Source organism: Pholcus phalangioides, unplaced genomic scaffold (genome assembly GCF_987345545.1).
Source record: "Pholcus phalangioides strain wild (caught in Gottingen) unplaced genomic scaffold, Ppha-v1.0 ptg000020l_1, whole genome shotgun sequence".
Taxonomy (NCBI): domain Eukaryota; kingdom Metazoa; phylum Arthropoda; class Arachnida; order Araneae; family Pholcidae; genus Pholcus; species Pholcus phalangioides.
In genome coordinates this window covers 173,038-245,126 of record NW_028301613.1, presented here as the reverse complement: position 1 = coordinate 245,126, position 72,089 = coordinate 173,038, and positions in this window count along the sequence as shown.

The following is a 72,089-nucleotide window of genomic DNA, read 5'->3' as shown; positions in this document are numbered from 1 at the left end:
TTTCATATTTTGATAAAGGGTGGTTGATGACGTAAGCATCATCCAAACCCCTTCATCCCTCCCCAGGGCCGTCTTAAGAGCATCATGGGCCCTACCTTGGATATTATAGAAAATTTCAACCGTATCTCATTTTTTGTGAGGCCCCTCTTCTCCTGAGGTGCCCGGGTGGGCCCATGCCTTAAGACGGCACTGTCCCTCCCCCCCCCCTTGTCATCAAAAGTCAGAAAATCGGAAACTCCCCCCATCGATGATGACGTAATACTCGAGTGACCCCTTTGCATTTATATATTTTTCCAACAAAATTTATATTTGATGATCTCTCAAAATTTCCCACAAACGCGAAGAAATTTCCCACGTGGACCAATTTCGGCCAATTTTTCCCACGAATACGGGAAATTTCCCACGAGTTACCATCACTGTGGTGCAGATCATCTTTCAAACTAAAGTACAGCCTATTCCATCCGTGGAGGAAAGAATAACAGGAGGTGGCATCAGGAACGAAAATTGAAGCCGTTGTGGCAACCCTATGGGCTGACGAGTAAGCCCAAACAAACCGCTCTTTTCCCTATACTTAACATGTGTTTTGCCGGATCGAATTCTGCTAAAATATTAATAACTAAATAAATTTAATCACCATGACTGTTTAATGCGTCTTCAGGTAATCTACATGATCTAATAAAGGGGGAAAATAAAATCATATCCTTATATAAGGGGTTGTTATATTTTTAACTTACTTTTGAAAAAGGGGAAGATCACTTTTCACTCTCAATTTATTTTAAAAATTCGATGCATCGCATTAATGTCAATGGGAATATGATTAATTTAAATAATATGAAGCTGCAATAAAATGCAATTTTCATAATTTTTTTCTTTTAACTGTTTATCTTGCTTTTTTGTTTCGTTCATCATTATCATAGATCCGGGACATTTCGAAAGTGTTTCAGGCCCGTGGGCGCTCGTCTTAAGCTTTACATGAGGAATTTTGATTTCTGAATCAGTTCTGAGCTGCTCGAGTACCTTCTGGCAGGGCCGTAGCTAGGATTTTTGCCACCCGGGGCAAACAGCATTTTGCCGCCCCCGTGCCTCAAAGTACTGGAAGTGCTCGAGCGTCCTCCGTCACTGTGTATTTATGGTTTTGCTGCCTGTAGGCTGTACAAATTTCGCCACCCTTCTTCCGTTCCACTCTCATATTCTTGAATACGTATTACCGGAAATATATGCCGCCCATCCGAACTTTACGCTATGTAGATGTATTGAGGAAAAAATATTACAAAACAAAAACCTTTTCTACGAGCCGCGATAAGTCATCTCTCTGGCTGGCCTATAGCCCATAGTATTTAGGAAAATAATCACTTGGGCTGTATTTTTCCAATCTCCATTTTGTACCAATTACTTTGCTTTTGAAGTGACATGTGTACGAAAATTTGACAAAAAAGTTTCGAATTGAATTTGAAACCTAAAATTGTGTCTGTGTTCGAGTTTTTGCCTGGAATGGAGAAATATTTCTACCATATTTTAATATAAACAGCTGAAAGGCATTATATATGCTGATGTTTTGCATATATAATATTTTTCGCAAAAAAAGTCAGATTTTTTCAAACACCGCTTGTTCAAGTGTCTTTAAACATTGTCTTTCTCCCAGCACTGAGGCGTTACATGCTTTGGCATAATTTTTTTAAAATTAAAATGCCGAGAAGGAATTTTGTGGCACAAGATATGGCTAAATTTCGGTTATTTTTGTAAAAGGTTCCATGTTGTTGAAGTTGCTATTCGAAAACAAATAACAACTAAAATTTTAAAAGCTCTCGTTCAATTGTATAAATATATCCACAGAATTTGAGGGGAAAAAATTGAGTTCTTAAAGTGAATAGTAAATTTTTAAATGATTTTTAAAAACGGGGTTGTTTCTCATAGGAAAGCATGGGAAGCCACGGTTTGTTTGGGCTTACTTGGTCCCTTTAATAGAGCGATCACTGGCTTCATCTGGCAACCCAGATTCCCCCATGCTTCCTCAACGGACGCGCTGGTCGCGTCACCTCCTGTTATTCTTTCCTCCATGAATTCCATCCCCTAAAAAATTCTATGTCGCGAAGTGCTTCCATCTACCTTTGAAAGGAATCGCAAAAAAGCGCCCTGGAGATTGAACTTCTGCATCTGCTGTCGAGGGGTTTTATTCCTTCGGTCCTTCAGATTTTCGGCGTTTATCAGTGGGAAAACTAGGTGGCGCTGGTGTTTCTGCTAGCTATGCTTGCTACGCTGAGGCTATATAAGTAAACTTTCCTTACAGCTCAGTGGCTTGCTACCAACCGTGGTTACACTCGAGATGTGAGGGTGTACACGGGTCGCGTTCGTGCGCGTTGACCAGAGGCAGATTTATGGTCTTGCCGTCTTTACGCATGGGCACGGCCCGGGAGCCTCACAAAAGTGAGATCTGTTTGGAATTTTCTATAATTCTATCTATAGGAGCTCGGTAGAGCATCACGGGGCCCGGGGGGGGGGCCTGTTTGCCGCCAGTGGGCTACACAAATTCTGCCGCCCTTTTGCCATTCCAGTCTTAATTTTCTTGACCGCCAATTCCTAATATTTGCCGTCCTGGGCAAAGCTCGTTAAGTTCTCGCAGAGCACGCTTCGCCCCCACCTGCCCTGTGAATACGCCTGTCTCAAAGTCACCCTTATGGTCACCCACACGTTTTTGCGCGATTTTTTTGGTTCTGTTGTAGTGCTTAGCACACTAGCCTGGTCAATCACTCTCTAGGTTACTCTTTTGGTGATCGCTAGTCTGGTCAATCGCTCTCTAGTTAACTCTTTTGGTCACTACCGTGCTCACACACTTCCTTGATCACTCCCGTGCTCACATTTTCTAGATCACTCTTATGCTCACACACACACACACTCTTTTGGTCCTTTCCATGCTCACATACTCTCTGTTTCTCAACCGGTGGGACGCGGGTATGATCGGGTTTGTCACTCAAAGAAAGAATTCAACCGATCCGCGCGCTTCCAAAGGTTGAAAATCATTGCTCTGGGTCACTCTTTTGGGCATTCTCAGGTTCACACTCTCTGGGTTACTCCTTTGGGAATACTCAGATCACTCTTGGTCGCTCACTAACTTATACAATCGTTCTATAGGCTACTCTACTATTTTGGTCATTCCCAATGAGCACATTAGTGACCGACTGAGGAAATAAGCGAGTGTGAGTGAGCAAAAAAAAAAAGACAGCAAATCAGTGACAGAGTCAGAAAATGAGCGAGTGAATGAGTGAAAAGCGAGTGAAAAGCGAGTGAAAAGTGAGTGACCAAGTTAGCAAATGAGTGAGCAAGTTAATGACCAAGTGAGTGAATGAGCAGATGGGTGTGTTAGTGAATAAATATGTGGGTGTGTGAGTGACTGAAAAATCTTTATGGCAGAGTGAGTGACGTGATTCATTCGCTCCTTTGCTCGATCAGTCGCTCATTCACCACTCGCCCATTTGCATATCTATTCATTCACTTGTTTACTGACTTGCTTACTCATTCACTCATTTGCTTAATCAGTCACCCATTCACTAGCTCGTTTGCTCATCCATTCACTCACTTGGTTATCGACTTGCTTATTCATTTACTCAATCAGACGCTCATTCACTCACTTTGCTACCAGCTTGCTTATTCCTTCACTCATTTGCTCAATCAGTCGCTCATTCACTCACTCGTTTGCTCATCGATTCACTCATCCCCCTCATTTCTTGGAGGCCCCGACTTGCTTATTCATTCATTCATTCATTTACTCAATCAGTCGCCTATTCACTTGCTCGTTTGCTCATTCATTTACTCATTCACTCTCATTTGCTCACTGACTTGCTCAATTGCTCACTTGCTCACTTACTCACTGACGAGGTGCCTAATTGCTGTTGGGGAATTTTTCCAGGCAATGCCTGTGCACGATCAAATTTCGTTCAAGCCACTTGGCTGGTGCAATCACGATGCTTGCGCAAAAACCTCATATAGACGCTCAATCGCTCACGTGCAAAAAGATTTCATTGCAGGCTCGTCGCTACGTGTGTAGACGTCATTAGTGTGTGGAAATACAGTACTTCTCCTAAGACGGGGGGGGGGGGTTCTTAACCTTTCTCAGCCACGACCGAAAATCAATCAGCAACAAGATCATCCTCGCGACCCGTGGTACTGTTTGTTTTGCGAAATTAGTGAAGCTCAAGCCGAGAGCACCCACTGGTCACACAAATAAGGCACTCATAAAGAAGGACGGAGATTCGCCGTCCATCTTTGAGCAAACTGCAGGTTTGTGTCGGTGAGTGACTGAAAGAATGACCAAAAAAAGTTGTCTAGAAAGTGCGCAAGCATGTGAGCGACCAAAAAAAGTGAACTAGAGAGCAGGGTTCACGTCGGTAAAAAAAAAGTTTGAGAAAGAGTGACTTGGAGAATTCGCAAGGATGCGAGGTATTTGGAAAGCAAGGGACCAGATATTTGGGTGATCATAACCAAAAAAAAGTGATCAAGAAAGGTGTACAAGTATGTGAATGACCAAAAGAGTGAACCAAGCAGGGCCGCAACTAGATTCTTGGTCACCCGGGGCAAGTGAGCATTTTGACGCCCCCCCCCCTGTAATGTTGAAGGAGAGGTTTCAGAATGACATTTGTGCCCCCCTCGGGTTCTCGTGCTCCCCCCCCCCACTTGCGGCCCTGGAACCAAGAGAGACAATGACGGGGGCTAAGCGGGCTATATATAGCCCAGTGCAGCGAATTCGAGAAACGAGTGGTCAAGGAAGTTAGACTAGAACGAGGAGAATTAGAACTAGAAGGGCGGCAAAACTACAAATCAGGCATCTTCAACACGGTGCTCCCTGAAGCACCCAGAGTGCTCGATGCTCGTACTCAATTCGACGTTCCAATTGAACACTTTGCGCGAATTGCATTCAAGGGCTGAAATCATCCTGATTTCATACATGCATTCGTACGTCAAACTTGCTGTAAGGGGTGCTCTTCTTTTTGATGATGGGCACAGGCAGTGCTCGTGACTGGAAAAAAGGTTGAATATATCTCTGCCTATAAATCCACCTCTGCCAATCCGTCGCACGTCACTATATAACGACCGGATAAATCGCGTGTCCAAGGATCGGTCCATCCGACACGGCATAATTCAACAAACCCTTCACCTACAATTGCTGAATTCAGGACCAAACAAAGCGACCCCAATTGTGTTTAAGCACGTGAGTGACCTGCAGAGCAATGGAACAAGTTCGGTGGGCGACCAAAAGAGTGACCTACAGAGCAAGAGACCCTGTGATGGCTCTCTGAATGATGAATGAACTAATATCGGATTTACTGAGTGGCAATTAATTTTTTTTTAATTTAGAATTAAAAACGAAATGAGCAATATTTTAACATATACTTTATTGTGGTCTTTTGTTTCTATATTTCATTGCGTATGTTTTTTTATTGCGGTACATGTAGTTTAACACAAGTACCGCATTTCTTGGAATAAGGCACCACATATGAACGTACGCGTCGCTGTATCGGAGAAAAAAAGAGCCATCAATATAATGAATGGCATTTTGTTTATGAACTTAACATAAGGTCCTGGCCCCCACAAGGGATGGGCTGACAAGGCTCCAGCCCTGGGGCCCGGGACGATTTCCATTATTTTTTTGTTTTTTCACGCTATAAATCCGTCATAAAGGGGCCCGTGAATGGGGGGGGGGGTCCACAAAGGATTCCAGCCTAGGGGCACCCTACTCCAGGATGTGGGGGCCATGCATAAGACCCCGCATCCACCACACGTTTCTGATATAAAGTTGTGGTTAAATGCTCATTTTTAATTTCGGAAATGCTTGCTACATAAATGCTGAGTAATGACTGCCAAATGCTTGCTAAATGCTGAGTAATGACTGCCAAATGCTTGCTAAATGCTGAGTAATGACTGCCAAATGCTAGCTAAATGCTGAGTAATGACTGCCAAATGCTTGCCAATTTTAAAAATGCTACTCGGTTCATTGACTCTTGAATATCACGTGATTCAATAGGCCAATTTCTTGGAAATTGGAGTTTTTGAAACGAAAATGGACCCATACGCGTCACATCTCCCTCTCTCTCTCTCTCAGTGTTAAGCCGGGTTTTCTTAGGAATGGGCTTCTTTCGCCGCGTGGACCGAACTGGATCATTTCGCGTCGCAAGAAACTTGTTACAATACTTGTTACTCTGCGTGCTCCGGTTTGAAGGGAAGGGAAAGGAAAGCACAACACAAAAATGAAGGGGAGAGATCGGTGGAACGCGCGGCGCACGACGCATTTGACTCCTCCTCCAGAAGCATATCAGCCAATAACGCCCGACGTAAAGCGCCTGTCGTGAGCCGCGTTGCGCTCTGTAGGGAAACCGTCGTACCGATTTTCTTATTGGCGAGTGGACGGCGTGTCAAGCTTGGCGGATCATCACAACTTGCGGCACAGAAAACCTGCTCCTAGGAAAACCCGGCTTAAGCACCACCAGTCCCCAAAATTACGCTTTTCAAAACGTGATTTTAAAACAACGGAAACAAAGGTTTCCCAACCTTTTCTGTCCCATCACCCCCCTTCTTCAGAAATTTTTTTCTCCCAACGCAATCTAGCCCATAGGATCATATGTTAAACCCGTAGCTTCTACCGCCGCCCCCCCCCGGGACATTCCATTGCCCCTCAGGGGGCGTTAACTCCCACATTGGGAATCACTGGCTTAGATGGGAGAGCACTCGTCCGGCAAGCGAGAGACCGATGGGGCAGCGATGAATTTTCTTCTTTGTAATCTTCATCTCCACAAATAACCAGTGTTTCAATGAATCTTGTACCGTATATACAATTCATAAAAATGTGGGTTCTGCCAAGCTCCACATTTGTTCCCCCCCCCTTTTTTCAGAAAAACGTCACATGAGGAGAGCTGTCCTTAGGACCAAATCGCGTGACCCCGCTTACCATTCTGTACCACGATTTCTTTATATTACAATTAGTGACTGCGAACGGATGTTGTTCTGGATTGACTAGCTTCCTCCCATTTCGATTCTCAAGTAAGTTAAAAAAAATCATATTGTATTCAAATTCATCCATTTGATTTATAGCACTTAACACTGTTTCTATCCCTCCCAGATGGTCAACCATAGCCTACTCCTAAAGACTCTCACCAAAGCCCTGACCAGAGTCAATAAAAGCATCTTTGTTGCAGAAGATTCTTTCTCATACGGCGGGCGTCGTTAAAATCAGTAGAATGTTCAGTCTTTTTACCTTCAAAGAGAGCCGAAATTGAGCTATTGAAATGTTCTTTGTGGCCAGCTGGGAAGGGTGCAGCAGCCTCCAGTCACGGAAAGCACCCTTCCCCCCCCCTCCTGACCACTGTACCAACACCCTCCATAGATAGCTCTCCGAAGAAGATACTCCCCTGTCGGCTGAACTCTTGTCTTTTTTTCCAACACCTTCAGTAACATGAAATGAGTGTTGCTTGAATGAATGTTGTTCTGGATTGACCAGCTTCCTCTCATTTCGGTTCCCAAACAAGTTTAAAACAATGGTAATGTAATCGAATTCATCCATTCGTTTATATCCACTTAGCACTGTTTCTATCCCCTCAGAAAGACTCGCCAAAGCGCCGATCGGCGCCATTAAAGGCATCTTTGCTTTTTTATCATATGGCAGGCGTCGTTAAAATTAGATGATATTTTTCCCCCTCATATTCAGAAAACCTGCGTTGTGGAATGTTCTGTCTTTACTTTCAAAGAGAGCCGAAATTGAGCTATTGAAATGTTCTTTGTAATCAGCTGGGAAGCGCGGCGGATAACACTGCAAATATACAAGTTGTATATTTAAGAAGGCTAGACAATCATATATTTTTTTGCTTCAACGGCAGTCTGTGTGGAAAAAACAGAAAAAATAAATAAAAATAAACAATATGGTTTAATAATTATAACATTACTAGCTATAATACCCGGCGCTGTCCGGGTTTTCTTCAATGAGGTTTCTTGGATCACGTGATATCTCCCTCTTTCTTTGAGGGACATGCAAACCATGTCTAAGTTAACCAATATGGTGACTTGCTGCACGACTCACGAAAGAAACAAAACAAAAAAGGGGGGGGCGAAATACTTAGCCCCCCCCCCCCGAACTTCAAGTTATCCATCTGCCTGTTTCATCTTTCAAAAAATGCTTAATTAAAGCCGTGGAATTTCTCCGATATATTTACGGACCCATAATTAGTTTTAAAACAACCTAAACTATATCCATTTATGCAGTTGAATATCAAAAGACAATACGGAGACATTCATTTTCATGCTTGAGAAAGTGCAAATAAAAAGTCGAAATCAATGTTATTGCATGAATGTCCAACTCAAAAGTAAGGACGGCTAATTACTTCATATTTAATTTTCTGGGCTTCGTATATCTCCAAGCGAACTCAATATTTCAAAAGTGGAGGATTCAATACAATTTTTAAAACTATTGATGTGACAGGAAAAAAAACCCCACCAAATTTCCGCATTTCTTCAGTAAAATCGGCAATTTTAACACTGATTTCTATGGGGGATCACTCTTTTCCTGACCCTTAAAGTGATGCTGATGATGATTCTGACGACTATTGAAAAAGTGGCGAACCAATATAAAGGCATAACCTATTGTAAATATACTGGCAGCATTAAAGAAGTGACAAACCATTATAAAGGCGTATACAGGTCTGAAACGCATTGCTAGGGAACCACGGTAAACCAAAGTAAACGTTCCGAAAGTTATTGTTGACGGCCATAAACCATTGTTGCCCGACAGTTTTTTTGCCCATTTGGGGCATTTGCCCAGGTCTGACAAACTTTTAAAGTAGCCTATCGTTTAAGTCGGCTCCCATTTGGTATATATAATTTGGTGACGATCGATCTAAAATTGTAGATTTGTATATAGAGAACATACACACAGACAGAAAATCAATTTTATATACATAGATTTACGATAGAAATGACACTAGGCACTTCCACACACTTACGAAACGTGAAATAAAAGTTTTTCTCTCCCGTCTTTCCATACTCCAAAATTTGACACCCTGGGCTATATCCTGCTTAGCACAGGTTGTCGAATTCGAGGGATGAGGGTTCAAGAAAAGTCAACTAGAATGAGAGAAAAGCAATGGACCAGTTCGTTTGGCAACCAAAAGAGTGACCTACAGCAGGTACAAGTACGTGAGTGACCTAGAGAGAGAGAGAGAGCAAGAGACCCTGTCAATGATCGGCCAAAAGTGTGACCTAGAGTTTTCTAGCACGTGAGTGACCAATACAGCTAGGGAAAAACCACGCCAAAAAGCCAACTATGGGGGCCGGGGGGTGTGAGCAATGGTAACAGCTAGGGACAGGTCGGTGACTGACTTGAAGAGTTTGCAAGCATGCGAGTGACCAAAAGAGTGACTTGGTTTGTAGGCATAGCGACCGACTGACTTGGAGATCAAGGGACAGGTGAGTGAGCACCAAAAGATTATCTAGAAAGTGTGCAGCCATGTGGGTGACCAAAAGAGTTACTTAGAGACAAGGACTTAGAGGTGGGGGAGTAAGAGGGCTGTAGCACAGGTCGGTGAATTCGAGGGCTGAGGGCTCAAGAAAATTTGACTAGAAAGGGAGAGAAAAAATAGCGGCAGAATTTGCACGCTGCTCACAGCCTAAAGGCGGTGAAACCGTTAAGTCCTCCCCTGCCAATCCGTCACACTTCATTATAATAACCGATAAAATGCATATCCATGTATCAAGTCGGATCCGCGGATCGATTCATCCCACGGCATAACTTAACAAACCCTTCACCTAAAATTGCCGAATTTTCCTCTTTTTTTTTTTTTTGCTCCAGGAGACGAGTTCCCTTCCATTTCCCCCCATTGATGCCGATCCTCCTTTTTTTTCCTCTCTCTCTCTCCCCCTGTGTGTGTGTGTGTCCCGGGCAAAAGCCTCATTTTCGCGGTTGTCAACCCTCCATGGGGAGCTATCGATCAACTGGTGGAAGGGAACCTCCATCCTCTTACCCAACCTCCGTCCAATCCATTGCCAATGCCTCTGCCATTAATTCCACTCTCGCCACACACACCAAACAAGAACTCCTACTCCCTTCTTTCAAGCTATTAGAAGAACTCCTCTCTCTCTCTCTCTTTGTTTTGTTTGTCCCGTTTTTTTTCCCCGGGACGGAATTTTCCCCGCTCCTCTTTCTTCGTTCCAAGATTCTCTCCTGGAATGAACGGGACTTCGGGAAATTCAATTGGAGGAGGAGGAGGAGATGTTTGTGGTGTTCTCTCGAGAAGGATTAGTGGGTTCGATATTGGTGTTGTACGCTACAAGTTAGTGCTGTGTGGTGTCTCCCCGATAAGACTTTGGAACATTCATGGCCGTGAACATACTCATGGCCCGTGGGCCAGAGGCGGTCCTTGGAGACATTTTATGTGACCCGCGGCTCATTTCCACATAACCTGAGGGGTCCGTGACGTATTCCCAGATCACTCAAATGTCCACGGAATGTTTCCAGATCGCTTGAGTGACCCACGGGGCAGTTCCTCATGTGCCCTCAGATCACGCCAACGACCCTTTTCTTTTTCTTTCAAACCGAGTACAATTCGTGTCTATCGCCATGGTCAATTTACTAACTGGTGAGTTGTGCCGGAAGTTTAAGTGTGTGTCCCTAACAGTCTGGGCGCGTATCTATTGTTGTGCGTGATTTTCCAGTGCTGCCATCTGTATTTCAGAAGCGGAGTGTAATGACTGAATATTTGTAGGCCTGTTGCTCTCTATGGCGAGAGTTTTTAACGGGGAGATCGGCTCTCATTTCCGCCTTGCAGTTGGGAACCACAGAAAACCAATTTCAGCCGACCACCATTGTGGCGACGGTGACGCCAATGAACCGCGGAACATTTGCAGATCACTTAAGTAATAACCTTAACATAAGGTGCTTGCTTGCTTGCATTGAGTGCCAAATTTGCAGATCGCTTGGTGTCATGTGGCACATTCCCAGAGTAACGTGCGGCGCAGTTTTATATCACTCAAGTGGCCCGCGGTTAACTTACACATCACTTGAGTAACCTGCGGCGTTGTTCCTGATTATTACTTAATTAAGTGGCCCATGTTCCTGATCACTTAATTAAGTGGCCCATGTTCCTGATCACTTAATTAAGTGGCCCATGACACATATTCAAATGAGTAGATTGAACACCATTGATTTAGAACGATGGTCATGAGTGACCGTTTTTGAGCAACTCCTGATGTTCATGAAAAATTCGGATGTTTCCGACTTGATGTTTTTAGTATACCTTTGTGAGCGCTCAAGTGAATGTCCTTGACGCCGATCGATGTAATTTCCAATCGATTACGTAAAACCATGATCAGGGACTCTGGAAGTAAAAAAAAAAGTAAGGATGTGGGCCAAGCCGTCTTTTTTTAAGGCATGGGGCCCATCCGGGCACCTCAAGAGAAGTTGGGGACCTCACAAAAATGAGATCTGGTTGAAACGCTCGAGAATCCGCCTAGTACGGCCACACAAAAATCCCTTGGCTCCGCGGGCCCATGGTGCTCTTAAAACGGCCGTGGGCCAGGAATGAGGCGAACTTTCGAAAATGGGGGCAAAGGGAGGGTGGGGGGTGAAATGCACAAAAGAGGCAAAGGGGAGGAATTCACAAAAGGGGCGTATGAATGAATGGGAATTTCAAGGGCAAATAAATTCGGGAAATATAGCAGAGCACAGGGCGGAGAGAAATTCAGAGGAGGGGCAGGACGCTGCTGTTCGGACTCGTTGTAGGAATCGGTGTAATTTGCCCTCGTGTGTGAAAATAACACCGTAGTGGAACCAAAGAAACGGATCAAAGGCAACCTACGCGTGTGCCGTTGTGGTGGTCCAGTGCGGGGGACCCGGATCTAAGCCCCACCGTCGCCACGGTGTTGGTCGGCTGAAGTTGGTTTTCTGTGGTTCCCAACTTCGAGGCGCGAAATTGGAGCCGATCTCCCCGTTAAAAAGACTCGCCACCGAGGGCAACAGGCCTTCAAACAGTACAAGTATTCAGTCATTACACTTCACTCACTTCACTTCTGAATTATAGATGGCGGCACTGAAGAATCAGCCGCAACAATAAATGCGCACCCAGACTGTTAGGTACTCACACTTCCGGCACAACTCACTAGGGAGTGAATTGCCCATAGGGCGATAGACCTGAGTTGTGCTCGGTTTGAAAGAGAGAAGTGTCAATTTCTGTTTTTGGTTGCGGTCCTGGTTGTTGTTGTTGTTGTTGTTGCAAGCCTTTTCACCGCGGAGATCGTCTCAAGTTTTTATGTGTTTTGTGGCATAAGAAAGTGACCAATTCACCCAACTTCGCCAAATACTTGGCGATTATTTGGAACCCCCCCCCCCTCCCTCCAATACGAACCATCGTCGTTATCCATTTCATCCATCCATTCCTTTCTTCACATCTGCGTCTCATCTGGAGCGTCAAAATCCCGGCCGACAGCTAGGATGAGAGTAAAGTTGGTGGCAGCGGTGCGGGGGAAGCCAAAATAAGTGTGGACGACCGGGAGCATAACCAGGAGTCTTCCCCCCCCCTCTTCCACAACCTCTTTTCCGCTGACGTTATACCTTAGTACAAGAAAACTTTTCCCGGCCGGGTCTATGGCCCGGCACGCGAAGATTGCTTTTGCCACCGCGTCGTCCTGGCAACAATGATCCCGATTCCCATCCTCCGCCACTTCTCTCCATCTTCGTTCCTGTTTCCTGTTCCCGACAAGATTTACCCTCCCCACTCCGCCTTCCCCCGGTCGTCTTACTCTCTCCCATTCTCCCGGTTTCCCAACACCGCCATCGTTGCTATCCCCGAGTAACCCAATTTGTGTGTGTGTGTGTGTGTGTGTGTGTTACTGTCTGTCCGTCTCTCTCTCTCTTCTCCTACTTTCTCCTGTCCCGGATATATTCTTTGTAGGAGGTGGTGGTAGTGAGGGACATGTCCAGGAAATCCAATGTCCCCTCTTCCTCTTCTTCGGCCTGCACGTCGTTTACTCTTTTTTTCTGGCCCGGAGCACCTTCTACCCTTTTTTGTCGATCCTCCTCCTTCTTGTATATTGGGATCGTGGGGAGATTTTTTTTTGTTCCCCTTTTTTTGTGGCCTTTTCCGTCCGGGAAAAAAAGCCTCCCTTTAGGCGTCTTCCTCTATGATTAATTTTTTTTTAAGAAAGTCTTCGGTCTCACTAAAGTCGTGGTGAGACCGAAACTAAATAGGAAAGAGACCGAAACTAGATCAGAAAGAGACCGAAACTGGATTGGAAAGAGACCGAAACTGGATTGGAAAGAGACCGAAACTAGATCGGAAAGAGACCGAAACTGAATTGGAAAGAGACCAAAACTAGATCAGAAAGAGACCGAAACTGGATTGGAAAGAGACCGAAACTGGATTGGAAAGAGACCGAAACTAGATCGGAAAGAGACCGAAACTGGATTGGAAAGAGACCGAAACTGGATTGGAAAGAGACCAAAACTAGATCAGAAAGAGACCGAAACTGGATTGGAAAGAGACCGAAACTGGATTGGAAAGAGACCGAAACTAGATCGGAAAGAGACCGAAACTAGATCAGAAAGAGACCGAAACTGGATTGGAAAGAGACCGAAACTGAATTGGAAGGAGACCAAAACTAGATCAGAAAGAGACCGAAACTGGATTGGAAAGAGACCGAAACTAGATCGGAAAGAGACCGAAACTGAATTGGAAAGAGACCAAAACTAGATCAGAAAGAGACCGAAACTGGATTGGAAAGAGACCGAAACTGGATTGGAAAGAGACCGAAACTGGATTGGAAAGAGACCGAAACTAGATCGGAAAGAGACCGAAACTGAATTGGAAAGAGACCGAAACTGAATTGGAAAGAGACCGAAACTGGATTGGAAAGAGACCGAAACTAGATCGGAAAGAGGCTGAAACTGGATTGGAAAGAGACCGAAACTGAATTGGAAAGAGACCAAAACTAGATCAGAAAGAGACCGAAACTGGATTGGAAAGAGACCGAAACTGGATTGGAAAGAGACCGAAACTAGATCGGAAAGAGACCGAAACTGAATTGGAAAGAGACCGAAACTGAATTGGAAAGAGACCGAAACTGGATTGGAAAGAGACCGAAACTAGATCGGAAAGAGGCTGAAACTAGATCGGAAAGAGACCAAAACTAGATCAGAAAGAGACCGAAACTGGATTGGAAAGAGACCGAAACTGAATTGGAAAGAGACCAAAACTAGATCAGAAAGAGACCGAAACTGGATTGGAAAGAGACGTAACTAAATCGAAGGTAGACAGGAAAGAGACTGAAATTCAATCGAGGAGAGAACTAAACGAAATCGAAACTGGATTGAAAAGAAACCTAAAACAGATTGGAACTAAACTGTAAGAGGAAACCGAAACATGATAGAAACTTGAAACAGACCGAAACTGTGTCAGAAATAGACCTAAACAAGACCGAAACTGTGTCAGAAATAGACCTGAAAATAAACCGAAACTAGATTCAAAGGAAATCTAAACTAAACCAAAACTGGATCTGAAAGGAACCGAAGGTAGATCGGAAAGAGACTGAAACTAGAACGAAACTGGACCGGAAAAAGACCTAAACAAGATAGAAACTATATCGCATAGGAATCGCAACTACACTCATGTCCATAAATTAAGGATAATTCAGAATCACACGGAAATCGAAATCTAAAGTAAAAATTTCACCTGTAGAATTATCACACACATCTGCAAGAATGATATGCAAATTTCAGGAAGCCACCAGATGATGCCGATAGTACGTCACAACGACAAGAGTGTAGGGGGGGGGGGGGGGTATATAAGGAATGGTGGCAAAGAAGCAAAATTGTTCGCAAGGGTTCTGTAAGGAGCTCAGTGCCATAAGCGAATAGTTATGACACAGAGGACGCATGTGGATGATTTTTTTACGTGGTAGAATTATCGGCCGCCTGGAATGTGGGCGTGCTCAGGTGGAAGTATCCGAGGAACTTGGAATTGCCCAAAGTGTCATCTCTAGGCTTTGGCAACGATTCCAAGATAACGGAAATGTCAGTAGACGTTACAGTACAGGTCGCCCCCGAGTCACAACGCCGAATGAAGACCAGTATTTGGCAGTAACTGCCAAAAGAAGCAGACGGAGCACAGCATCCGACCTGTACCACAGTTTCAAGGCAAACCGTGTACAGACGTTTGGGAGATATTGGTCTATATCATAGTTTCCCAAACTTTTCATTCCATCGCCCCCTTCTTCAGAAATATTTTTCTCTCATCGCCCCCAACTCAAGTGAACCCATAGGATCCTATGTTAAATCCGTAGCTTCTAACGCCCCCCCTGGACCATTCCATCGCCCACCAGGGGGCGATATTGCCCACTTTGGGAAACACTGGTCTATATGCTCGCAGGCCCGTCAGATGTGTTCCGCTCACGGCAACTCACTGTCGGCAGCGATTAGCCTAGAGTAGAGAACATGCAATGTGGACATCGTCACAGTGGGCTTGTGTGATGTTTTCCGACGAGTCCAGGTTTAGCTTGCAGTCTGATTCCCGTCGGACTTCCATATGGAGAACGCCAGGTACCCGTTACCACCAAGACAACATCATTGAACGACACGGTGGTGCAGCATTGCTCGTTTGGGGTGGAATTATACTGGGTTCCAGAACAGATCTGCATGTTCAAACCGGAACCATGAAAGCCCAAATTTATCGGGACATCATTCTGGAACAACACGTACGTTTGTTTAGGGGTGCCATGGGCGCAGAATTTGTGTTTATGGATGACAACGCCAGTCCTCACCGAGCAAACATCGCAAACGAATGCATTGAATCTGAGGATATAACCCGTATGGAATGGCCAGCATTCTCACCTGACTTGAACCCGATAGAGCATGTGTGGGACATGCTTGGCCGACGAGTTGCAGCCCGTCAACCACCTCCTACATGTGAACTTCGGAGAGCATTGCTTGCTGAGTGGAGTGATCTTCCCCAAGATCAGATCGATAATTTGATACTCAGCATGCCTAGAATGCGTTGTACGGACTGTATTTCATCGCATGGGAGACATACAATGTATTAACCATCATACCAACCATGTAATAGTAAGTGTTTGTAAAGGAGATATTTTTTACAATTGCTCCAGGGAGCAAAAATCGTAGTTTTTATGAATGGTATCATACATACATCATCGTTTTTGTTCTTTATCTTTTGTTTAATAAATGGGCTTTATGAATAAGTAACGTTTGTTTTGTTTCTGAACCTTCATTTGCCGGAGCTGGCATTATCCTCAATTTATGGACATGAGTGTAGTTCAAAAGGGAACCTAAACTAGACCAAAACTAAGTCGGAAAAGAACCGAAACTGTATCGGATGATCAACTAAACTACACCGAAACTACATGAAAAAGGGATGGAAACTGAATCAAAAAGAGACCTAAACTGGACCGGAAAAAGACCTAAACAAGACAGAAAAAGACCTAAACAAGACAGAAACTAGATAACACAAGATTCGAAACTAGACCAAAACAAGATCGGAAAGAAGCCAAAACTAGATCGGATGCAGACCTATAGCAGATCGAAACTGCAATAAAAGAAGACCGAAACTAGATCGGAAAGGGACTCAAACTAAACCGAAACAAGACCTAAACTAGACGGAAACTAGATCGGAAAAAGATCGAAACTAAACTGAAACTGGACTGGAAAAAGACCTACACAAGACTGAAATTAGATATCATAAGAATCGAAACTAGACCAAAACTAGGTCGGAAAGGAACTAAAACTGGATCAGATACAGACCGAAACTAAATCGAAAAGAAACCTAAACTAGATCAGAAAAAGTGACTTAAATTAGACTGAAACCAGATCTGAAAGAGATTGTACCAATACTTAAAGGGTACGCCATTTCGTCCGAATAAAGACTGAAGCTATATTAGATCAGGGAACGGGCTATAATGCATAAGTAAGACCGAAACCAAACTACATGAAATATAGCCTGAAACTAGATCGAAACGAGACCAACATTGTTAGACTGAAAACAAAAATAAACTGTACTGAAACGAGAGGTTAATACTACGGCAAATAGACTGAAACGAATTTGAAACATTTGGACTGAAACTAGATTAAAAGACAAAGGCCAGCCTGTATGTGACATGTGACATTCAAACAAGACCAGAACGAAATTTAATGGTCGGCTTATACGAGCAGTCAGCTTAGAGCCGTATTCACCAACATGGTTTATAAACTATAGTCACAATTTTTGAATAAGAGATCGACACGGATTGGTTAAATTCAGGCGTTTAACCAATCTATGTTGATCTCTTTATCCAAAAATTGTGACTACGGTTCAAACCATGTCGGTGAATACGGCCCTTATATGAGCAGTCACAACGTGATTGTTGCTCTCTCCTAATTTTATCTCATTCGCAACAGTTCCGAAACCCCGTGCATCCTTTCATTCAGAAAGTCTGCCTAAAGCCCCATGGGAGGCCTTCCACCTACTCAATTCTGACGTAGACCAGCCCCGCAGCTTCGTGTAGGTTCCATTGTGGGCTTCACACCCACCATGATATCTAGCTATGAACACTCACAGACATATCCGTATCATCCTGGGAACATTCCCAACATTGGTCCCCAAAGGTTCGGGGGCCCATTCGACGACGACTGTGCATCTTTCTTCTAAGTATTCACGCACCAGGACAGCTGCAATGAATTAGGGGCATGTGGGGAACCCCCGAATTATAATTCCGCGGACAGAGAACCATGCGTGAAATATGATTGGCTAGTTCCCGTCCGGTCAAAATTCACTTCAGTGTCCCCCCCCCCCCACCACCACCACCCTATTCTTTACATGAACAGTAATGCATGTTACGTCGAAGATCGGCCTACCCAGCCTAAATAGCAATCTACCCGTGAAGCATTGTACCTCCCTTCCCGGGCCGGTAAGCATGTTAACATGCCCGGATCACCTTGCGCAGAAACATTTTTGAAGCTTACACAGTTTACTGCCGCGTTATGCCGAAACCGTTTCGTGCAGATTCCACCGTCCGAGTTGGGGCCTCCGGTGATCTTGCGGGATCACCTAATCGATAGAGTGGGTAGGCTCATTCCATGCATGCTCAACTCATGGCCCGCGGGTCAAATATATGACCTCCCGGAGTCATCTGGTGTCTCCTGCAACCTGAAACCTAATTTTGTACTACACATTTCCAGATCAATTAAGTGGCCGGCGACACAACTTCAGATCGCGCACGCTGCCCGTTTCACATTTACAGATCACTTAAGTGACCCCGCGAAGCATTTATAGATCATTTAAGTGGCCCGCGAAGCATTCACAGATCATTTAAGTGGCCCACGATGCATTCACAGATCATTTAAGTGGCCCGCGAAGCATTCAAGTGACTCGCGGTACATTTACAGCACTTACTTAAATAAACCTGTGGCGTTGTTCGAGATCACTTAATTAAGTGGCCCTCGACAAGTTTCCAAATCATCGAAGTGGCCCGCGTGCCCGAACACTCTTGTGCTATCCCTCTTATTCCATTCTGCTCTAAGGGGTCTCGTACCTTTTAACACGGTGAACAGTCATGTTGTAGTAGAAGTGCCATTAAAAGTACTAATTAACCATTGACTTATTTCAAAATTTTTACCCATATTTTTGATCATACACTATATATCTTATGTCATAAAATTATAAAAACCTCTAATACTTAATTTTTTGCAAATTTTCAAAATTAAAAAATCCATTAAAAACAACTTTCGTGCATGATAAAATAGCATGACATCAATGTAACTAAATATTTCAAGCAAAAGACTAAGATTTCATTGACTCGGCCTTGTTTACAATTGGATTTAAAATTTTGAAATTCAAGAAAATATGAATTTAAAACTTCATTTAAAATAACATTGAGTCAATGAAAACGAGCACCGATTTTTTAATGCCAGGGTGCTCAACCTATTGAACATATCAACCGCACTAAACCAGTGAATACGGGTCACTTCACTGAATTAAAAAACATTTCACGGGCCACTTAAGTGCTCTGGAACCATGCAGCAGTTCACTTAAATGATCTTGAAATATGCCGCGGGTCAGTGGAGTCATGGGAAAATGTGGCGCGAGCCGATCGGGTGACGTGGAACTGTACCGCGTACAGCTCAAGTGCTCTAGTGGTGCTGCTGGCCACTTGAGTTATTTGTAAATGTGCGAAGATTTTTAGAAAATTAGGTTTGTAGATCTAGTTTATAGTCTATCTTGTATCTTGAGGTCGCGGGCCACATAAGATGACGTCGAAGCCACTATTAGCCGGGGGCCATAGATACAGCATGTATGTTTTAAGGGGGTCTGCAACTTGCCATCCTATAAGGCAAAAATATGAAATTATTTGATTCGATAGAGGAATGTTTTAGAAACAATAAAAGTCTTTCACACACACACATAATTCGCAGAATTGATTTATTTTTCGATCTTGTTTCGGTTTCGTTTCAGTCTAGTTTAGATCAAAAATTCATGACGTTTTGATGTCATTTCGGTCTAGTTCAGTTTGGTTTCGATCCAGCGTGGATGCAACATTTCGCTTCATTTCCATGAACTGAATAGTTTCCTTTATATCTTGAATCAATTTTTATTCAATTACATTGCTGCCATGCTATTTTATCACGTGCACAAACTGTTTTTAATGCATTTTTTTGAAAACTAGCAAAAAATTAAGTATTGGAGATGTGCAGTAAAAAACTTTATACTGACGTAAGATAGCACATACCATCAAAATATGTGTAAGAAATATGAAATAAGTCAATGGTTATAGTAGTATTTTTAATGATATTTCTATACGAAAGAGCAGTTTTTCACCCCATTAAAAGGTATGAGACCCCCCCCCCCTTTAAACCCTTTGATTAGGTTTGGTCTTGAACTAGCACAGAAGTGTGACTGGAACGATACGGAAACAAAATCGAAAAAGATACCAAAAAAACTACATCCAAACTGGACCGAAACCAAGATCGAATTGAAAAAAATAGACAAACTCCAAAATGAAGTTAGGTCTTTTAGGTCTTTTTCCGGTCCAGTTTCGTTCTAGTTTCAGTCTCTTTCCGATCTACCTTCGGTTCCTTTCAGATACAGTTTTGGTTTAGTTTAGATTTCTTTTGAATCTAGTTTCGGTTTAGTTTAGATTTCTTTTGAATCTAGTTTCGGTTTAGTTTAGATTTCTTTTGAATCTAGTTTCGGTTCAGTTTAGATTTATTTTGAATCTAGTTTAGGTTTAGTTTAGATTTCTTTTGAATCTAGTTTCGGTTTAGTTTAGATTTCTTTTGAATCTGGTTTCGGTTTAGTTTAGATTTCTTTTGAATCTAGTTTCGGTTTAGTTTAGATTTCTTTTGAATCTAGTTTCGGTTTAGTTTAGATTTCTTTTGAATCTGGTTTCGGTTTAGTTTAGATTTCTTTTGAATCTAGTTTCGGTTTAGTTTCGATTCCTTTCCGATTCAATTTCGGTTTCATTTCAATTCCTTTCCATTCAGTTTCGGATTAGTTTTAATTCCTCTCCGATACAGTTTTGGTCTTGTTTAGGTCTATTTCAGACACAGTTTCGGTCTTGTTTAGGTCTATTTCTGACACAGTTTCGGTCTTGTTTAGGTCTATTTCCGACTCAGTTTCGGTCTTGTTTAGGTCTATTTCTGACACCGTTTCGGTCTGTTTCAAGTTTCTATCATGTTTCGGTTTCCTCTTCCAGTTTAGTTCCAATCTGTTTTAGGTTTCTTTTCGATCCAGTTTCGATTTCGTTTAGTTCTCTCCTCGATTGAATTTCAGTCTCTTTCCTGTCTACCTTCGATTTAGTTACGTCTCTTTCCAATCCAGTTTCGGTCTCTTTGCGATCTAGTTTCGGTCTCACCACGACTTTAGTGAGACCGAAGACTTTCTTAAAAAAATTGATCATAGAGGACGCCTAAAGGGAGGTTTTTTTTTCCCGGACGGAAAAGGAAACGGAAACAAGAACGAATGTGCACTGAGAAAAGACTGAAAACGACAGTTGACTGAGAATAGACCGATCTCATTTTCAGTCTATTTCCGATTCTTCGATCTCATTTTCAAAAGTGGAACAAAAATAAGATCGAAAGGGGACTGAAAATGAGATCGAAACTGGACTGAAACGACATCCAAATTAGATTGAAACTAGGATGAAAACGAAACTGAAATGAGATTTTTAAACAATACGGAAAAAAAGATTGAAACTGCATTCAAACAAGATCGAAACCAGACCAAATGCATTATCCAAACGAGATCGAAGCTGGACTGAAACTACTCTGAAACAAAATCGAAAATAGATCAGAACTACTCATACCGGATCGAAACTAGACTGAAATGATGTCGAAAAGAAATCAAAACTGCATCCAAACTAGACCAAAAAAAAGATTGAGACGAGCTATATCAATGCTAGATCGAAACTAGACTGAAACAGTACTAAAATAAGATCGAAACTAGACTGAAACGACACCAAAATGAGATCGAAACTGGACTGAAACGATACTAAAATAAGATCGAAACTAGACTGAAACGACACCAAAATAAGATCGAAACTAGACTGAAAACACCGAAATAAGATCGAAACTAGACTGAAAACACCAAAATAAGATCGAAACTAGACTGAAACGATACTAAAATAAGATCCAAACTAGACTGAAAACACCTAAATAAGATCGGAACTAGACTGAAATGGTACTAAAATAAGATTGAAACGACACCAAAATAAGATCGAAACTAGGCTGAAACGATAACAAAATAAGATCGAAACTAGACTGAAACGACACCAAAAATAAAATCGAAACTAGACTGAAACGACACTAAAATAAGATCGAAAATAGACCAAAACTACATCCACGCTGGCTCGAAACCAAACTGAACTAGACCGAAATGACATCAAAACGTCATGTATTTTTGATCAAAACTAGACTGAAACGAAACCGAAACAAGATCGAAAAATAAATCAATTCTGTGAATTATGTGTGTGTGTGAAAGACTTTTATATATTGTTTCTAAAACATTCCTCTCATCAAATCAAGTAATTTCATATTTTTGCCTTATAGGATGGCAAGTTGCAGATCCCTTAAAACATACATGCTGAATCTATGGCCCCCGGCTAATAGTGGCTTCGACGTCATCTTATGTGGCCCGCGACCTCAAGATACAAGATAGACTATAAACTAGATCTACAAACCTAATTTTCTAAAAATCTTCACACATTTACAAATAACTCAAGTGGCCAGCAGCGCCACTAGAGCACTTGAGCTGTACGCGGTACAGTTCTACGTCACTCAAGCGGCTCGCGCCACATTTTCACATGACTCAACTGACCCGCGGCATATTTCAAGATCATTTAAGTGAACTGCTGCATAGTTTCGGAGTACTTAAGTGGCCCGTGAAATGTTTTTAATTCAGTGAAGTGACCCGTATTCACTGGTTTAGTGCGGTTGATATGTTCAATAGGTTGAGCACCCTTGCTTTAAAAATCGGTGCTCGAGGTGGGGGGGGGGGGACCCTCAAAAATATTTAAGGTGAAGGCCCATGAACTTGTTGGGTTCCGTGGCACACTGTTTGAGTACCAATATGCTGGCATACTTTCGACTGACAGTGTCGGGAAAAAAAACTGGAACCCATTCGTATGCCGGAGAGCTAACGAAGAATGGAGAAGCGAACATAGAGAGAGAAAACTTGGCCAAATTCACGATTAATCGCCAAATTTGGCGCAAATACAACGGCAGCAATGGTCGTGGGAAGGTTACTGATGGCGAAACTTCTTCCTCCGAGACAATCTCCCCCCCCCCTCCCCCCGCGACACCTCCTCCCACGAACAGCCTCCTCTTTTCCTCCCTTCCCCGTAACTCGTTTCCCGTCCCGGCTTTTATCTGCTCCACCACCACCTCCACCACTCTTCCCCACGGGAGATCTCCCGCTCTCCCCCTCCTCCCAACTTCAACAAACTGTCCTTTCTCCCTCTTTCCCACCCGGATCTCACGCCCCCTAGCCTCTCCCGTGTTTGACTCCAGGACCATCCCGTCACCTTCCCACCCTCCGCCGGTACTCAACCTACAATGGAGGAGAAGTGGCTGGCACTGCCACGAAGCGGGGGAGGGGAGGGACTGAGAGAGAAGAGGTTTACTCAGCTCCCCCGCCTAAGCCTATGTCTCCCACCCGCCCACCGGTCCTGGAGCACACGCACACAATCCCTTCCCGTCTTCCCTCACGCGTGGCAAACGTGATCAATGGGGAGTGGAGAAAGGGACTGCCGGGAGAGGGAGCTGAGGAGAGTGGCCTGTGCGTGTGTGAAGAGTGGTTTCGCCCCCCCCCCTCCATCAACATTTCCAGGCCGCCACTCCCCCTCTTCTCTTCCTCACGGGATCGGACTTTCGATTCCGGATTTTCAGACTCCGAGGAGAGGGGGCGGTTGTGAATGTTGTCCTGGTGGTTGGAAGGTGGAGAGGGTAGACTGACAGAAGTTTTGAAACGCTCGGGATGGGATCGTTATACACCACCGCGTGTCCTGGAAAGAGAGGAGGGTGGAGTGGCCGGGAAGGGAGGAAATCGGGAAGGAATTTCGGCGGCGAAAACTTTTACCGAAGGCTATTTAATTCTGGGGGAAGAAGCTAGATAGCTCCTGATGGGGGGGGGGCTGGCCGGGAGAAAAGGGGGGTGCAGGGTTCCTGGAGAGGGAGTTGGCCGGAAACTGGAGTGGCATATCGAGATGCTTCTCGGTGTACAGAAACAAGTAAGAGGAGAAGCACACGGTGTTGTTTAGAGAGAAGCTCTTAGTTCTTCTCCCTCTATTTTTCAAGATGATGTCCGGGAACTTCTCCCGTTTTTTTTTAAATACGGGACGCAACACTTTAATTGTTCTGGAGAAACGTTCGTTGTTGTTTTATGGGAATTTTGATTGGAAGGAAGTGGCGGTTAGTTTAGGATTCCTTTTCGGGATCGGGGGAGCATTTTTTAAAATTTGGCCCGGATTTTTTCTGGAACGAAGCATTTTCGGACACTTTAATTGTCCTGGAGTTCGTTGTTGTTTCATGGGAATTTCGATTGCAAGGAAGCAATGGTAAGTTTGAAATTTCATTTCGGGATCGGGCACATTTTTTAAATTTGACCAGGATTTTTTTTTCCAGGACAATTTTTCTCTGGACACTTCAATTGTCCTGGAGAAACATTCGTTTTTGTTTCGTGGGAATTTCGATTAAAAAGGAAGCAATGGTAGGTTTAGAATTCCTTTTCGGGATCGGGAGAATTTTCGGAATTCGTCCCGGACTGTTCTTTTCGGGGTCGAAATCTAGCAGCATTGTTCCGTTCAAATTGTACTTACAGAACGGTGGAGATGGGATTCGGATTTATCTATTTGCTGTGCCCTGGAAACGGTTTTCTTTGCATTGTTAGTTTTATTGCGGAGAAAGCTGCCTTGGGTATATCACTGACGGTCTCCAAAACATGGCCCTCGGTTTGATGCGGCCCATTGACCGATTTAGTAAAAGGCCAACGCTGGCCGTCCGATACATTACTAGAGCCGTCTTAACTGCTTGGAACTGCGGGCCACATTTGAGGGCCACTGATTCCATATACATATTTCGCGAGGGAAAGGTCAGCATACAGAACTTGAGAAATAATTTCAAAATTGGTGAAAAAAGCTGTTTCAAAATCAATGAAGGAATTAATTTAAAGAATTAACGAGAGGAATAATTTATAGAATTGGTGAAAGAATCAGTTTTAGCATTGTCGTAGAAATAATTTCAGAATTATCCACAGAAATAATTTCAGAATTAGCCACAGAAATAATTTCAGAATTAACCACAGAAATAATTTCTAAATTAGGAAAAATAGGTCAAAGACGATTTCAGAATTAGGAAAGAAATAATTTAGGAATTTTTTGGTGCAGAATTGTAGAAAAAAATAATTTTCAGAATTATCAAAAATAATAATTTCAGAATTGTAGGAAAAAATAATTTTCAGAATTATCAAAAATAATAATTTCAGAATTGTAGGAAAAAATAATTTTTAGAATTATCAAAAACATAATAATTTCAGAACTGTGGGATAATTTTTAGAATTATCCAAAAAAAAATTTTCAGAATTATCAAAAAAAAAAATTTCAGAATTATCAAAAAAAAAAATTTCAGAATTATCAAAAAAAAAAATTTCAGAATTATCAAAAAAATAATTTTCAGAATTATCAAAAAAAAATTTCAGAATTATCAAAAAAATAATTTTCAGAATTATCAAAAAAATAATAATTTCAAAATTATCAAAAAATAATCATTTCAGAATTGTAGGAAGAAATAGTTTTCGGAATTACAAAAATATTATCTACTGTATATAAATAATTTTCTGAATTATCAAGAGAACTATTTTCAGAATTTTCAAAAGAAATTTCAGAATTGCAAGAAAAATAATTTTCAGAATTATCAAAAGAAATAATTTTCAGAATCATCAAAAAAATAATTTCAGAATTTCAGGAAAAATAATTTTCAGACAGAATTATCAAAAGAAATAATTTCAGAATTGCAGAAAAAAATAATTTTCAGAATTATCAAAAATAATAATTTTCAGGATTATCAAAAGAGATAATTTCAGAATCGTGGGAAGAAACAATTTTCAGAATCATCAACCGCAAATACTTTCAGAATTATGGGAAGAAATAGTTTCAGAGGGAATGAATGAATCAGTTTCAGAATTCTCGAAAGAGACATGGTTTCAAAATTATCGATAGCAATAATTTCAGAATTATCGATGGAAATAATTTCAGAATTATCGAATATTATTATAATATATTTTTTTACCTCGATATTTCCTCTCCCCCCCCCCTTTTTATGCACCTCAATCACATGAAGCCAACTTTTCGTTATTCAAATGAGTTTGGCTTTAGAAACTTATTAATTTTAAGTTAATTACATATTAAATTATATTATTTTTATTAATTTCCATCACAAAATCGTGGAATTTCACAAAAGCACGAGACAGGATCATTCTGACAACGGTAGGCTTTTTATAGTTTTGTGTTAAAAACTACCCCCAGTAATATAGTAACACTAATGTTAAAAGTGGTTCAGGCCATCAAGATACAGGGTGTCCCGTGAGTCCTAATTCGCCCCCCCCCCCCACCTTTATCTCATCAACCGTTCGTCTATGGCTAGAGGTATGGCTCGAATTTAAAAAAAAAACGCTCAAAATGTGTTCAGAATAGGGATATCCCCGTTATCAGAAGCGGGACCAGGAGTGAAAATAATTTCGGGGACGCCTTTTAGGCGCGATTTCATGTAGTTTGTTGTAGGGGGGGGGCGGTCGTTGTGGTCCTTCAGTCGATTAAGCCGCGGACTTTCCGCGCATCCGCAAAGTCGTGGACTATTCGCGCGTGCCAGTGTAAAAATTGTAAATAATGCAGAGCTAGCTCCCACTTGTCCTACTTTTCTTACATTTTTGGTGAAATGTCTAGGTTCTGTCCTACTATTCCTACATTTTTTTACCAAATCGTACCATAAACTCAATATTTCAAAAATCGAGAATTCGATACAATTTTTTAAATTATTGATGTGGTGGAAAATCCCACTATAAGGGGACGTCGAGTCGGAGGTGCGTCTCTTTTCCGTGAGGTGGCGGAATATCCCCAATCCCTTGATATAGGAGGGATGTCCAATTGGTACACGAAACTACGGAGCTTAACGAAGAAGACTTTATTTCGAAGCACACTCAAAACAGACAACCGTACAGAATGGAAGCCACATTCCAACTCACGTTCTCTTCTCTTGGAAGATAGATTTTCTCTTCTCAACTTCTTTTAACAACGTATAAACAAACAAAACGCATTGGGTGCTGTAAGGCCACAGAGAGTTAGTAAAAATATCCATACTGGGAAAATAGATTCGTTACAATCTCCCCCTCTGGCTCCGACGACGCCTCGGCGAGGAGTCAGTAAGAGCCATCTCTCCTTTGGGAGTAGTTCCTGACGAACAGAACGGGAAGCTCCGGGCAACTGCTGACACTCTTGTCTCAGGTCGAAGTTCAGTTTTCGAGTCACACCGGTTCTGGGGACGTCGACTAGGGTTCGGATGCACTTTTGAAGAACGCCACTCTCTTGGGGTCCGGGTAACCACGGTTGTGGTCTCAGCATCTCGTAATGGAGTCAACTCCCTTTTGAATCGGTACTGCTTGACGGGATTCAAGACGAGTTCATGTTTCCTCCCGTTCAGGAAATCTTCAGCTTCCTGAGTAGATTCAACGTTTTCACTGATCTTATCCAAAACATCATTCCCACTTTGGGACTCGCGGAGAGTCCGTGAACTCTTCTCCACTACAATGAAGTTGAACAGCTCACACTGCTTGGCTCCTTTACCAATTGGGCTGGATAGCTTATCGGTGTGGCTGCCTGGACAGTTACGGGCAATATGACCACGATTTTTACACTGGTAACACACTATCTGATCCCAACATCTTCGGGCAACGTGTCCACGTCGACCGCAGTTATAGCAAGCATGCCTTTCTCGCAAGGTCGAGCGAGAATTTGAAACACGACACTTTTCGTAGTCTTCTCTAGGGCCACCTTCACAGCGGTGTACCCTGTCATCACCACTCTTGTTGATCTGGTGCTTGAGAAAAGATCTTCCTCCCCCTAACTTGGAGCATCTATGGGATTCTTCTGAGAAGGAATAAAGTTCTCGCTGCTCGATGAAAGGTAACGGGCCTCCCCCTGGCTTGAAGCATCGCTTGAACTCCGGCGGGAATGAATCAAGTTCTCGTTGCTGAGAAGTAAGGTGGGTACCTTTATCTTCACGAAGTCGACACGAGGGTGACTCAGCAGGTAGTGCCAGGAGAGCACTACTTTCAGATGGGCTTTCGACGAACGGATGTCGCTTCTCAGGAGCTTCAGAGAAGTACCACTTTCCTTGCGGAACATCCAGGACGATACCAGCATCACTGAGAAAGTCGGTACCGAGAAGGGTTCGGTTTTCTCTGGCCTGTGGTAGCACCATCATCTCGGTGGGAATCACTTTACCTTGGACGTTAATGTCCACAGTCGTAGTTAGGACTTCGGCTCTACGAGCATATCCATCGGCTAGTCTCATAACGATAGTCTTGCTGTAAAAGAGCAAACCATGTTCTTGTAGGAGATGATATAGTTTCTCCCCTGCCACCGAATGTGTGGCACCCGTGTCAGCACACACTGCTCCACGCTTATGACAGATCATGACTTCGATAGCATTACTTTGACGTCTCTCAGTTGAGAAAATGTAAAAGTCCAAGGCATCGACACTAACTTCTGGGGTGTTCGTGGCAGGGCTGCACGTTCGACATCGGGACTTGACGACACCAGGTTCTCCGCACCCGTAACATCTTAGGATATGACTGCTACTGGCATCTTTCGATTCCGTATTAGGATGGGATGATAAACTGTATAAGTCCAAAGCGTTGACACTGGGTCCTGGTCTATCCGTTGGAGGATTACACGTTCGGCATCGGGACTTGGTAACACCAGGTTCCCCACAACCATAACATCTTAAGACAGGATGACGTCCTGCATCTTCCGATTCCGGATTCGCACGTTGATCAGAATGAAAGTCTCTTTGTCGCACTGGGGACCTAGGGGGTTCATGTTGCTTTGACAACAACTTCTTCCTCTCGCATTGGATCTCGCTCTTTTTGTTTCGAAGGTTATCATAAGCATCAAGCTTCTCCACGATTTCATCAGGGGTAGTCCACTCACTCCAAACATCCAGAAAATGTTCTTTTACTTCGGGTGGAATCCTCTTCTTCATCTGATCCGAAATCATCAGATCTTTCAGCTCGTCAAAGTTGCTAATGTTCAGTTCGGACAGCCAGCCTTCGAAATAACTTTGGATCTCAAAGCGATAGTCCTTCCAGGTACTTCCAGGTGATTTTCTGTGCGTAGAGAAGAGCTGCCGGAACCTTTCCGCACTCAGCTTGAAACGGCGTAAGAGAACCTCCCGGATGTGGTCGTAATCATGGGCCTTATCTTCAGGTTCTCGAGCAATGAGCTTAGCAACTTCATTCGGCAAAACTCCCAGCAGATACGCAACCCAGTTCACCTTCTCCACTTTCAAGAATTTTAGCTGTCTTTCAAACAACTTTAGGAATAGCGACATATCATCTTCACTCGGATTGAAATTCGGGATCAACCTCTTCACGTCGAACTTGGGTTGATCGATGAGAGCGACGGATGGCTCTTCTGCCGGTTGCGAGAGTCGTTGAAACTCAAGCTGCAACCGCATCTTTTCAAGTTCAAACGAACGTTCTCGTTCCTTTTCTTCGGCGATCCTAGATTGTTCCTTTTCTTCGTCGATTCTAGCTCTTTCCTCAGCTATTCTAGCTCGTTCTTCTTCTCTTTCCTCAGCTATTCTAGCTCGTTCTTCTTCTCTTTCCTCAGCTATTCTAGCTCGTTCTTCTTCTCTTTCCTCAGCTATTCTAGCTCGTTCTTCTTCTCTTTCCTCAGCTATTCTAGCTCGTTCTTCTTCTCTTTCCTCAGCTATTCTAGCTCGTTCTTCTTCTCTTTCCTCAGCTATTCTAGCTCGTTCTTCTTCTCCCTCTCTTTCTCCGATAATAGTAGCCAGCAGGGATTTCACGAATTCTTCCTCATAACCGGAGGACTTTGTTATTATGTGCTTGAGATCTACTACACGCGAATCATTCGGAACTTCCTCTCCTAATTCTAGAGCGAGTAGGATCAAATCACGTTTCTTACCTTTGGCCAAGTACGCCATTTCGATTTTAGGAGCTATCAGGAACCTCACAGTTGATTTCGAATGTCCGTTTCGTACTGCCTTGAGTTCGAGCCACGACGTTGGGCGCCACTTTTATAAGGGGACGTCGCGTAGGAGGTGCGTCTCTTTTCCGTGAGGTGGCGGAATATCCCCAATCCCTTGATATAGGAGGGATGTCCAATTGGTACACGAAACTACGGAGCTTAACGAAGAAGACTTTATTTCGAAGCACACTCAAAACAGACAACCGTACAGGACGGAAGCCACATTCCAACTCACGTTCTCTTCTCTTGGAAGATAGATTTTCTCTTCTCAACTTCTTTTAACAACGTATAAACAAACAAAACGCATTGGGTGCTGTAAGGCCACAGAGAGTTAGTAAAAATATCCATACTGGGAAAATAGATTCGTTACACCACTAAATTCCCGCATTTCTACAGTAAAATCGGCATTTTTAACAATGATTTCTATGGGGATCATCCTTTGCCTGACCCTGAAAGTGATGCTGATGATGATTATGGCGTCTATTGAAAAAGCCTCATCACTGAGAGGACTGAAAAAGTGACAAACCATTGTAGAGGCATATACACGTCTGAAACGCATTGCTAGGGAGCCACGGTACCCAAAGTAAACGTTCCGAAAGTGATTGTTGAGGCCCAAAAAACCATTGTTGCCCGGCAGTTTTTGCGCATTTGGGGCATTTTCCCTGCTCTGACGAAATTTTAAAGTAGCCTATCGTTCAAGTCGGGTCCAATTTGGTACATATGCAAAATTTGGAGACGATCGATTTAAAATTGTAGATTTGTGTAGAGAACACACACACACACAGAAAATCAATTTTATATACATAGATATATGTATATATGAATTGACATCATCGTGCCCCACCAGCAATAATGACCATGCCCCCCCCCTTCCCCAGACTTCCAAGTCTATCTCTGCCTATGGTTTGGATGGAAAAAATAATTTTGTATTTACTACTTCATGGTCTTGGACAGAAACTAATATTCATCATTCAAAATTATGGTGAAAATTTTGTACATAGGTAAGAAACAACAGTTTGCTCAACAAAGCAGATGGATGCATAGGCCTATTCTGGGGTTTGGTGATTCTGATGCTGCAACAGTTTGATTAACCAAGGAGTTGGATACATATTCCTATTCTTGGGTTTGGTGATTCTGATGCTGCAACAGTTTGCTTAACCAAGCAGTTGGATATGTTGTGGCTCTACTACGACTAAAAAATAATCATTACGTTTTCAATTAGAGCATTACAATTCTACCTTTATTCATTCATTGAAAATACTTCGACACCGTGAATTACACTAAACTCGACACAATTTACATTCAACGTGGACACTCCCACTTCACCAAATTAAACACACAATAGAAAGGTCACACAAATTATATATATAGTTTGAATCACTCACCGTCATCTCGGGGCAAGGTTTTCCTTCGAATGACAATGTGAGCGACCTAGTAAGTGAGTGGCATAGGGAGTAAATACTCAGAGATCAAGTAAGTGACCGGCCCACTGAGAGAAAAGTAATCGAGTGGCATAATGAGCGGCATTGTGAGTGAGTGACCCGGTGAACAAGTGAGTGACAGAGGAAGGGACCCAATGAGTGAACGATAGAATCAGCTACACCTAGTGATTAACTGAGTGAGCGAGAGCGAGCTAGATAGAGGCTGACAGACCGGTGTTTCGAGCAGTTATTCATTCACTCTTGCTCACTCGATCATTCATTTACGTTGCACTTACGTCGGTGAATTGGTTTGTCGGTGAATTTTCCGAACACGCTCCTAAAGTTCTGTGAAGCTGTTTTCACATCATATACGAGTTACATGAGGCAAAGCCCCCTATACCCACTATTTTGGGGGGATTCCCCCCCCCCCCAAAAAAATTTCCTTTACCTATAATTTTATGTTAATAAAATAGTACGCCCCCCCCCCCCACAAGGGTGGTCCTGACAGAGTTCCAGAGCGTGGGGTCCGGGTGGATTCTTGACATTTTTTTTTTTTCATTTTACACTCTTTAATTTCACTACTGAGGGAGGGGACCGCCAAACATCCCAGTCCGGGGGGGGGGGGTGGCTGTAGCAGGTCGTGGGCTCCAGCCCGGAGGGGGATGGTGGCTGTGATGAATCTCATTATTATTTTTTCGGTTTTTGAATTACGGTGAAAATAAAGGGATGACCCACCAAAGAGCGCAACTTCAGTCAAGAATATGGAGCCCCCCCCCCCTTCTCTGCCTGTACAATTACGGGGGCGATTAGGGGCGGCAATAAAAGGTGAGAACTAAAGAGATTGTGAAGCCCCCCCCCCCCACCACGCTAGGACTGGAAATTCGGTCGTCGTCGTCGTCGCCCCCCCCCCCGTCATGATTTGGAACGAGAGGGGGAGGGGCCCTGGGCAGCACAATTAGAATGTGAAATAAGTAATAAAATTCATTCTACTTACCTCAGCTGAAGCGGTGCCAGCTCCCCCCCCCCTTTCTGGGGCGGAAATTCGTACAGAAAAGAATCAGTCTACAGTCTGGACCAGTTTCCAACCTTTTTTTTTTTTGTCCCACCGCCCCCTTCTTCAGAAAGTTTTTCCTTCCATCGCCCCCAAACGCAATCTAACCCATAGGATCCCATATTATACTCGTATCTCCTACCGTCACCAGAGAGCGTTAACGCCCACGTTGGTGAGAATCACGGGTCTAGACCAATATTTCGGAAAGGGGGGGGGGAATGATGGAATGAACCGGAGGGTATAAGAGAAACCAGATACACACACTCCTATGGGTTGGAGTAGCGGGGGATGCTGGTAAAAAAACAAACAGATATTGTGCCCCCTCCCTTCTCCTGGGGGCGGGGGGGGCTACATAACATTACCCTGCACATAAGCCACACATAGAGCTCTTACGCACCCTTCGGAAACCATCACGATTATACCCAGTGGGGGTAGGGGGGGTTGTCTATCGAAAAAGGCGGGAAGAAAAGGGGGGCGACGGCAAGTGCCAAATATTGGCGTGAACGGGTCAATGGGTCGTTGCCATGACAAGGGAGGGGCTCTTTGAAGGTGCACCTGATGGGCATGACGGGGAGGGGGGGGGGAATGAAAAGGGAATAATATATGTGTGTAGTCCCCCCCCTCTTCCCCACAGACCGGGGGGGGGGGTAAATCCGGGAAAATCAAATTGTCAGCAATGCCTACGAGCAGGATTTTCTTCCCACCCGTAATAAATTTATATACAGCTGTAGGGAAAAATTAATAAGATTTCATTCCGGGGGGGAGGGGGAGAGCCCTGGCCTGGAATTCTGTCAGCCTTTTTTTCTCTATGGAGGCAGGCAAGCAGGCAGGCCTCTGAAAATTTTAGATTAAACGAAAACAAATCGAATTTTTTATTTATCTTTGCGGCACCCGCTGCTTGATCTCAAGGCACTTTTGGGGGCGCTCTAGATTTCTCTGTAAGACCACGATAATAATTTTTTGCGGGTGAGGGGGGGGGTGACGCCTGCTGAACTTGAAGCACCTACTGAACTGAACTGGAGGACCGACAACACAGTCCAGGCCTATCGCTTGGCGATTTACTGCCTTATATCCCCGAAGGGATAGGCTGAAGGGGAGACATAGCCACCATCACCCTACTCCCATGGGCAGCAACCCATGAGTGAGTAGCCCCTACCCCCCCCAAAGCCCTGAGTACCGGCGGGCGCTCCCAAAAGAACCACCTCAGCCACTCCGGGCCCCGAGAGCCACCCCCTAGTCCTCCCCAGCGCCCACAGCTCCAACTCGTCAGCATCCATCATCCGTCGAAGCCCTGCACGGCGACCGCCCCGAATAGGTCGAGCTGAAGCGCTGACTGTAGGAGTGTCCGTCAAGACTTCACCGAAATGGCCTCAAACATACTGCAGCAGCAGCAGCCGCCCCCACCCCCCCCCCCCCTTCCGCCTAGCTAACCTTTGATCGGATTTTTCACGGGCCTTACTGAAATGAATTTAATAGTCTGAAAATATATATAATATATATAGATTCTTATATATATATATATATATAAGAATCTTTCCGACCCCCCCCCCCGGGGATCGGATCCCTCTTGGGGGCCGAACTTCATTGCCCAACGAAATAGATCATGAGAACATTTAGGGGTGCCGCCGGAGTGCTTCGATTATTGAGCAGGGGCGCCGCGAGATTTTCTACGAAGCCATGAAAGTGAAAAATGTTTGGCAATGAAGATGTCCATTATCAATTGGCCAGTGGGGCCCTCATCCCACTGGGTCCCGATCGGGTGGGGGGGGGCCTAAAACCAGAAGGGTGACCCCCCCAAAGAGACGCATATATGATTTTTCCGCCTGTGGGCTACACGAATTTCGCCGCCCTTTTCCCATTCTAGTCTAATTTTCTTGACTACTCTTTCTTCAAATTCGCCACCCTGTGCTATAACCCACTCGCCTCCCCTCCCCCAGTCCTGCAAGTACGCCTGTGTGAGTCACTCAATGACCACGCACACTCTTTAAATCACTCTTTTGGTCACTCACGTGCTTGCACACTGTTTTGATCACTCACTGACATGGTTCCTTACTTTATAGACCACACTCTTGGTCGCTCACAGAAATTGTTTCTTTTTTTTATGAGGTCACTCTTTTAATCATTTGCATTCTTTCACATGATCTAGGGGTCAGGCATCTTCAACCCGTTACTCGCAAGCACCATGGTGCTCCCCCCCCCCCCCGAAGTACCCAGAGTGCTTGATGCTCGCGTCCAATTTCGTGCTTGTGCGAGCACTTGATCAACGTTCCAATTAAAACACATTGTAAAAATTGTATTCAAGGATTGGAATCGTCCTGATTTCATGATTTCCTATGTTAAACCTTGCCGTAAGGGTGCTCTTTTTCTTTTTTTATAATGATGGGTATAGGCAGTGCTCGCGACTGGTTATTCGGCGTGTACTAGAAAGGTTGAAGACCTCTACTCTCCGTCAGACCAGACACGACCCAGGCTCTGTCCCTCCCGGGATATAAGTCTTTTACCCGTGTGGGTTAGATCGTGCTGGGGAGAATCAGGGGTGACAGGCCGGTGCCCCCGCCACGCGACAGATTCCCGGGAGCGGTTCGTGTCTTCCATCTGTAAAGTTTCTAATTTTCAAGGTCTTTTTTCAGTGTGTAGAAGGTTGTTAACCCTGAAGGCTTTGATGAGCCCGTCGCATCTTCGTGGCCAGCCCAGGTGCTGGGCCACTTCTGTGCCGCCGCTGGCTGGTTGGCTCGGATGACCCCGTTGCTTGTTTGTGGCCAGCCCACGAGTGCTGGGCCACTTCTTATCTCTCGCTGGCTGGTTGGCTCAGGTGAGTCCCGTCGCTTCTTTGTGGCCAGCCCAGGTGCTGGGCCACTTCTATGCCGCCGCTACGCTATACCGACCTCTACTCTCCCGCAACTCAAATTAACCCATAGGATCCTGTGTTAAATCCTTAGCTTCTGTCACCCCCCCCCCGGACCATTCCATCGCCCACCGCCCCCGGCGATGTTGCCCACTTTAGGTAACAGGGTGCTGCAAAGTGCTCACCCGGGGCAAGTGAGCATTTTGGCGCCCCCTTGTAATGTTGAAGGAGAGGTTTTAGAATAAAATTTGCGCCCCCCTCTGGTCCAGCGCCCGGGGCACGAGACCCGTCTGCTCCCCCTCCCCCTAATTGCGGCCCTGAGGTAAGGCTTGTAACGACAATCTCGATATAACGAATGATTTGCAGGTGATTGTCAAAGAGCTTGTGTTAGAAAAAAAAACACACGCTTATAACTGGAAGTCTGTTATAACGGCAACAATTTTTCCCGTGATTGTGGGCTGTCGTTAAAACGGGACTACTGTATATGACCATCTGTGTGCCTTTTCAGATATATATATGTATATTATATATATTATATATTATCTCCCACCCCTAAATATTCAATATTGCGCCTTCAGCAGCTGAGCCTTAAAAACTTGGAGGCCCTAGGCCAAAAAATTCATTGTTACAGCCAAGCATAAACGTGGAATTTCATTTTCCCCCTAACCCACAACCGATATTAAAACATGCATGCCAAATGTGGCTTTGCAGTCATCTTATGTGGCCCGCGACGTCGAACATGATTTTGTGAAAATGAAGTAAGCGCCACATTGCCAGATCACTAAAGTTTCCCGCGGTGCAGTATCAGATCACTCAAGTGACTCGTGACACATTTATATATCACTTAAGTCGACCGCGGTACATTTGCAGATCATTTAAGTGGACCGCGGTACATTTGCAGATCATTTAAGTGAACCGCGAAGCACTTTCAGTTCACTTGAGTAGTTTGCAGTACACACGGAGCACCAGTTGAGAACCGCTGACTTGTACTTGCAGGAGAGGATGGAGGCCAAGCGAGTTGAAGTCATGGTCCCCACAAGGGTGGGGTTGACAGGGCTCCAGCCCTTGCGCCCGGGATGAGAGATTCTTATCATTTTTTTTTTGTTTTTCAAGCTATAAATTCACTATAAATTTTCCCGTGAAAAGTCTGGTCTGGGCCCACCAAAGATCATAAACTAGGGTCCCTGCTTCAGGATGTGGGGGATCCCCCCCCCCCCAGAAAATTAGACTAGAATGGGAGAAGACCGGCAAAATTCGTGTAGCCCACAGGCGGCAAAATCATAAGCGCCTTCATCGCTTCCCCTTCCAAAGGTGGCCACCCCCCGACAGGGTGCCGCCCTGAGGCCCAGAACGATTCTTGTCATTTTATTTTTGCTTCTTCACACCACAGATTAACCGACCGAACTTCAGTTACCGACGAAGATTCCGGGGCCCTGCTGCAGGATGTGAAGGCCATGGGTTGAGAACCTCGTCTATGATAATTATGTACATAAATAAAATACGCAATGATAATTATGTATGCTTTTCGAGATGTCACCCCCCCCCCCACCCTCAAATACACAAAACAAAACCTCAAGCAGAGTCTTAAAAAAACTGTTTGGGCCCGGGTGCCTCCCAAACTCATTGAAACGGGTCGCCACAAACGTCAAAAAAATTCAATTTTCCAACCTGAGATTGGTATGATAACAATAAAAACGGCTCTCGAAATACACTTCACGCAATAAGTGCATCACCCCCCCCCCCCAGTCTCTCTCTCTCCATCCTCTCAAAACTCCCGGTAGTTATCGAAATCGCGGCTTCTTTCTACGTGAGAACCCCCCCCCCCTCCCACCCCCGGGGGATCTCGAAAAGGGAAAAAGGAGAGGGGGAGGGAAAAAGCGACGGGGAGACTGGTAAAGACTAGTGGCATTAGTGAGGGGGGAGGTGGGCCAGACGATAAGGGGGGGGGGGGAAGAAGCACAAGAGAGAGAGAGAGAGAGAGAGAGAACAAGAAGAAGAGACAAGCAGCCCAGCCGTCACCGCTCCACTGCACAAACACAAGAAGCTTTCCAACGCCAGTGACGGGGATGGTGAGACGAGGGAGGGAGGGAGGAGGAGGAAGATGAACACAAATGGCATGAGGGGCGCCCGAGACGTGACGCGGGGAGGGAGAAAGGAGAGAAAGCCACGCTCTCTTTCTTCTCGTCCATCCCTCACGGCTCTCGGAACATCAATTCCGTAGAACGGGGGATCCGCCGGTCGCCGCGACGGACCCTTGATGATGATGACGACGACGACGGCGACGACCTCCGGGGGGGGGGGAGGAAGAGAGGACCGAGTCTCTCTCTCTCTCTCCCCTCACCTCCCCAGTAAACAAGCCTCTCTCTCGCTTCCCTTCCAACCTCAATTGGAGAGCACGGGGGGGGGGGTGGGGAGGAAGAGGAGGAGAATCTTCGGTGATTTCTCTCCCCCAACTTTGGAGGTGGGGAGGAGGGAGAAAGAACCGTGTTAATGAGCGTAGGTAGGGGGGAGTGATGGAGAACGGAGGGAGCTATCAACCCCCTCCCTTCCTCTATCTCTTCTCATTTCCGTTCCCCCCCCCCGACTCGTAAATGAACCCAGGGATGATGGGAAGAAAAGTCGAGGCTGGCGATTGGTAGGTAGCCACACACCACTCCTACCTACCCCCACTCCCGAATTGTGTGAGTATAGTGTGCCCGCACCCCCTCCTCCTCCTCCTCGTTATAAGATGAGTGTTGGGAGGGAGAGGAGTGGTGCCCACGGTCATCAACGAGCACCCCCCTCCCCTCGAATTGATGGATTCGTAGTAAAAAAAAGGGGTTTTTTTTTTGGTTGGTTGGGAAAAAAAACGCTAATTACCATTTTTCTTTGGGGGGGGGGGTTGCTGGGGGGCGGGCGGTTTCCTAATTAACCGGGGGGGGGTGTTTTGTTTGTTTTCTATTTGTTGGTGTGCCTTGTGTGGTGGGTGTGGTCATTGTCCGCTTCCGCCGCTCGGCTCTTATATCCCTTCCCCCTCCCCGGTCTGCTCGTATGGTTGATCTGACAAAAGACTATCGGTTCTTGGTCATACACGCTCAGCTCAACCAACCCATGTCCTCCCGCGCGGGGGCAAATGTGGTTCTCGGAGTCATCTGATGTGGCCCATGATCTCAAACCCTAATAATTTTTCCAAGAGATTAACCAAGCCCGAGATTCCCAGACCGCACGAGTGACCCGCGGTGCAGTTCCACATTACTTGAGTGACCAGCGGCCATAGGCGGAGATAGACTTGGAAGTCTGCGGGGGCATTATGTTGATGATGTCAATTCATCTATACATATATGCATTAGATCCGTCGACTTCCCTTTTGATGCTGGGAGGGAGAGGGCAGGGCTGGCATGCCGAATTCAATTCGTCATTGTCATCGTCATGGGGAGCTGTATTGCGTTGAGGAGCCTATTGTCCTGCAGAGTTTGATGTCTGGTCAACTGTAGCAAAAGACTAGTCATTGGGGAGACACAATAGAACTTAGGATATCTGACGCTAAGGCTCGTGAGCACTTGGGATCTTTAACATTGAGGATCTTGGACACTACGGATCTTGATCGAAGGCCTGAGTAAGGATTCCAAGATACTGCTGGGCTGCCTCCTGTAGTGGAAGTGTCCTGTTGAGAGTTGGGTCTCAACTGCCGTCCGGAGCAGTTGCCCCTCCTGCCCCTCCCCATGGGCGGAGATACGGGGGAAGGGGCAAGTGACGCTGGTGGACGCCCCCCAGCGTCAAGGGTGAAGTTGACTGATTTAATGTATATATGCATATATGAATTGACAGCATCCATCATCGTGTCCCCCCAGAAATAATGACCGTGCCTCCTAGACTTCCAAGTCTATTTTCGCCTATGCCCCCCCCCCACTAGTTCCGGCCCTGTCCTGTAGATAGAGGTAGTGTCATAGGCGGAGATATAGACTTGGAAGTCTGGGGGGCACGATGATGATGATGTCAATTCATATATACATTAGATCATTCGACTCCCCCTTTGACGCTGGGGGGCACGTTGCCCCCCCGCGTCCCCCGCACTTGGGTAGTGTCATCTTCATGGCCCCCACACACATCCTGGAGCAAAGCCCCCCCCCCCCAGGCTTCGATCTTCTGTGTGTCCCTGTCAGACTTTTCACGGGCCCTTCTTAGTTAATTTATAGCGTGGAAAAGCAAAAAATGATGAGAACTGTCCCGGGCCCCCAGGGCTACAGCCCTGTCAGCCCCGTCCTTGTGGGGAGCATGGTCACCTTATAAGATTTTTGTTACAAAATCAAATTGTCGCCAAAATCTGTAACCGCCAATTCCGAATATGTCGTCCACTATCTACTTCGAATTTTTGGCAAATTCGACCGATTGTAACTAGAAAGGGTGGGGTTTGCAGAATTGGCGATTAAAAATTTTGGCGTCAATTCGATTTTGAACTCTTTTCCAATCTTTCAGCGCTTGTAGCGCTCGTCCTCGTGTAGAGCAGCGGTTCTCAAACTTTTGGCACCCGCGGCTCTCCCTTGCCAAATTCATGTTTCATCTGCGGCTTCCCCGAAATAGTTTAGCAGACAGGAAGCCGCACACACTTTGAGAAACACTGATGTAGAGGACTCCCCTGCAAGTATACTTGTGTGAGTCACTCTCTTGATCACTCGCACTCCAAATCAATCTCTCTCTTGGTCACTCCCGTGCTTGCACACCGTTTTGGTCACTTGCACGCGCTCTAGGTCACTCTTTGGATCGGTCACTGACATGGTTCCTTGCTTTATAGGTAATCTCACCGAAATGGGCCACTCTTTTGATCATTTGCATGTTGAAATTGGCAACTGAAACTTCGCTGAAAATGACCCCCATCCGCCCCCAGAGATCTCAAAGAAAATATTACAAAAATTCAACGGTTTTGACTGCTTTTTGTTTGTTATACAGTCAGACCCGCTTATAACGAACATGGATATTGCGAATTTTCCCTGTATAATGAAGTTTTTCCACGTCTCTTAAATTTCGTATTGCGTCTCTGTTATATTTTGATTGCTTTAATAACGTTATAACTAGAGCCCGGAAGTGTGTAGGCGCTAAAAATGGTCGAAATAGGCTGGAGAAAAAAGGCACTAAAATTGCCTAAAATACGCACTAAAAAGGCATAACTAAAAACAGAGTATTAAGGGCCCAAAAACTTTAGATGGAAAATTGATTTCGCCTAACAGGGCCGCAACTGGGGGGGGGGCAGACAGATCTCGTGCCCAGGGCACTGGACCAGAGGTGGCGCAAAATTTTATTCTCGAACCTCTCCTTCAACATTACAAGGGGGGCGCCAGAATGCGCACTTGCCCCGGGTGACCAAACATCTACGTTACGGCCCTGGTGCCTAATCTGTCTATTGTTTTTTAATTATATTTTGTAAAAAACTGCATTATTATCCAAGTTAAATTGGTTTAAAGCCCAAAATAAAATGTTACTAAACCCTCGGGATTAAGTGAATTCCAGGGGCACCATTATCAGACGCGGAGCCTGTAGGGAAAATAATGGGTGTGGGGCACCCTCAAGTTTCGAATAATTCTCGTTTATTTGTTGTATTATTTGGAATAATCATTATCATTTCTATAATTGAAAAAAAAAAAAAAAAGGCTCTATCTTGTTCTATTTCTGTAAAAAAATTTTTTTTTCATATTACCACGTATGCGGGACTCCTTCAAGCGCGGGGGGCCCTGCGTGGCCGCATCTGTCACACATCCCTAAGGGCAACTCTGGTCAGTTTAATCGAATACTAAACATGCATGTTTAATAAATAGCCCTGGTTGTTGACAGTGCATTTAGGGTGCACAAAAAAGAATGAAATCAAAACAAGATGTGCCCCCAGAGCACCTCCTACTCCTCCCCCCCCCCCACCCGATGCCTTGCGAGAGCCCTGACGGCGACAATTCACGGGACAGTCATCGGGGTCAGCTATACATAATAAAACGCAGTGTAATATGCCTTTCCCAACTCCGAGGTGCGAATGAAAGCCGATCTCCCCCCATTAACATCAAAATGACGGGCTGAGGTTCCGCCGCCCTCTATTTCTCGTGCACGCGATGTTTCGGGGCTGGAGCGTTCAAAGTATAACGCACCGGAAAAGATTAAAAAAACAATATACATTTCTTTTATACACGGAAAAAATTTGTATTTCTTATTTTACATATCGGATGGCAGTAGCAGGCTATTTATAATGTTATCCATACATGAATGGATATTAAAAATAGACCTAACGGCGTTCCTCCACAGAAATTATATACCAGAAAGGGCTCCTCGAGTCAAAAAAAGGTTGAGAACCATTGGTCTAAATACACAATATACACTGCTCAAAACAATTAAGGGAGCACATGGTTTTAACAAAATTACGCAAAGATGTATACCGATAAGTAACATAAAATGAATCATCCATAACTTAAAGCCTAGCAGGAAACGGAAGAAGAAAACTTCATATGCAAATTCATGACGTCAAAAACCAGGAAAACCAGAAAAAGGGCAGCAATCGGGATGTTGCAGAAACGTCTGTTTTACTGCCGTAACTGTGAAATTCGATTGCGCAGTAGTGGTTTTTTTGAGACAAGGTGACTTGAGGATGCCTCAACAACGTGATTTACCGGAATCCGTGGCATGGCGTGTTATAGGCAGTCTGGAATCCGGGCAAACACAACGTAGTGTCGCGGACGCTGTTGCAGTCGATAGAAGTGTTGTTGCAAGGCTGTGGAATCGATTCCAAGAAACAGGAAATGTTAGACGTCCACCAGGGCAAGGTCGGCCACGCGCCACTACAGCAACTGATGACCGGTATACACGGTTAACAGCCCGTCGAAATAGAACAGAGAATGCTACGCAGCTGGCGTAGGCCAATGGTCTGCATTGCGTTGACCCCACGCCACCGTGCGGCCCGAAGAAGATGGGCTGCTGAACATCGAGATTGGGAGCAACATGATTGGAGCCAAGTGCTGTTTACAGACGAGTCCCGATTCAGTCTGGAGTGTGACACCCGATGTGTTCTGGTATGGAGGGACAGGGGCACTCGAAATAACCCCGCATTCGTTCGTGAAAGGCCACAATACAGACGAGCTGGTTGGATGGTATGGGGTGGAATCAGCATAGGCGGACGTACGGACCTGCATATCATTCGGAATGGCACTTTGACGGCCCGAAGGTATGCAGACGAGATACTGCGACCTCATGTCATCCCTTACGCTGGAGCCATTGGAGATTCCTTTGTTTTCCAGGATGATAATGCCCGACCACATAGAGCTCGTCTGGTGGAGAACATGCTTTAAGCTGAAACAATACAGCGTATGGAATGGCAAGCGTGCTCTCCTGACCTGAATCCAATGTTTGGGACATGCTCGGACGACGCATTGCTGCGCGACCAAGGCCGCCTGTTACTGTCCGAGACTTGCAGATTGCACTTCTTGAGGAGTGGAACAGTATTCCCCAAAGTCTGATCGATAACCTCATCGCATCCATGGCAAACATGTGTGCAGCAGTCTTAGCTGTTCGAGGAGACCACACGCCCTATTAAAACTCATGCATCATGTCTAAACAGTACTTTTTTTTTTATCGTTTACGTGTAACCAAATTGTTGCCCTAAATCATCTTTTCATTTTTTTTCCATATTTTCAAAGAATTAAAGCTTAATTCCAAATTTTTTTGTACGTCTTTTTTCTGTATTGCGCATTGATACGCGTGTACTATCCATTGTATGCCAATCCGTGGCTGTCTCGCACGGTTTTCTTCACTTTTTTGCTTGCTTCCCCCTAATTGTTTTAAGCAGTGTACATTACCCATCCTCTATATTACAATGTATAGTGTGAAAAACAAAAAAATGATGGAAACCATATCAGGCCCCGGGCTGCAGCTCTGTCAGTCCCACTCTTGTGAGGGGCCATGCCCGGGGGGTCTCATGTCCATAAGTGACCCCACCTTAGGATATTTTGTATATTACAATAAATTTTGAAAATAAGTAGGAAATATGTAGGCTGTTTATTTCCGGCTAAGTATGGGACTACCATAGCATCACTTTGCTTAGGGGGCCAATGATGTTGAGACGGTCCTGAATAGAACTCGGACTATCGGGGAGCTCAATAAATTCTAGACCAGTGGTCTGGAGGCCAATCTTATTTGCAAAATTTTTCGTTCAGTATGAATTCACTGAAAAAATCAATTCAATACGTATAAAGGATCTTGCTTCTAGACGAGGGTCTAAGACTCTGGGTAAGACAAGGGAGCCACGAGAAAAAAATATATACTTCAAAGGGGGGGGGGCACGAACAAAAAAATTTTAAGAAACGCTGTTGTAGACCAAATATCTTGGAGATTATTGCTCGAAAAAGAGCAAAGGGAAAATACTTTTTTTCATCTGTTAGATCAGCGGTTCTAAACCGGTGCTCCGCGGAGCCCTTGTAGTTCCTTGTGCACTCTCCAGGGGCTCCGCGGCTGCTCAAGGAAAATTTAAAAAAAAACAGTAAAATTTAAAAAAATAATTATAAATATTTTTAAATAGTAAAAATAAATCAGTGACTTTGATTAATAATTAAAAAATTCCGCCTAGGGGTTAGGGAGCTAGATTCTGACTGTGCAGGTCTAGGTTCGAATGCCGGTCGGACATGGATGTCTACTAGCACTAACAAATTCCCTGGACAGATCGTAACATGTATGTAATGTCTTGGGAATACGTACTGATCACATTAAAAAAAAAAAAAAAATTGGCCTATACGGGGCTCCGCCATAGATCTTTTATCTTAAAGGGGGCTCCGCGAGTCAAAAAAGGTTGAGAACCGCTGTGTTAGATCAAACTATTTTGAATTCCTATCGTATTCACAAAAAACAAGGTGGGGAGGGGAGGGGGCATGGGAGGCTATGCTTCCCCCCCCCCTCCCAAAGTCGAAGGTAAAGCCGACTGATATAATGTATTTTCATATATATGAATTGACATCACATCATCATCATCATGCCCCCCCCCCCTCCCAGACTTTCAAGTCTATCTCCGCCTATGACACTTCAAGTTATCCATCTCTTCCTATTTCAGCTTCCAAAAATGCTTAATTAAAGCTGTGGAATTTCTTCGATGTACTTTTTACGGGCCCATAATTGATTTTAAAACAACTTAAACTATATGAATTTATGCAGTTGAATATTAAAAAGACACAATACGGAGACATTAATTTTCATACTTGAGAAGATGTAAATAAAAAGTTGAAATCAATCAACCACGGTAACCAAAGTAAACGTTCCGAAAGTGATGGTTGAGGCCCAAAAAACCATTGTTGCCCGGCAGTTTTTTTGCCCATTTGGGGCACTTGCCCTGCTCTGACGAAATTTTAAAGTAGTCCGTCGTTCAAGTCGGATAGCATTTGGCATAGATGCAAAATTTGGCGACGATCGATCTAAAATTGTAGATTTGTACAGAGAACACACACACACACAGACATACATAAAATCAAATTTAAAGATATAGAAGACTAGCTATAATACCCAGCGTTGCCCAGGTTTTATTCAATGAGGCTTTTCGGATAACGTGATATCTCACTCTTTCTTTGAGGGACATGCAAACCGTGTCCAAGTTCACCAATATGGCGACTTCCTGCGCGACTCATGAAAGAAACAAATCTAGGTTTAAAGAAACGTAGAAATGAGTAAATTTTTTTGTTTTCTTTTTTTAAGGGGGGCTAGGCATTTCGATTCTCCCCCTTGAGCTGTGAAATTTCTTCGATGTACTTTATGGGCCCATAATTAGTCTTAAAAACATTCTAAACTAAACCAAGAAAACTGGTACAAGCATGCGTATGCAAATAAATAGATATGGAACCAATCAGAGTACGGCGCTGCGGTCGACAACGCCTATATAACCCAACAAGTGTCTGGCATAGTTGTCAGATCGTGCTGCTACAATGGCAGGTTATCGAGATTTAAGTGAGTTTGAACGTGGTGTTATAGTCGGCACACGAGAGATGGGAACGACATAGCATCCCCGAGGTAGCGATGAAATTTGGATTTTCACGTACGACCATTTCACGAGTGTACCGTGAATATCGGGAATCCGGTAAAAAATTGAATCTACGACATCGCTGCGGCCGGAAAAAGATCATGCAAGAACGGGACCAACGACGAGAATCATTAAACGTGACAGACGTGCAACCCTTCCGCCAATTGCTGCAGATTTCAATGCTGGGCCATCAACAAGTGTCAGCGTGTGAACCATTCAACGAAACATCATCGATATGGGCTTTCGGAGCCGAAGGCCCACTCGTGTACCCTTGATGACTGCGCGACACAAAGCTTTACGCCTCGCCTGGGCCCGAAAACACCGACATTTGACTCTTGAGGACTGAAAACACGTTTCCCGGTCTGACGAGTCTCGGTTCCAATTGCTTCGAGCTGATGGACGTGTACGGGTATGGAGACAACCTCATGAATCCATGGACCCTACATGTCAACAGGGGACTGTTCAAGCTGGTGTGATGGATGGTATGGGGCGTGTGCAGTTGGCGTGATATGGGACCCCTGATACGTCTAGATACGACTCTGACAGGTGACAGGTACGTAAGCATCCTGTCTGATCACCTGCACCCATTCATGTCCATTGTGCATTCCGACGGACTTGGACAGTTTCAGCAGGACAATGCGACACCCTACACGTCCAGAATTGCTACAAAGTGGCTCCAGGAACACTCTTCTGACTTAAGACACTTACGCTGGCCACCACCAAAATCCTCAGACATGAATATTATTGAACATATCTGCTATGCCTTGCAACGTGCTGTTCAGAAGAGATCTCCTACCCCTCTTACTCCTACGGAGTTATAGACAGCCCTGCAGGATTCATGGTGTCAGCACCACTTCAGACATTAGTCGAGTCCATGCCACGTCGTGTTGCGGCACTTCTGCGGGCTCGCGGGGGCCCTACACGATATTAGGCAGGTGAACCAGTTTTTTTGGCTCTTCAGTGTATATGAATTTATGCAGTTCGATATTAAAAACAATACGGACATTAATTTTCCTGCCTGAGAAGATATAACATTGAAATCAATGAAATCAATGTTATTGCATGAATATCCAACTCATAAGTATAGGTCCGGGGCAATTACTTCATATTTAATCTCCTGGGCTTCGCATACCTCTAAGCCAACTCAATATTTCAGAAATCGAGAATTCAATACAAATTTTAAAATTATTGATGTGGCAGGAAACCCCCACTAAATTTCCGCATTTCTACAGTAAAATCGGCAATTTTAACACTGATTTCTAATTTTAACACTGAATCACCCTTTGCCTGACCCTAAAAGTGATGCTGATGATGATTCTAACGACTATTCAAAAATTGGAAAGCCATTATAAAGGCATAAACTATTGTAAATATACTGGCAGCGTTAAAGAAGTGCCAAACCATTGTAAAGGCATACACACGTCTGAAACGCGTTGCTAAGGAACCACGGTAACCAAAGTAAACGTTCCGAAAGTGATTGTTGAGGCCCAAAAAACCATTGTTGCCCGGCAGTTTTTTTGCCCGTTTGGGGGCATTTGCCCTGCTCTGACGAAATTTTAAAGTAGCCTATCGTTCAAGTCGGGTCCCATTTGGTATACAGTCGAATCCCGTTATAACGAACTCCAAGAGACCGGCGCAATCAATTCGTTATAATGAAATTTCAGGTTGTTTTGAATTGTTCCTATGTAAACTTATTTTGAGGGATTAGAAAAGTGTTCGTTAAAACGAGATTTTCGCTATTACGATATTCGTTAAAAAGGGATTCGACTGTATATGCAAAATTTGGTGACGATCGATCTAAAATTGTAGATTTGTATAGAGAACACACACACATACATAAAAATCAATTTTATATGTATAGAAGATTTGTAAGTTTCATAAAATTTTCTTTTAATGTTTTTAAAAACACATATTTGTTATTCATGTTTTCCTACTTACTGGAAAGACAACATTCAGTCACAATAACTCTGTGATTGTTGGTTTTTTCCCTTGAAAAATTTCAAAATTTTCTCGATTTCAAGCTAAAAAAAGAAAAAATCCAGAAATTAAAAATCAATATCTTATATATAAATGTGAAAGTATGTATGTATGTATGCTCTTTATACAAATCTACAGTTTTAGACCGATCGTCGCCAGATTTTGCATATATACCAAACAGGTCCGGGATTGAACCGTAGGCTACTTTAAAAGTTCGTCAGAGCTGGGCAAATGCCCGAAATGGGCGAAAAACTGTCGAGAAACAATGGTTTTGGGGGCCTCAACAATCACTTTCGGAACGTTTACTTTGGTTACCCTGGTTTCCAACAATGCGTTTCAGACGTGAATATATGCCTTTACAATGGTTTGTCACACCTTTAATTCTGTTATTATAACAGTTTATTCCTTTATAATGGTTTGTCACTTTTCCAATCCTCCCAGTAATTGAAGAAAACCCGGGAAGAGCGCCGGGTATTTTTGCTTGGCTGTATACAGGGTGTCCTGTAAGTGATAATGCGGCCTTTATCTCATCAACCGTCCATATCGTAGAGATATAGTTTCAATTTAAAAAATGCTTAAAAGGAGTTTGAATAATATTCGCTGCACAAGCTGGACGTATGACGTCACTAACAACAGAGAACAACAACTACGACGACAAAACCGAGAATAAAAATGTTCAACGCCAGCTGATGAACTCAATGCTTGCCTCAAATCATCAACACCCTGGCACGAAGCTAAAAAATTATCATTATCCACCAACATGCGAGTTCAACTGCAAAATGACTCAGCACTGCTATCATTTTCACATCAGTTGATCAAACTTGGCAGTGGAAGAATTCCCGTAGCACTGGACTGATAACGTTCCCTAATGGATTTTGCCAGTTCTTATATATATAAACTCGGTTCAAGAACTTGCAGACAAAGTCTTCCCAAACATTCAACAAAATCACCAAAACCATGAGTGGCTTTGTGAGAAAGCGATTCTAGCATCGAAAAATGACAGTGTGAACAAGATCAACGGAAAAATCCTAAAAATTATTCCAGGAGACTCCACATCTTACAAATCGGTTGACACTGTCACAGACACAGCGCAGACAGTTCTGTATCCTGCGGAATTTCTGAACTCTTTGGATATTCCGGGTGTGCCACCACACAACTTGACCCTCAAAGTCGGAGCACCTGTAATGCTTTTAAGAAATTTGGAGACACCGATACTCTGCTATGCCAACAGACTCTGCGTGAAGAAATGGCACAATTGCATCATCGAAGCAACGATTCTAACTGGATGTGCCAAAAGAAGACGTCTTCATTCCACGTACCCCAATTATCACTGAAGAAATGCCATTCACTTTCAAGCGATTACAGTTCCCGATTCGTTTAACTTTTGCCATGACAATCAACAAAGTGCAAGGCCAGTTGTTATCAACCTACTTGAGCCCTGTTTTTCACACGGACAGCTTTACGTCGCGTGTTGGTAATCCTAAAAATTTGTACATCTACACACCAGATGGACAAACAAAAATATTGTGTATCCACAAGCGATTGCCTGAAGTTTTTAATTAAAATTATATTATTAATATTATTAATAATAATAATAAATTAAAATAATTAAAATTAATTAAAAAATGAAAGTAATTTTTTCTTACTTAATGCAGAAATATTTTGATTAAGAAATAATTAATAAGCTATATATATGTAAATTTTTTACAGGGCGGACAACGTCGCCGGGTATCAGCTAGTATATATATATATATATATACAGGGTGATTATAAAAAAACTATCCCGACATATGGGCCCCTAACTATCATACCATTCACAGAAACTGAATGAAATTTTGGCATAAGGTATTTTGAGGTTTGCGCTCAGGAATGATATGGAAAACAACAGTGTCACCACTCTAACAGTTACGGTTGCAGTGAGAAAATTTCGAAAATATCAAATGGCAACACCAAGTTTTTTGTATTGGAATGCGATCTCCATACTGAAAAACACTAAATAGCGTTACCTGTAGCACGAAAATGCCCGGAGCTAGGCAAGGAAAAAGGACTTTGCCGTGCACCAGAGCATTAATGTTCGTTTCATTCGTCACACCGTTTCTTCGATCCCACAAGGCCTGATTAGTCCTCCACGAGGTCATGTGCAAAACACAATAAAATGCTTTATTTCATGCTGCTTCTCTGTCCTTATTGGTTGTCCTCACTTTTAGCCTATCTACCGCCGGTGATTTTCATGCTACAGTTGCCGTTCGAACGCTATTTAGGGTTTTTCACAATGGAGATCACATTCCAATACAAAAAACTTGCTGTTGCCATTTGATATTTTCGAAATTTTCTCACTGTAACCGTAACTGTTAGAGTGGTGACACTGTTGTTTTTCATATCATTCTTGAGCGCATACCTCAAAATACCTTATGCCAAAATTTCATTCAGTTTCTGTGAATGGTATGATAGTTAGGGGCCCATATGTCGGGATAGTTTTTTTTATAATCACCCTGATATATATATATATATATATATATATATATATATATATATATATAATGTCGTGACCGCTCTATGACGTCACGATGCCACGTTTTCCCGTTGTAGCGTTTTTCGCCTTGGGGGGGGGGAGCGTTCAAGTATTACATCATCATCGATGGGGGGGGGGTTTCCGAGTTGCTGACTTTTGGTGACAAGGGGGGGGGGGTTTGGGTAATGCTTACGTCATCACCCACCCTTTATGAAAATATGAAATATTCTTAATGGCATTTTAGTTGGTGCGCCATGAACGAGAAAAACCTTTCGATAGTTTGTGGGCACTTGAAGTAACAACCCCCCACCTCCTATTGATAAGTGCCCTACACAGAGCCACTTTAGCGATCTCTTAATGTTTCGCGGATCCAAGTGTCCGGGCCGCTTAAGTGCTCTGGAACTCTGTGCCACTCATCACTCAAGTGATAAATAATCATATGCCGCGGATCAATTAAATAATCTGAGAATGTGACGCGGGTAACTTGAGTGATGTAGAACCGCACTGGGGGCCACTTAAGTGCTCTAAAACCGTAGCCGGTCAATTTGTCGCACTCAACTTGTCGCGCTCAACTCGTCGCGCATCAATTTGTCGCAGTGCCAATTCGTCGCGGTACAAATTCGTCGCAGAGCCAATTCGAAAAAAATATCGAAAAAAATCATCGAAATTACATCGAAATTAAAATTACAATTGATATTAATGTTTTATTATTCAATTATTATCACAAAAAATGAGTAACTTTGCCTGGTTTTAATTTATACAAAAATTGCCACGTTTTTAAGACAAATAAATTCAATTGGTCGAATGGTCGACGCGTTTCGGCTCTTCAATGGAGAGCCGTCATCAGGACTTCGTGGTGAGAATTCACACGAATGAGTCGTGGAAGAGTGATGTTTACGTCTGGTCGTCCGAAGAGTTCGCCTTTGTATTTGCTGCGTCCGAGTGGTCTTTGGATGCGAATTGGGGAGCCATCTGTTGTAAAGTGTTGAAAGTTTTGTCACGACTGAGGTTAATAAAGCCTGTCCAAGCTGACGAAATAGGTGGTGTGTTTCTTCCATCATTTACGATGAAATTCTGGCATGTTCTGATGAAGTATCCCTCGAGAAAATTCAATTCCGAATTGTGTGTTGCTTTTTTAAAAACAAACGCTTTATCAAAATAATGTGAACGTTGCCAACAGTGTTGGGCAATAGCCGAATTATCCGTCCGTCCCTTCTCAACATGCTTTCGGTGTTCGAGAACTCGAATATTTAGATTTCTTCTAGTTTGGCCAATATATCCATTTTCACAATTCTTGCATGGGATGAAGTAGATACCAGATTCTTTGGAGGGTGAGATAGGATCTTTCAGATGGGAAAAGGTGAGTATATTCGTTGGCTGGAATATTGTATGGAAGTCAAATTTCTTGAAGTTAGAAGAGATCATGAAACTTGCAGAATCGAATGGAAGAACAACGGTATTAGAAAACTGTTTTGAGTCAGCTGGGAGCGGGTTCGTGGTGCATGTCTGGGTCATTTTTCTGAGGACCTCGTCGATGATAAAAGGTGAAAAACCCCGATTAGAAGCGATGTCACGAAGGATATTGAGTTCATTCTGGAGGGAGGCTGAATCACTGCAAAGTTTTAGTGCTCGATGAACAAAAGAAGAAAATGCCGAAAGTTTCTGATTGGGAGGATGAAAGGATTTTGCATGAGGTGGCATGGAGATAGCGAATGGCTTACGGTACACATATGTATGGATTTTTTCGAAACAAAACTTTTGGAAACCCACCACTTCAAACTTTGGATCAGGTATGTTGATGACACATTCACTTTAGTTGATGAGACTGATGTTAATGTCACTGAGTTATTCAATTTTATGAATTCTATTGACCCACATATTGAATTCACCTATGAAATGGAAAAAAATAATATGCTACCTTTTCTCGACGTGCTCATTAAAAAGACAGACACTGAATTTCATATATATGTGTACCGTAAGCCATTCGCTAAAATTGTATTTGTCTTTCGCCTTTTGTATAAATATTCAATTATTGTAAATGTTAAAAAAATCATTTTTTCTATGATAAAATTTTAAAATTCTGTAAAAAAATGTCGGTGTTTATGATATTCCCCAAATTACAGTACAGCGGAGGCTGTCTTTAAGTGTAAACTTGTATCTGTCCCATGTGGAATCGAGACTCCCACCAACATTAACCACTACAGTATCTCCACAAGAACCTGAAATAATTAATAATTTAATTTAATTAATATTTCATTTTCACCGGATAAGCCACACTTGTCGCTTTCTCTCGAGATTTCCATTACTCGTAGCGAGGGGAGTTGGGGCGCACACACCGAGATGATAAATTGCGATCACATACATTTTCAAAATTTTATTTGCACCGGATAAGTTGCTCAAGTTAAAAACTCAAAAAATCCAACCAATAAAGTTCATAGGTTACATTCGAGCAAATGCAACCGATAATCTTATTGGTTGAATTTTTCAAGTTTTATAAAAGGACTTTTAGAACACTTTCATAGTGTAATGCTGGCCTTAGATATATTGTCGGTAAAAAATTCCTCAAAGATGTATTCTCTACATGGCAGATACATATTCAATAGTGAATTAGGGCCATTCAAGTATTACGTAAGCAGATTTTCAGCCATTTTTGACACCCTCCCCCTTGTCAGCAAAAATCAGAAAAACACTGACCCCCATCCCCTCCCCTGTCAGCAAAATTTCACCAGCAGCTTAGAATATTTCATATCTTCAAAAAGGGGTGGTTGATGACGTAAGCGACCTTCAACCCCCCCCCCCCCGCCATCAAAAGTCAACAAATCCGAAACTCCTTCCCCGATCCTGACGTAATACTTGAATGACCCCTTAGGCAAATTGTGCTTTGGGATGGGCATTGATCCTAATTTATCATCTTGGTGTGTTCCCGCAACACCCCTCGCTGCGAGAAATGGAGATCCCGCCAGAAAGCGGGAGTGCGGCTTATACGGTGAAAATTGAATTTTAAAAATTTGTTTTATCGTAATTTATCATCTTGGTGTGTTCGCCCAACGCCCCTCGCTGCGAGAAATGGAGATCCCGCCAGAAAGCGGGAAGTGTGGCATGAATACCATGAAAACTGAATTTTGAAAATTTATTTGATCGACGTACTGACTCTGCGACAAATTTGTACCGCGACGAACTGACTCTGCGACAAATTTGTACCGCGACGGAATGAGTATGCGACAAATTTGTACCGCGACGAACTGACTCTGCGACAAATTTGTACCGCGACGAAATGAGTCTGCGACAAATTTGTACCGCGACGAAATGAGTCTGCGACAAATTTGCACCGCGACGAACTGACTCTGCGACAAATTTGTACCGCGACGAAATGAGTCTGCGACAAATTTGTACCGCGACGAAATGAGTCTGCGACAAATTTGCACCGCGACGAACTGACTCTGCGACAAATTTGTACCGCGACGAAATGAGTCTGCGACAAATTTGTACCGCGACGAAATGAGTCTGCGACAAATTTGTACCGCGACGAAATGAGTCTGCGACAAATTTGCACCGCGACGAACTGACTCTGCGACAAATTTGTACCGCGACGGAATGAGTCTGCGACAAATTTGTACCGCGACGAACTGACTCTGCGACAAATTTGTACCGCGACGAAATGAGTCTGCGACAAATTTGTACCGCGACGAAATGAGTCTGCGACAAATTTGCACCGCGACGAACTGACTCTGCGACAAATTTGTACCGCGACGAAATGAGTCTGCGACAAATTTGTACCGCGACGAACTGACTCTGCGACAAATTTGTACCGCGACGAACTGACTCTGCGACAAATTTGTACCGCGACGAACTGACTCTGCGACAAATTTGTACCGCGACGAGTTTGTAGCACGACGAATTGACGCTGCGACAAATTGATTGCGACGAATTGTCGCGCGACAAGTTGAGCGCGACGAATTGACCTAGACCCGTATGGCTTAGAGGGTGGGTCGCATCATGAGGTTTTGTACAATGCAATGAATTTTGAAGATAGGTCTTGACTATGTGGGCTGTGCTACTCCCAGCTAATTATGGGACTACCAGCACTCCATTTTGCCTAGGGCCCATGATGTTGAGACAGCCCTGAATAGAATAAGAGGGGGGGGGGAGCTCAATAAATTACAGCCCACTGGTCTAGAAGCAATCTTATTTACAAAATTTTTGTTCAGTATAAATTTACTGAAAAAATAAATCATTTCGATACGTAGGAAGGATCTCGCTTCTTTATGAGGGTCGAAAACCCTGTTTAAGACCGGGGAGCCATAAGAAAAAAATGTGGTCTAAAGAGGGGCCACGGGCAAAAAAAGGTTAAGAAACACTGCTCTAGCTTTCATGTTCCCCAATAGAGCCACTTTGGTGATCTCTAAATGTTTCACGGACCCTTCAAGTGCTCTGGAAATTTGTCCGGGCCGCTCAGGTGCTCTGGAACTGTGCCACGTATCACTCAAGTGATGCGTAATTATGCCACGGATCACTTAAGCAATCCGGAATGTTCCGCGGGTAACAAAAGTGATGTAGAACCGCACTGGGGGCCACTTAAGTGCTGTAAAACTGCGCCACATGTCACTAAAGGGATCTCTGAATGTGCCGCGGATCGTTTAAGTGTTCTGGAACTGTGTCGCTAGAGTGATCTTTGAATGTGAAAGTGATTTTGCAGGCCTACTTCAGTGACCTGAAAATGTGCCACGAGTCACTTAAATGCTCCGGAATCGTGCCACGGATCATTTAAGCGATCTGTAAAAATGTGACGCTTATTTCATTTTTACAAAATTAGGTTCGAGGGATTAAGACACATCAGATAACCCCCAGGGCCACATTTGGTCCGCGGGTCGAGGGTCTACCATATATATATATATATATATATGGCTTAGAGCAGTTTCCCAACCTTTTTTGTCCATCTCGCCCCCTTCTTCAAAAAATTTTTTCTCCCGTCGTCCCCAACGCAATCTAACCCATAGGATTCCTATCTTATACCCGTAGCTTCTACCACCCCCCAGAAACATTCCATCGCCCCCAAGGGGGCGTTACGCCCACGTTGAGAATCACTGGCTTAGAGGGTGGGTCACAACGAATTTCTTAAAGATAAATTTTGAGTTCTTACCCTTCAAATAGCATTGAAATTAACAGAAAAATTGATTATAACAACATACAGTAAAACCTCGTTAAGTCGTCACTCCGGTTAAGTCGTCATTTTTCTTCAGACCCTTCCAGCTCTCATAGACTACAATGTTATTAAACCCTCGTTTACTCGTCGCTAATTTCGGTTAAGTTGTCACTATGAAAAAGTTTGAGAAAGTGGAACAGACTATTTTTATGGCTCCCATAGGCTTAAAAGTCACCATAAAATCCTATATACCCAAACGGAACAGTTTAAGTAACGAAAGTTACGCTGGGGGAAGTTCATTTGCCGACTAAGGTTTTTGGAACGTTGGGGACTGTTCAAGCTAGATCTCATTTCTGCCTGGGCTCCATTGGAGAAACTGGGCAAACCGCGAGACACCCAAGCTCTATCGCAAGAAGCAACGTAAGCACTTCGCCCCCCCCCCTCCCAAGGGGTGGGACCAGGGCATCTCCGGCACAACCAAAATTTATTGATATGTCAAAGATTACATATAGTGCAAAGGTGACGCAATAAATTGAGGTGACGACTTATCGAGGTTTTACTGTATATAGGTATTTTCTTTCGAAATTTTAATTGAAATTTTTTTTTTTGTCGTCTGGGGCGCGCACCCTGCTCTAGGCCAGTGTTTCTCAACCGCCGGGCCGCGGCCCGGTACTGGGCCGTGTCATCATTCCTATGGGCCGCGGCTGATCTGCCGTTTCCTTTTCCCCCTATTCCTGTTCCGTTAATCGTGTGTTTGACCGGGCCTTCCACTTACAAAAATAAATGAAACCGAGCCGCGGGCTTCCAAAGGTTGAGAACCACTGCTCTAGGCCACACTCTTTTGGTCATTCACTCACTAACCTAGCTGGGCAGAAGCGTATTTATTGAGACGATTTGTACAAATTTTGCCGTCCCATTCTACAAACCCGCCGAGCACCCCAGTAAATACGCCACTGTCCGCTATGCGATGATTTTTATGCGGAACGATTAGATAATGATCGTTATGATTTTGACGTGAAGAAAAATTTGCGTCAAAAAATTACATAAAATGGGGGGGGGGGGGATCATCTGCAAATCTGCCTGCCTCGTGATGATTTCGTCATTTTGCCGTGCGATGTCATTGTTCCGTCTGTAGCGTGTAGTCCGATGTCATCATTCCGTCTGTAGCGTGTAGTCCGATGTCATCATTCCGTCTGTAGCGTGTAGTCCGATGCCATCATTCTGTAGCGTGTAGTCCGATGTCATCATTCCGTCTGTAGCGTGTAGTCCGATGTCATCATTCCGTCTGTAGCGTGTAGTCCGATGTCATCATTCTGTCTGTAGCGTGTAGTCCGATGTCATCATTCTGTCTGTAGCGTGTAGTCCGATGTCATCATTGTGTAGCGTGTAGTCCGATGTCATCATTCTGTCTGTAGCGTGTAGTCCGATGTCATCATTGTGTAGCGTGTAGTCCGATGTCATCATTGTGTAGCGTGTAGTCCGATGTCATCATTCTGTAGCGTGTTGTCCGATGTCATCATTGTGTAGCGTGTAGTCCGATGTCATCATTCTGTAGCGAGTTGTCCGATGTCATTATTCTGTCTGTAGCGTGTAGTCCGATGTCATCATTCCGTCTGTAGCGTGTAGTCCGATGTCATCATTCTGTAGCATGTAGTCCGATGTCATCATTCTGTAGCATGTAGTCCGATGTCATCATTCTGTCTGTAGCGTGTAGTCCGATGTCATCATTGTGTAGCGTGTAGTCCGATGTCATCATTGTGTAGCGTGTAGTCCGATGTCATTATTCTGTAGCGTGTAGTCCGATGTCATCATTCCGTCTGTAGCTTGTAGTCCGATGTCATCATTACGTCTGTAGCGTGTAGTCCGATGTCATCATTCTGTCTGTAGCGTGTAGTCCGATGTCATCATTGTGTAGCGTGTAGTCCGATGTCATCATTCCGTCTGTAGCGTGTAGTCCGATGTCATCATTCCGTCTGTAGCGTGTAGTCCGATGTCATCATTCTGTAGCGTGTTGTCCGATGTCATTATTCTGTAGCGTGTAGTCCGATGTCATCATTCCGTCTGTAGCGTGTAGTCCGATGCCATCATTCTGTAGCGTGTAGTCCGATGTCATCATTCCGTCTGTAGCGTGTAGTCCGATGTCATCATTCCGTCTGTAGCGTGTAGTCCGATGTCATCATTCTGTCTGTAGCGTGTAGTCCGATGTCATCATTCTGTCTGTAGCGTGTAGTCCGATGTCATCATTGTGTAGCGTGTAGTCCGATGTCATCATTCTGTCTGTAGCGTGTAGTCCGATGTCATCATTGTGTAGCGTGTAGTCCGATGTCATCATTCTGTCTGTAGCGTGTAGTCCGATGTCATCATTCTGTCTGTAGCTTGTAGTCCGATGTCATCATTCCGTCTGTAGCGTGTAGTCCGATGTCATCATTACGTCTGTAGCGAGTTGTCCGATGTCATTATTCTGTAGCGTGTAGTCCGATGTCATCATTACGTCTGTAGCGTGTAGTCCGATGTCATCATTCTGTCTGTAGCGTGTAGTCCGATGTCATCATTCCGTCTGTAGCGTGTAGTCCGATGTCATCATTGTGTAGCGTGTAGTCCGATGTCATCATTCTGTCTGTAGCGTGTAGTCCGATGTCATCATTCCGTCTGTAGCTTGTAGTCCGATGTCATTATTCTGTAGCGTGTAGTCCGATGTCATCATTCTGTAGCATGTAGTCCGATGTCATCATTCTGTAGCATGTAGTCCGATGTCATCATTCTGTCTGTAGCGTGTAGTCCGATGTCATCATTCTGTAGCGTGTAGTCCGATTAATTCGATATGAACGATTTTGCCATTCGTTCATCCGATGCTTTTTTTTTTGTTCGAACGATGTTATAATTTCAAGGATGCGATGAATTTTTGATGCGAACGAATTCTTCTTCATAGTTCCCCACGTAAAGAAGTGGTGTTTCTCAAAGTGTGCGTCGTGGCTGCAAGGAACGTCACCAACCTGTGTCAGGTGGGTATCGTGGCGAGCTAGAGATATTGATTTGTGTGCCTATTTATGTTTCGAAGTGGTTTTTTTTTTACATGAGAAAATACTGGGGAGCCACAGACGAACAATGAATTGGTAAAGGGATCCGCGGAGTTTGAGAACCACTCATGTAAATTTCCGTGAGAAATTATGCAAATGGGGAAAGTCATCTGATTTGTGACGATTTTGATGGCGAACGATTTCGTTACTCTGCAACGCGATGGATTTTGATGTGAAAGATGTTGTCGTTCTGAAATGCGATGTACTGTTAGATGCGAACGCTGCTGTCACTCTGAAATGCGATGTACTGTTAGATGCGAACGCTGCTGTCACTCTGAAATGCGATGTACTGTTAGATGCGAACGCTGCTGTCACTCTGAAATGCGATGTACTGTTAGATGCGAACGCTGCTGTCACTCTGAAATGCGATGAATTAGACGCGAACGATTTCGTTATTCTGAAATGCGATGAATTAAAAGCGAACGTTGCTATCGCTCTGAAATGCGATGAATTAGATGCAAACGATGTTATCGCTCTGCAACGCAATGGATTTTGATGTGAACGATGTTGTCGTTCTGAAATGCGATGTATTATTAGATGCGAACGCTGCTGTCGCTTTGAAATGCGATGAATTTGATGCGGACGATTTCATTATGCGATGAGTTAGATGTGAACGATTTCATTATTCTGCAATGCGATGGATTTTGATGTGAACGATGTTCTCATTCGGAAATGCGATTAATTAGATACAAAGTCGGTCATCTGGGGCATGCGATTATTTCGACGTAAAGGAAAACTTTCATACACAAAGTAAATGATGCCCTCACTCATCTGCCATGTGACGATTTCGATGCAAACAATACTTTTTCACGGTGCTCTTTATGCGAGCCGATATTTTTTTCCCACGGATTTTCTTGATGCGAGCGATGCTTTTGGTGCCCTACTCGACACAAACGATGATTTTGATGGCTCGGGGAAAGTTCCTGATAGCTTTTCCGATGCAAGCGATGAACAACGATGGACGTTGCTTTTGATGAATTTCTTAATAAAATTTGATGAATTTTTTTTTCTTTTGATGGCTTTTCGATACGAGCGATGCTTTTGATGGCTTCTCGATACAGAAGTTTCTTTTGATGGCTTCTCGATACAGAAGTTTCTTTTGATGGCTTCTCGATACAGAAGTTTCTTTTGATGGCTTCTCGATACAGAAGTTTCTTTTGATGGCTTCTCGATACAGAAGTTTCTTTTGATGGTTTCTCGATACAGAAGTTTCTTTTGATGGCTTCTCGATACAGAAGTTTCTTTTGATGGCTTTTCGATACGAGCGATGCTTTTGATGGCTTTTCGATACGAGCGATGCTTTTGATGGCTTTTCGATACGAGCGATGCTTTTGATGGCTTTTCGATACGAGCGATGCTTTTGATGGCTTTTCGATACGAGCGATGCTTTTGATGGCTTTTCGATACGAGCGATGCTTTTGATGGCTTCTCGATACAGAAGTTTCTTTTGATGGCTTCTCGATACAGAAGTTTCTTTTGATGGCTTCTCGATACAGAAGTTTCTTTTGATGGTTTCTCGATACAGAAGTTTCTTTTGATGGTTTCTCGATACAGAAGTTTCTTTTGATGGCTTTTCGATACAGAAGTTTCTTTTGATGGCTTTTCGATAAAGAAGTTTCTTTTGATGGCTTTTCGATACGAGCGATGCTTTTGATGGCTTCTCGATACAGAAGTTTCTTTTGATGGCTTTTCGATACAGAAGTTTCTTTTGATGGCTTTTCGATACGAGCGATGCTTTTGATGGCTTCTCGATACAGAAGTTTCTTTTGATGGTTTCTCGATACAGAAGTTTCTTTTGATGGCTTTTCGATACAGAAGTTTCTTTTGATGGCTTTTCGATACGAGCGATGCTTTTGATGGCTTCTCGATACAGAAGTTTCTTTTGATGGCTTCTCGATACAGAAGTTTCTTTTGATGGCTTCTCGATACAGAAGTTTCTTTTGATGGCTTCTCGATACAGAAGTTTCTTTTGATGGCTTTTCGATACAGAAGTTTCTTTTGATGGCTTTTCGATACGAGCGATGCTTTTGATGGCTTTTCGATACGAGCGATGCTTTTGATGGCTTTTCGATACGAGCGATGCTTTTGATGGCTTCTCGATACAGAAGTTTCTTTTGATGGTTTCTCGATACAGAAGTTTCTTTTGATGGCTTTTCGATACAGAAGTTTCTTTTGATGGCTTTTCGATACGAGCGATGCTTTTGATGGCTTCTCGATACAGAAGTTTCTTTTGATGGCTTCTCGATACAGAAGTTTCTTTTGATGGCTTTTCGATACAGAAGTTTCTTTTGATGGCTTTTCGATACAGAAGTTTCTTTTGATGGCTTTTCGATACGAGCGATGCTTTTGATGGCTTCTCGATACAGAAGTTTCTTTTGATGGCTTCTCGATACAGAAGTTTCTTTTGATGGCTTCTCGATACAGAAGTTTCTTTTGATGGCTTTTCGATACAGAAGTTTCTTTTGATGGCTTTTCGATACAGAAGTTTCTTTTGATGGCTTTTCGATACGAGCGATGCTTTTGATGGCTTCTCGATACAGAAGTTTCTTTTGATGGCTTTTCGATACAGAAGTTTCTTTTGATGGCTTTTCGATACGAGCGATGCTTTTGATGGCTTTTCGATACGAGCGATGCTTTTGATGGCTTCTCGATACCAGCGATGCTTTTGATGGCTTCTCGATACAGAAGTTTCTTTTGATGGCTTCTCGATACAGAAGTTTCTTTTGATGGCTTCTCGATACAGAAGTTTCTTTTGATGGTTTCTCGATACAGAAGTTTCTTTTGATGGCTTTTCGATACAGAAGTTTCTTTTGATGGCTTTTCGATACAGAAGTTTCTTTTGATGGCTTTTCGATACGAGCGATGCTTTTGATGGCTTCTCGATACAGAAGTTTCTTTTGATGGCTTTTCGATACAGAAGTTTCTTTTGATGGCTTTTCGATACAGAAGTTTCTTTTGATGGCTTTTCGATACAGAAGTTTCTTTTGATGGCTTTTCGATACGAGCGATGCTTTTGATGGCTTCTCGATACAGAAGTTTCTTTTGATGGCTTTTCGATACAAAAGTTTCTTTTGATGGCTTTTCGATACGAGCGATGCTTTTGATGGCTTCTCGATACAGAAGTTTCTTTTGATGGCTTCTCGATACAGAAGTTTCTTTTGATGGCTTCTCGATACAGAAGTTTCTTTTGATGGCTTCTCGATACAGAAGTTTCTTTTGATGGCTTCTCGATACAGAAGTTTCTTTTGATGGCTTTTCGATACAGAAGTTTCTTTTGATGGCTTTTCGATACGAGCGATGCTTTTGATGGCTTTTCGATACGAGCGATGCTTTTGATGGCTTCTCGATACAGAAGTTTCTTTTGATGGCTTTTCGATACAGAAGTTTCTTTTGATGGCTTTTCGATACGAGCGATGCTTTTGATGGCTTCTCGATACAGAAGTTTCTTTTGATGGCTTCTCGATACAGAAGTTTCTTTTGATGGTTTCTCGATACAGAAGTTTCTTTTGATGGTTTCTCGATACAGAAGTTTCTTTTGATGGCTTTTCGATACAGAAGTTTCTTTTGATGGCTTTTCGATACAGAAGTTTCTTTTGATGGCTTTTCGATACAGAAGTTTCTTTTGATGGTTTCTCGATACAGAAGTTTCTTTTGATGGCTTTTCGATACAGAAGTTTCTTTTGATGGTTTCTCGATACAGAAGTTTCTTTTGATGGCTTTTCGATACAGAAGTTTCTTTTGATGGCTTTTCGATACAGAAGTTTCTTTTGATGGCTTTTCGATACGAGCGATGCTTTTGATGGCTTCTCGATACAGAAGTTTCTTTTGATGGCTTCTCGATACAGAAGTTTCTTTTGATGGCTTCTCGATACAGAAGTTTCTTTTGATGGCTTCTCGATACAGAAGTTTCTTTTGATGGCTTTTCGATACAGAAGTTTCTTTTGATGGCTTTTCGATACGAACGATGCTTTTGATGGCTTCTCGATACAGAAGTTTCTTTTGATGGTTTCTCGATACAGAAGTTTCTTTTGATGGCTTTTCGATACAGAAGTTTCTTTTGATGGCTTTTCGATACGAGCGATGCTTTTGATGGCTTTTCGATACGAGCGATGCTTTTGATGGTTTCTCGATACAGAAGTTTCTTTTGATGGTTTCTCGATACAGAAGTTTCTTTTGATGGCTTTTCGATACAGAAGTTTCTTTTGATGGCTTTTCGATACGAGCGATGCTTTTGATGGCTTTTCGATACGAGCGATGCTTTTGATGGTTTCTCGATACAGAAGTTTCTTTTGATGGCTTTTCGATACAGAAGTTTCTTTTGATGGCTTCTCGATACAGAAGTTTCTTTTGATGGCTTTTCGATACGAGCGATGCTTTTGATGGCTTTTCGATACGAGCGATGCTTTTGATGGCTTCTCGATACAGAAGTTTCTTTTGATGGCTTCTCGATACAGAAGTTTCTTTTGATGGTTTCTCGATACAGAAGTTTCTTTTGATGGCTTTTCGATACAGAAGTTTCTTTTGATGGCTTTTCGATACGAGCGATGCTTTTGATGGCTTCTCGATACAGAAGTTTCTTTTGATGGCTTTTCGATACAAAAGTTTCTTTTGATGGCTTTTCGATACGAGCGATGCTTTTGATGGCTTCTCGATACAGAAGTTTCTTTTGATGGCTTCTCGATACAGAAGTTTCTTTTGATGGCTTCTCGATACAGAAGTTTCTTTTGATGGCTTCTCGATACAGAAGTTTCTTTTGATGGCTTCTCGATACAGAAGTTTCTTTTGATGGCTTTTCGATACAGAAGTTTCTTTTGATGGCTTTTCGATACGAGCGATGCTTTTGATGGCTTCTCGATACAGAAGTTTCTTTTGATGGCTTTTCGATACAGAAGTTTCTTTTGATGGCTTTTCGATACGAGCGATGCTTTTGATGGCTTCTCGATACAGAAGTTTCTTTTGATGGCTTCTCGATACAGAAGTTTCTTTTGATGGTTTCTCGATACAGAAGTTTCTTTTGATGGTTTCTCGATACAGAAGTTTCTTTTGATGGCTTTTCGATACAGAAGTTTCTTTTGATGGCTTTTCGATACAGAAGTTTCTTTTGATGGCTTTTCGATACAGAAGTTTCTTTTGATGGTTTCTCGATACAGAAGTTTCTTTTGATGGCTTTTCGATACAGAAGTTTCTTTTGATGGTTTCTCGATACAGAAGTTTCTTTTGATGGCTTTTCGATACAGAAGTTTCTTTTGATGGCTTTTCGATACAGAAGTTTCTTTTGATGGCTTTTCGATACGAGCGATGCTTTTGATGGCTTCTCGATACAGAAGTTTCTTTTGATGGCTTCTCGATACAGAAGTTTCTTTTGATGGCTTCTCGATACAGAAGTTTCTTTTGATGGCTTTTCGATACAGAAGTTTCTTTTGATGGCTTTTCGATACGAACGATGCTTTTGATGGCTTCTCGATACAGAAGTTTCTTTTGATGGTTTCTCGATACAGAAGTTTCTTTTGATGGCTTTTCGATACAGAAGTTTCTTTTGATGGCTTTTCGATACGAGCGATGCTTTTGATGGCTTTTCGATACGAGCGATGCTTTTGATGGTTTCTCGATACAGAAGTTTCTTTTGATGGTTTCTCGATACAGAAGTTTCTTTTGATGGCTTTTCGATACAGAAGTTTCTTTTGATGGCTTTTCGATACGAGCGATGCTTTTGATGGCTTTTCGATACGAGCGATGCTTTTGATGGTTTCTCGATACAGAAGTTTCTTTTGATGGCTTTTCGATACAGAAGTTTCTTTTGATGGCTTCTCGATACAGAAGTTTCTTTTGATGGCTTTTCGATACGAGCGATGCTTTTGATGGCTTTTCGATACGAGCGATGCTTTTGATGGCTTCTCGATACAGAAGTTTCTTTTGATGGCTTCTCGATACAGAAGTTTCTTTTGATGGCTTCTCGATACAGAAGTTTCTTTTGATGGTTTCTCGATACAGAAGTTTCTTTTGATGGTTTCTCGATACAGAAGTTTCTTTTGATGGCTTTTCGATACAGAAGTTTCTTTAGATGGCTTTTCGATACAGAAGTTTCTTTTGATGGCCTTTCGATACGAGCGATGCTTTTGATGGCTTCTCGACACAGACGTTTCTTTTGATGGCTTTTCGATACAGAAGTTTCTTTTGATGGCTTTTCGATACGAGCGATGCTTTTGATGGCTTTTCGATACGAGCGATGCTTTTGATGGCTTTTCGATACGAGAGATGCTTTTGATGGCTTCTCGATACAGAAGTTTCTTTTGATGGTTTCTCGATACAGAAGTTTCTTTTGATGGCTTTTCGATACAGAAGTTTCTTTTGATGGCTTTTCGATACGAGCGATGCTTTTGATGGCTTCTCGATACAGAAGTTTCTTTTGATGGCTTCTCGATACAGAAGTTTCTTTTGATGGCTTTTCGATACAGAAGTTTCTTTTGATGGCTTTTCGATACAGAAGTTTCTTTTGATGGCTTTTCGATACGAGCGATGCTTTTGATGGCTTCTCGATACAGAAGTTTCTTTTGATGGCTTCTCGATACAGAAGTTTCTTTTGATGGCTTCTCGATACAGAAGTTTCTTTTGATGGCTTTTCGATACAGAAGTTTCTTTTGATGGCTTTTCGATACAGAAGTTTCTTTTGATGGCTTTTCGATACGAGCGATGCTTTTGATGGCTTCTCGATACAGAAGTTTCTTTTGATGGCTTTTCGATACGAGCGATGCTTTTGATGGCTTTTCGATACGAGCGATGCTTTTGATGGCTTCTCGATACCAGCGATGCTTTTGATGGCTTCTCGATACGAGCGATGCTTTTGATGGCTTTTCGATACGAGCGATGCTTTTGATGGCTTCTCGATACAGAAGTTTTTTTTGATGGTTTCTCGATACAGAAGTTTCTTTTGATGGTTTCTCGATACAGAAGTTTCTTTTGATGGTTTCTCGATACAGAAGTTTCTTTTGATGGCTTTTCGATACAGAAGTTTCTTTTGATGGCTTTTCGATACAGAAGTTTCTTTTGATGGCTTTTCGATACGAGCGATGCTTTTGATGGCTTCTCGATACAGAAGTTTCTTTTGATGGCTTTTCGATACAGAAGTTTCTTTTGATGGCTTTTCGATACAGAAGTTTCTTTCGATGGCTTTTCGATACGAGCGATGCTTTTGATGGCTTCTCGATACAGAAGTTTCTTTTGATGGCTTTTCGATACAGAAGTTTCTTTTGATGGCTTTTCGATACAGAAGTTTCTTTTGATGGCTTTTCGATACAGAAGTTTCTTTTGATGGCTTTTCGATACGAGCGATGCTTTTGATGGCTTCTCGATACAGAAGTTTCTTTTGATGGCTTCTCGATACAGAAGTTTCTTTTGATGGCTTCTCGATACCAGCGATGCTTTTGATGGCTTCTCGATACGAGCGATGCTTTTGATGGCTTTTCGATACGAGCGATGCTTTTGATGGCTTCTCGATACGAGCGATGCTTTTGATGGCTTTTCGATACGAGCGATGCTTTTGATGGCTTCTCGATACAGAAGTTTCTTTTGATGGTTTCTCGATACAGAAGTTTCTTTTGATGGCTTTTCGATACAGAAGTTTCTTTTGATGGCTTTTCGATACAGAAGTTTCTTTTGATGGCTTTTCGATACGAGCGATGCTTTTGATGGCTTCTCGATACAGAAGTTTCTTTTGATGGCTTTTCGATACAGAAGTTTCTTTTGATGGCTTTTCGATACGAGCGATGCTTTTGATGGCTTCTCGATACAGAAGTTTCTTTTGATGGCTTTTCGATACAGAAGTTTCTTTTGATGGCTTTTCGATACAGAAGTTTCTTTTGATGGCTTTTCGATACAGAAGTTTCTTTTGATGGCTTTTCGATACGAGCGATGCTTTTGATGGCTTCTCGATACAGAAGTTTCTTTTGATGGCTTCTCGATACAGAAGTTTCTTTTGATGGCTTCTCGATACAGAAGTTTCTTTTGATGGCTTTTCGATACAGAAGTTTCTTTTGATGGCTTTTCGATACAGAAGTTTCTTTTGATGGCTTCTCGATACAGAAGTTTCTTTTGATGGCTTCTCGATACAGAAGTTTCTTTTGATGGCTTTTCGATACAGAAGTTTCTTTTGATGGCTTTTCGATACGAGCGATGCTTTTGATGGCTTCTCGATACAGAAGTTTCTTTTGATGGCTTTTCGATACAGAAGTTTCTTTTGATGGCTTTTCGATACGAGCGATGCTTTTGATGGCTTCTCGATACAGAAGTTTCTTTTGATGGCTTCTCGATACAGAAGTTTCTTTTGATGGTTTCTCGATACAGAAGTTTCTTTTGATGGTTTCTCGATACAGAAGTTTCTTTTGATGGTTTCTCGATACAGAAGTTTCTTTTGATGGCTTTTCGATACAGAAGTTTCTTTTGATGGCTTTTCGATACAGAAGTTTCTTTTGATGGCTTCTCGATACAGAAGTTTCTTTTGATGGCTTCTCGATACAGAAGTTTCTTTTGATGGCTTTTCGATACAGAAGTTTCTTTTGATGGCTTTTCGATACGAGCGATGCTTTTGATGGCTTCTCGATACAGAAGTTTCTTTTGATGGCTTTTCGATACAGAAGTTTCTTTTGATGGCTTTTCGATACGAGCGATGCTTTTGATGGCTTCTCGATACAGAAGTTTCTTTTGATGGCTTCTCGATACAGAAGTTTCTTTTGATGGTTTCTCGATACAGAAGTTTCTTTTGATGGTTTCTCGATACAGAAGTTTCTTTTGATGGTTTCTCGATACAGAAGTTTCTTTTGATGGCTTTTCGATACGAGCGATGCTTTTGATGGCTTCTCGATACAGAAGTTTCTTTTGATGGCTTTTCGATACAGAAGTTTCTTTTGATGGCTTTTCGATACAGAAGTTTCTTTTGATGGCTTTTCGATACGAGCGATGCTTTTGATGGCTTCTCGATACAGAAGTTTCTTTTGATGGCTTCTCGATACAGAAGTTTCTTTTGATGGCTTCTCGATACAGAAGTTTCTTTTGATGGCTTCTCGATACAGAAGTTTCTTTTGATGGCTTTTCGATACAGAAGTTTCTTTTGATGGCTTTTCGATACGAGCGATGCTTTTGATGGCTTCTCGATACAGAAGTTTCTTTTGATGGCTTTTCGATACAGAAGTTTCTTTTGATGGCTTTTCGATACGAGCGATGCTTTTGATGGCTTCTCGATACAGAAGTTTCTTTTGATGGCTTCTCGATACAGAAGTTTCTTTTGATGGTTTCTCGATACAGAAGTTTCTTTTGATGGTTTCTCGATACAGAAGTTTCTTTTGATGGTTTCTCGATACAGAAGTTTCTTTTGATGGCTTTTCGATACAGAAGTTTCTTTTGATGGCTTTTCGATACAGAAGTTTCTTTTGATGGCTTTTCGATACGAGCGATGCTTTTGATGGCTTCTCGATACAGAAGTTTCTTTTGATGGCTTCTCGATACAGAAGTTTCTTTTGATGGCTTCTCGATACAGAAGTTTCTTTTGATGGCTTTTCGATACAGAAGTTTCTTTTGATGGCTTTTCGATACGAGCGATGCTTTTGATGGCTTCTCGATACAGAAGTTTCTTTTGATGGCTTTTCGATACAGAAGTTTCTTTTGATGGCTTTTCGATACGAGCGATGCTTTTGATGGGTTCTCGATACAGAAGTTTCTTTTGATGGCTTCTCGATACAGAAGTTTCTTTTGATGGCTTCTCGATACAGAAGTTTCTTTTGATGGCTTCTCGATACAGAAGTTTCTTTTGATGGCTTTTCGATACAGAAGTTTCTTTTGATGGCTTTTCGATACGAGCGATGCTTTTGATGGCTTCTCGATACAGAAGTTTCTTTTGATGGCTTTTCGATACGAGCGATGCTTTTGATGGCTTTTCGATACGAGCGATGCTTTTGATGGCTTCTCGATACCAGCGATGCTTTTGATGGCTTCTCGATACGAGCGATGCTTTTGATGGCTTTTCGATACGAGCGATGCTTTTGATGGCTTCTCGATACAGAAGTTTCTTTTGATGGCTTTTCGATACAGAAGTTTCTTTTGATGGCTTTTCGATACGAGCGATGCTTTTGATGGCTTCTCGATACAGAAGTTTCTTTTGATGGCTTTTCGATACAGAAGTTTCTTTTGATGGCTTTTCGATACGAGCGATGCTTTTGATGGCTTCTCGATACAGAAGTTTCTTTTGATGGCTTTTCGATACGAGCGATGCTTTTGATGGCTTCTCGATACAGAAGTTTCTTTTGATGGCTTTTCGATACAGAAGTTTCTTTTGATGGCTTCTCGATACAGAAGTTTCTTTTGATGGCTTCTCGATACAGAAGTTTCTTTTGATGGCTTCTCGATACAGAAGTTTCTTTTGATGGCTTTTCGATACAGAAGTTTCTTTTGATGGCTTCTCGATACAGAAGTTTCTTTTGATGGCTTCTCGATACAGAAGTTTCTTTTGATGGCTTTTCGATACAGAAGTTTCTTTTGATGGCTTTTCGATACGAGCGATGCTTTTGATGGCTTCTCGATACAGAAGTTTCTTTTGATGGCTTTTCGATACGAGCGATGCTTTTGATGGCTTCTCGATACAGAAGTTTCTTTTGATGGCTTCTCGATACAGAAGTTTCTTTTGATGGTTTCTCGATACAGAAGTTTCTTTTGATGGTTTCTCGATACAGAAGTTTCTTTTGATGGTTTCTCGATACAGAAGTTTCTTTTGATGGCTTTTCGATACAGAAGTTTCTTTTGATGGCTTTTCGATACAGAAGTTTCTTTTGATGGCTTTTCGATACGAGCGATGCTTTTGATGGCTTCTCGATACAGAAGTTTCTTTTGATGGCTTCTCGATACAGAAGTTTCTTTTGATGGCTTCTCGATACAGAAGTTTCTTTTGATGGCTTTTCGATACAGAAGTTTCTTTTGATGGCTTTTCGATACGAGCGATGCTTTTGATGGCTTCTCGATACAGAAGTTTCTTTTGATGGCTTTTCGATACAGAAGTTTCTTTTGATGGCTTTTCGATACGAGCGATGCTTTTGATGGGTTCTCGATACAGAAGTTTCTTTTGATGGCTTCTCGATACAGAAGTTTCTTTTGATGGCTTCTCGATACAGAAGTTTCTTTCGATGGCTTTTCGATACAGAAGTTTCTTTTGATGGCTTTTCGATACAGAAGTTTCTTTTGATGGCTTTTCGATACGAGCGATGCTTTTGATGGCTTCTCGATACAGAAGTTTCTTTTGATGGCTTTTCGATACAGAAGTTTCTTTTGATGGCTTTTCGATACGAGCGATGCTTTTGATGGCTTCTCGATACAGAAGTTTCTTTTGATGGCTTTTCGATACGAGCGATGCTTTTGATGGCTTCTCGATACAGAAGTTTCTTTTGATGGCTTCTCGATACAGAAGTTTCTTTTGATGGCGTCTCGATACAGAAGTTTCTTTTGATGGCGTCTCGATACAGAAGTTTCTTTTAATGGTTTCTCGATACAGAAGTTTCTTTTAATGGTTTCTCGATACAGAAGTTTCTTTTGATGGCTTCCCGATACGAGCGATGCTTTTGATGGGGCTTTTTTTCCCGATACGAGCGATGCTTTTGATGGGGCCAGCGATGAATGATATAAAATTAACGTCTTAAAAACCAGAGGTTCTTCGACCTTTTTTCTAGACGCGAGCACTGCCTGTACTCATCGTCAAGAGAAGAGCACCCCCTCATAGCAAGTTCGACATACGAATGTACGTGAAATCAGGACGATTTCAATCCTTGAATGCAGTGTGTGCAAGGTGTTTAATTGGAATTGTTGATTGAGAGTGCTCGCGAGCACAAAATCGGACACAAGCGCTCTGGGTGGTTCAGGGGAGCACCGCGGCGCTCGCGAGCAACGGATTGAAGACGCCTGTCTTGAACAATCAACTCTGATCGGACGCTGACATTTTTAATTCTAAAAACAAAAAGCGATGATTTCGGAAATAGAAAACGGAAAAAATTCCAGATAATATCAGCCAGGAAAAAAAAAAAAAAAAAAGATAAAACTTGGAAAGAAAAAAAATGGGTTTTATTTTTCTCCTGCATTTTTTTGTTCCCGCTTTTCCCTCCGCTTCCAGAAAATTCCATTTTTTTTTTGCGATCCCGGTTACCTTGGAAACGCCACGTGGCCTTTTCCCGCCCTTTTATTTTTTTTTATTATCCCCTTCCTTGGACGCTAACGACTCCGAAACGGGAAAAATTTTTCGGAAAAAATACGAAAAAAAAAGGATTTTTTTCAAAAAAAATTGTTTTTCCTCTGGAATGTGTTTTTTTTTTTTTTTTTGGTGCTGTTGTTTGGTGTCGCACGGGGCAACCGCGGGGAATGATGGGACGGGAAAATGCTTTTTTTTTTTTTTTTTCCTGTTACTTCCGTTATGGCCGCGTCATTTCCGGATATCATCAACACACGGCAAGATTTTCTTGCCGCAATTTTTTTTTTTTTTTTTTTTCCTGGCTGCGTGCCAAGATGATAATAACTGTGGGGGTGGTACGAAAAGGATTGTGGCGATTGGTCACGTGGTCCGTCCGAGAGGATACGATTGGTTTTGGTCAGTGGTTCTCGGATTGCGCGTCGTGGCCTCCTGGGATCTAGTTAGCGCCGCGCTGAGCCAAGGATATTGACCTGCATCTACGTGATGATCACTAGAGATTAGAGACGTTTGACGGTCTGTTTGCGTATCCGTTACCGCATGCATGCTCAACCCATGCCCCACGCGGGCTAAAGTGGCCCTCGGAGTCATCTGATGTCCGCGGATTTGCAGATTACCCAAGTGGCCTGTTCTAGAGCACTCAAGTGGCCCGCTGAGCTGGTTCACGTCAGTTGAGTCACCTACGGCACAGTTCCAGATCACCTGATCGGCCCGCGGCATATTTACGGATGACTTTAATGACCTGCGGCACAGTTTCACCGCACCTGAGTGGCCCGATGTGCAGGTCCGTACCACTTAAATTACCCCGAGACGCATTTCAAAATCACTTAAGTGACCCGTGTTACAGTCACAGAGAGATCATTTAAGCGATCCACGACACATTTTCAGATCATTCGAGCAGTCCCTGGAACATTTCCAGGTCACATAAGTGATCTGCGGTACATTTTAAGTGGCCCGTGGCTCTGTTCCAGATCAGTTTCGTGGCCCGCACTGTGTTTGCAAATTTTGCGGAATGTAGTGGAAACTATTTTGCGGCCCATGGCTCCGTTGCCCCGGTTCAATATCCTCCAGCCATAGTTCCCTTGCCATATTGGTGATTTATACGTGGCTTCATTGTCCCAGTTGCCATTCACTTCAGTGCTCTACCGGTTATTTTACCGTGGTTCCATGGTCCCCACATCCTGGAGCGGGGTCCCTAGGCTGGGATTTTTTGTGGGCCCTCCGGTCAGACTTTTCACGGGCCCCTTCTATAGTTAATTTATAGCGTGAAAAAGCAGAAAATGATGAGAACTGTCTCGGGCCCCAGGGCTAGAGCCCTGTCAGCCCCCCCCCTTTGTGGGAGCCATGCGTGGCTCCGTTGCCTTAGTGGTCTGAGATGTGAAGCGGGTTGCGTCCGGTCCTTCAATGTTCATTCAATGCCCTAATAGTCATTCACCAGTGGCTCTCTCTTGCTCTGTCGTTGATTTATCCGTGGCTCCCTCGCCCTATCAGGGGTTCCCTTTCACTGCTCGTGAATTATTATCCGTGTCTCCAACGCCCAGTTTTTATTTGCCCGTGGCTCCGATGCCCCAGTTTTCATTCGCCAGTGGCTGCCTTGCTGTGTCGGTGACCTATCCGTGTCTCCATTGCAGGGCCGTAAACTAGGATTTTTGCACCGTCCCCCACAATTTTAAAATTCGATTATTTTATAACGGTGTTCTTTGTTCCAATCTAAAACTGATGCCCCCAAAATTTATCCGCCCGGGGTAGTTGCCCGCCCCCCCTCTAGTTCCGGCCTTGCTCCATTGCCCGGTTGTCATTCAGTCGCTCCCTCGTTGCCGTGATGGTGATTTATCCATGGCTCCTACGCTTGAGTTTGACTGTGGCTCTCTTACCCTGTCGGTGATCCACATCCGTGGCTTCACTGCCTCAGTTCTCATTCACCCTTGGCTCTCGTGCTCTAAGGGTTATTTATCCGTAGCTCCGTTACCCCAGTGGTCCGAGATGTGAAGCGGGGTATGTCCAGTTCTTCAACGTTCATTCAATGCCCCAATGGTCATTCACCTGTGGCTCTCTTGCTCTTTCGATGATTTAT